Below are 71,558 nucleotides of genomic sequence, written 5' to 3' on the forward strand. Positions count from 1 at the left end.
AAAAGAAAGAGGTTTAAGTTTGCAGAGGAAGACTAAGGGTAAGATCTTTCCTTTCGATCGAGTGTCTTGAGTATTTCTTTTCAATTTGATTTACCATTTTTATATTCTCTATTTTGATCTGAAAACAAACCCTTTCAATACCTATTACATGTTTTTATCATCCTGCTAGAAGCTCTGGAAAAGAATTTTTCAAAGTGTTCATAATTTTCTAGTGTAGATTTCAGAACTTTCAGTTTCGTAGTCCCTTCTTTCATCCTTGTTTTCTTTCACTACAAAGCTTCTTTTCAAATTATTTTTCCGTAGAATTTAATAGGGATTCATAAGCTTCAAATCAAGTATTTAACCGAAGATTTTCATTGAGAATTGATGGGTCAAAACCATGTTCAAAAAGGTGTCTTTGAGCACGTGTAAAACTCTGGTGAAGTTTTTCTGCACACACTTGCTGTTTTAACTCATGATTTCTCTCACTTCGGAGCTCGATTCTTCAAGCTTTCAAATGAGTATAGATTTATAAATTTTCATCGAGATTTAATTAGGCAAAAAGCTGCTCGTTTTGTGTCCACAAAACTGGAAAAAATTTTAGTTTTTTGCAGTTTTCTTTTTGTTAGGGAAGTTGAACAGTAATTTTATCTTACAATATTTTGTAAATTACATTTTACCTACTTAAGTTTGAGTGCAATTGCAATCTTATACAACATCTTTAAAAAATTTCAATTTCATGCCTTAATTATCATTTTTGCAATTTCATATATCCGTTAGTCAAACCGTTAATTTGACTGTTAAGTGATAACGTAGCAAATATAAGACCTACATGTTTTTTATGATGTGGAAATAAAAAATATTTAAAAATTTAAAGATCAATTTAAAAATAGGGAATTGTTATTGGCACTCCAAAATTCTCATTATACAGTCCAAACTTTTTATATATAGAAAGAAAAATACACTTATGAGGGGTGTAGAATGAAATTTTTGGAGTCCCAGGAACACTTCCCTAAAAATAAAGCTAAATTAAGGGGGGTGTATTCAATTGAGATTCTGAGAGAGTTTCAGGGAATTAATAATTCTAGAGGTATTCAATTAGGAATTTAAAATATTTTATAAAAGTTTAGGTGTATTCAATTGAGAAATTATAAACACTTTTAGTCTCTAGAAATATAGGCGTATTCAATTGAGATTTCTAGAGACTTTTTAAAACTTCCTACAAATCTAGGTGTATTCAATTGTGATTTTTTTGAAGTCTTTAAAAATTTAGGTGTATTGGAAAACGAATTGAATTTGAAGGAATTTGTGAATTGGTGGATTTTGAAGGAATTCAAGGTGAAACCTATAAATACCAAAGAGCCTGTGAAATCTCACCTCACCCCTAGAAGTTTTGAGCGACTTTGTGTGCTAATCTCCTCTCCAAAGACGGAGCCTTCTGCTCCAAAAACAAAGTACCTTGAAGGTAAAACTTTTCACCTTGTACATGTTTTCTTCGGATTTTTCTTGTTTGGATACTATAATCTTGTTCTAGGGTTAAGGTTTTCTAGTCTAGGGTTTGTTAGGATTTGAAACCCTATTGTTGAATATGCGTGTGGGTTTATGGTTTAGTGTTTTGTTGAATATGCATGTGGGTTTGTGGCTTACTGTTAGATGTCGAATTGGTGTCAAAGAGGTTTTTCGTGCTTATTAATCTGAATTCATATTGTTCAATTAATATTGTATTTTATCTATTAGATGTTGAAATCTATAAAAAAAATAAAAAAAAATAAAAAAAAATCTGTTGTCGAATTGATTTTTTAACAAGTTTACATGAATATGTCTATGACCTGCTATGTCTGAGGTGGCCGTTGTTCATTTTTTTTTTACTGTCAAATTGATTCATCGCAAAATTCTGTGAGACTTGAAAATGTTTATGCACCAGACGACGAATCCAGTCCAAAAGCAAGAATGCATTTTCCTTAGTAAGTGGTGCAGATAAAGACGATACATTATCACTGGAAGCAGGTATATAAGGAATGTCCGTAGTTGCAGTACAGACTTTAAGGAACCCTAGGAGGTTCTCTTGTATTGTACAGTTACCAGAAAAACAGGGCAGCCATCTAATCTTTTCCTAACTCAACGTAGCCTTCTTTCCTCCACAAATTAGAATAAGTCAATGTTGCCAATTTTCTTCCATTGGCAGACACAATAACCCACTTCCTGTTTTCGATGATGTTCCCATACTTATCCACAATCACCTTCTTCCTAGTTCTGATGATTTTCCCATACTTAACCACATAATTCATTAACTTTCTTAGTTGAGATATAAAGTCTGCACCAAGAAAAACACATCAAGTGGGCAAATGTGATCATAAGCTTCTGCTTATTAAGTGAATTGTCAAGGAGATCCTTTGCATATTCATTTACACTCACGAAATGAACCTTAATTTGATCTAAAAGCCATTTCTCCAATGTCCCCTTCCTAGAACAAGACTGGATAGCTTCCTATGTAGTTTTTGGCATAAAGCAAAGCCTACCAACAGGTAGAAACTCCTTGTTCCAATCAATCGGCCATGAGACATGATCAGAATCACTGGATAAGAAAACCTTACTATCACCATTATGGATTGCACTTATGCGGCACAAAGATTCGGTTCCATAACCTAAACATTTTGTTAGTGGTACTTTCTTGATGTTGGTTTGAAGAATTTTCTCCCTGATATAGTTGCCTATAAATGGATTGGTCAAAATTCATTAAGTTCATTGGAGTTTTTCTTTCACCTTCTGGTACAACCCAATTTTACCAATCAATTTGGCTTTTCTTGAAATAAAACAATCACTGTAATTTCATGGGAATTTAAACAAATCTCTTGAAATTCATGAATAAACTCTCTAAAATTCTCTAAGCCCATGCAAAGAATTCTCTCACAATTCATGTGAATTCTATGAAACTTTAACTCAAAATCCTTGAAAAGTGATTTTTTTTTTCCTTCAAATTGTCTCAAATTACATGGAATTAGATTATTTGAAATTCTCTCAAAATTCTAATTGAATACCACCCCCCACCCCCTAATACAAAATTAAAAATTGCACTCCACGAGATCTCCTTCTCCACGGAGATTGCATCCACCACTTCCATTGCAATTTCTGGGGGAAGCGAGGTCTCTATCTCATCTTCCATTTCAGTGGGCTACCTTCTCTCTCTTCCCGCAGCGATCGCGATCTTCTCATCTTTTCTCGATCTCTCTCTAAGGGGAGCGCAGCTTCAATTCCACCATGTGCACAAGTGTACGACGATGTCGATGGAAGGGTATGAGAGTTTACGAAGACCAACGACAGAGAAGGTAGGGAATGGAGTTGCGGTGTGACCGACGGAAACCGAAGATCTGAGTCTTTCCGGAGAATCGTAAATGTACGAACAGGGCGAATCATACAAGTGAAGATGACGATGAAATTTTTTGTCAAGACTTCGAAAGATTCCAATTTCAAAAGCGAAGTGAAACCTGAAGAAACAACTCCACTAAGATTAGAGCAATGCGGACCCCGACGAGAGCACCGCCGCTCACAACACGCTTGCCACCATCAAGAATTTGATGGAGGTGAATCACAGAACTTTCCCCGAATTAAAATTCCTGTGAATTTCATGGGCGGATGACGGGAAAGGAGAACCCTTTATCCTGAAAATTCAAAGGGATCCAAGGCGATGAGACATGCCTAGTTGTTTCCGATTAAGGATTTCACCCTATTTCTTCATCTGGGTTCTATTTAGAAGACTATTTTCTTATGTCTAGGTTGTGTTGGAACTAGTATTAAACTCAACATGAACCCTAAATCACATATTAATATATATGAGTAGAAGGCTTACATGTCGAAGACATGGTGGTTGTAAAAGAACTCTTCTACTCACTTAGTGATATTTATATTCTAATGGTGATAGACGCTTGAACGTAGAACCATTTCTATATGAGCAGGGAATTCATTATATATAAATGCAATGGTAGCCAACTTCCATCTATCGTAGAGGGTTGGTTGTTCACCCGTTGCACCGAATCCCAACCGTGTATGGAGCAGTTGTGATTAGTGCTTATTTTCAAATGCACGTTGGAATTGTATTCCTCAATTATAGGATGTAGCTTTACACGTATTCAAATTCTATTTGATTTTTATTACCAACCTATTACTTCTCCTTTATCCTAACTAGTTGAGTCCACATTGGATTCTTATATTCTCCCACATGGACGTTAACTAGTTATGGTTTGAAGCAACATGTCCATGAAAAATCATTCCTTAATGATCACCTTGAGTTTTAACGCAGCCAACATCTTATGCACATCTACCAGTAATCATTTGAGACTTGAACTCCAGAAAACAATGCATGTAATGATACTGCATGCACCCTAGAATCATAATTCTCAAAATCATACTGTATGATGCAATTGATATACATTTCATACACATTCCAAGCAAGTAGTTTACAACTTATATCACATTCCTACCACACATTTGTGTACCTTCATAGATTGAACTTCCAAGTTTTCAACCACTGGACATTAACCTTTCAAGCTCCCTGCATAATAGACTTAACCAATATGCTTTTTGGAACAATGATTTGACATTTAACTACACATCACAAATTTTGAATTAACATAAACATTGTCAAATATAAGCTTGAAAGAAAATAAACTAAAATCTTGTAGTAATACAAGACATAGTGAAAACAAGCATTGGTTTCCTCTACTCCCACATTTCAAAAACCAACAGGTTCCACTTTAGGAATAAATTTCTCTGAGACACAATGAAAACAAGCATTCGTTTAGCCAAGGAGTTTTTCTTCTACTAGTCAAGGTATCACGTAATCCATCCTTTGGAATAAATCCCACTCCAATACGCATTACAATTGTGCCCTAAAACTTCCATTTTGTAAGAACATGCAGAAGAGAAAAGCAGCATCCAGCACCATCGATTCTATTTCTACATAATGGTTCACGGTCAAAACTTTACCACCTAATAAGAAATACAAATAGCTTGCCCCAGTTGTAAATGGACAAAGCTTTGAAGAAGACCTTGACATAAGTATACTTCCAGGAGTCCGTAAAAGGTTCCCTTCACAAGAGCCTACCGGTCAAAATCTAGTTACAAACACAATGCAAAGAAAACAACCTGAAACACGAGAACTTTTCTAGTCATGTTTTCAACATAAATAACATTAATTACTCAAAACCAAAAACATCATGCACACCCATGTTTGCGACATATTCCTTGAAATTTCCCAAAATCAGTGGTTTTGTCAAAGGATCAACTAACATCAGTCTCGTATCAATGTGCTCAATGAACACCGACCTTTTTCTCACTTTTTCTTTCACAGACAAATCTTTCATGTCCATCATTCATGCATGTTTATGATACACCTTTGGGCAAGAAACATAAACAACCACCATTTGATAATGGATTGTATAACTTTATTGTATAACAATCATGTAAGAGATTAAGAAAACAACCAAGACTTCAATTCTTTGGACAAGAAAATAGTCAACTTAATTCTCTTAAAAAATACACTTGAAACATCTCAAACCATTCATATATTTTTCATTTTAAACCCAATTCACGTTCAGTTACCTAAATATAAACAGAATATTATTTTCGAGGAAATTCCACTTAACCTCATCCACCATTTTTGTACACACACGCGCACGCACACACATGCGCACGTGCGCGCGCGCACACACACACACATCATTTTTCTCGTCATAAACCATGAATTTTCATCCGCACGTCTTCATTTACTTTTGAATTAGATGCCAATTAACTCACACCTAAAATGCACCTCATCTAAGACTTTGACAAATTCATGCATCTATATCCAAAAACCTCAGCACTCACCCAAATGTATCAAAAGTTTTAAACTAGAATTTGCAAATAAGTAAAATTGAAGAGAACCCATTTTACTACATGATCCGTTCATACATACATACATACATATATATATATATGCTTGTTCATATGCTTATAGATGCATAAACATGTTGACGAAGAAGAAAATTGAAGATACCATTTTTGATGGCCAAGAGCACCAATTAGCTTCCTCTCTTCCTGAGTGGTTTGGGCACAAGCATGCAATGTAACCTCTTCTACCATCCTATATGCTACCAAATAGAGAACAACACCTAGAGCAAAATTTCCATAAAATCTCACTTCAGTGAAGATTTAATAAACATTTGTCCAATGGTTAAAGTAACATGATTATTTGTTTCAGATGTTACAGCTTTAGTTATTTTCCATTGGCATCATTCCTGAATAAGACTGATCAAGAAAAGCATTAATGTGAACAATTATAGTCACATGAATGAAACAAGGATCATCGACATCTTACAATGATTCCCTCTGTTGTGACACCACCACTCATTAATGTATTCAGAGTCTATTAGCCTAGAGGAAGTTATAATTTTGCTAGGGACCCCTAACTATGGTGTTAAGGTAGACTCTTATACAGCTGTGAAAAAAAAATATCGCTCACATTAGCTTTGCTTTTGAGAAAGATGATTGCCAAGACTTCTATCACTTGGACTCAAACTAAATGATAAACACTATTTTGTAACAATAAAAGCAGGAAATCAAATACGAGGTAAATCAAAATCACCAAAATTTAAGTTCAAAATTACTCAAATCCAATCACTGGAAAATATCAAACAATACTATTGGACATACAATGTTTCTTCACCAACCGATTTGATTTAAGGATCAGTGGCATATCAAAAGGCAAAGTTCCTCCATGTGTTTTGCAAGGTATTCAGCCTATCTTTTGTTTATTAAACCACATGGGTGGTTCTTTTAAGTTGGATTGTGTACCTTATAACATAATTAACAAGCTTGGATTGATTGGGATAGCAATATTCCACAACTTTAACAAAATAAGGTCATATCAGCGACTCATTACAATACTTGATTAAGTACTAGGCATTGGGCAACCGATAATTGAAGACACACGTGAAAAGTGAAAACCCATCGCTTATAAAACGTAATGCTTTATTTCATAGTAAGATCAACAAAACAGGTAAAAAGAAATTAAGCATACTTTCTGATTCTTTCCAGGAATTACATCCAAAACCGAAGGCAACCTAACTAATTTGTAAGGGTTTTGTCGAACACCAATCACATATAGAAATAACATGGATGGTTCTTACTCCCATAGATGAATTAATTACATGCACTGCAAACCGATACCAAGTATTTCTATTTTCCTTTAAATTACTCGCACACACACAATTTTTGAACAATTGATAACTTCATAACAAGAAAACTAAGGGGTTTTGGATCAGATTAAACCAAAATAGTGATAGGTTGATTCCATCAAAATTTACATGCCAATCAAATTAAATGACTCATAAATATATTAAAATTTAGTCAAACTCTCAACCTGTGACTCAATAATTAACGCTATCAGTGACAATAACAACAAATCAAATAAAGTATCACCCACATATTTGGTATTAGTTCGTAAACTCAAATACCAACAATCTGGAGACCCAAAACGGGAGATGGAGCGAATGCAGGAGCAGGTGTGGCATGATCTGGTGCTCTCAGGTGTACGTAACCTCTACGCCTATCAAGAAGAGCCTTTGTCTTTCCTTTTCTTGTCGTGAATAAAAAATTTGGCAGTCGAAGACATGAAAAACTTGAAACAACCATTAGTGATTGTTAAATGCATGTTTATATCACACCTTTGGGCAAGAGATTTAAACTGTCATTGACCTTCATTGTATAACCATCATTCAAAGGATCTTATTATGCAATTATTACAAGTCTTTGCACAAGAATAAGGCATGATCTACATGATGCCATACACTAATTAAAACTACCAACAATTTATACAACCCCTTCTTTGGAAAAGAATGTGAACATTTCATGAGTTTTAAACCACAAATATTCTTGCTTTACTGTAATCGAACAATGTGCTTAATTGTTCTTAACATTTACTGCAAACCAAACTGTTAGTATAAGAGCAAAAAAGATAAAACTCAAAGTGATATAGTTATCAACAAATGAGAACCCAGCAATAACTGAAGTAGTTTAGTACCATGTCAAATAAAGCCATAAGAGCAATTCCTATCCTACCTAATTGCCAAGGGAATCTATGGGAGATTGGGATGTGTTGCCTAGAAAGCATTAAAATTTAGTTGTGGAGAGATTGGAGTCGCCAAAATAATTTATCCTTGTTTGCAAGTCATAGCGTTTGACTGCAAAGAATATACACACCCTTTGCGTTGTCACTACAACCCCAATGATCTGGATTTATTAGTGATACAATTCGATACCCATTGATAATGATTAAAAATCCTTATGAAGACCCACAAATTCTTTGATGTCTTCCCAAATTTATTTGGGTTTTGATAACCTTGTCATCCACGGGACCAAATGTTGTTCAATTTGAAGACAGATTCTATATATCTTGTTAATGGTTATGGTAAATCATATTCTTTTGATGTTACTACTGATCGATCCATCTCAAATATGAAAGTGGTTGAACACGAATGTGGAGGGCAGGAGGTTTATCTGTCAGAAGCATGTAGTATAACTATACAATGGATCTAGGCCTGTTAAGTTGGCTCTGATACCAAATGTTGGAACTAATATTAAACTCAACATGAACCATAAATCACATATTAATACATATGGGTAGAAGACTTACCTGATGAAGACATGGTGGTTGTAAAAGAACTCTTCTACTCACTTAGAGACCTTTATATTCTAATGGTGATAGACCCCTGAACATAGAACCATTTCTCTTCCATTTCTCTGTGAGCAGGGAATTCATTATATATAGATGCAATGGTAGCCAACTTCCATCTATTGTGGAGGGTTCGTTGTTCACCCGTTGCACTCAATCACAACCGTGTATGGAGCAGTTATGATTAGTGCTTATTTTCAAATGCACATTGAAAGTGTATTCCTCAATTATAGGATGTAGCTTTACACGTATTCAAATTCTGTTTGATTTTTATTACCAACCTATTACTTCTCCTTTATCCTAATTAGTTAAGTCCACATAGGATTTTCAAAAACACATTGAAAGTGTATTCCTCAATTATAGGATGTGGCTTTACACGTATTCAAATTATGTTTGATTTTTATTACCAACCTATTACTTCTCCTTTATCCTAATTAGTTGAGTCCACATAGGATTTTTACATGCTATTCTCAAGCAGAGAGAGAGAGAGAGAAAGAGAGAGAGAGAGAGAGAGAGAGAGAGAGAGAGAGAGAAGCTGTTTCGAACCTCTACGCAATTTCAAAGAGCAAGATTCAAACCCTATCTATGGAGTAGGTCATTCTACAAAAGCATGGCAAAGTGGGTGGATGCCATTGCCTATCTCCGTGAAGAAGGTGGTGGGCCCTTGTAATTTTTTATTTTGTTTTATTTTTAAATTGATTTTTTAAATTTTAATTATTTTTATTTTTCATGTTATCAAAACATGTCGGCTTTATATTTGCCATGTCATCACTTAACGGTCAAATTGACAATTTGATTAATGGATGTATGAAATTGCAATAAAATGATAATTAAAGTATAAAATTAAAATGTTTTAAAGATGTTGTATGAGGTTACAATTGCACCCAAATTTGAAGAGATACAATGTAATTTACCTTACAATATTCAAAATGTTTGGTTTGTTTGTCATGTTCTTTTACTCTGACGTTCGGTATTATACTCGACGGTGCCTCGGAGCTTGGGAAAGTTAAGAAATTTTAGCTTGACTGGAGTCGAGGTAGGAGATTTAGAGATTAATAATTGAGTAGAACGATATAAGTTTAATTATTTACTTATATCGATAAGTTTATATACTTATGTTTCTATATATTATTGATTGAGTAATTTGCTTATACAATATTATTCAATCCTAAATTTGGCACCCTTGATGGATATCATTGTGATATTTATGTAGTTAATTATTTAAGTCTTGGTGTTGGCATATGATGTTTCCATTATGAATATATATATATATATATGGCATTTCATTACATATTGGAGTGAAGGAGTTTGTGGTTATATTCAAGGCTTGGGTTATGGAATGGAAATATCTTTTGTGTAGTTAAGTTCAACTTTCGTAGATACCAGTCAGGGAGGAAATTGGAATTTATAGGAATTATTTGAAGTAGTGGGGAATTTGGCGACCTTGAGATGAACAAGATGACCAACAAAAGTGGTATTTTTGGGTTGCTTGCTCTATTGTGCAGGCCTGCTTTATCTCATTCATTTGGAGTCACTATGGTAGAATGCATGGTATGGGACATGCAGGCCTACTTGCTCTATTGTGCAGGCCTGCTTTATCTCATTCATTTGTATATATTTTTCGATCTTGAGTAAGTTTATCTCTTATTTAATAATAAAAAGTATTAGACATAGGACCTCTACTGAGCTTTTAGGGTTCACTCTTTATAAATTTGTTGTAGGGTTCAATCGGAAGTTTAGTCTGTGATCTAGAAACGTCGAGGTCTTCTTGTAGATATTTGGACTTGGTCTTGTAACAAAAAAATGGTTGAGAATGTGTTGTTTCTTTTCCTTTAATTTTCTTGTAATAGTATCGTGTAAATTACGTTTGTTTGAATAAAAGTTTCTTTCCAGATTTTTCTCGTCTAGTTTTACTTAAGCTGTAGTTTATTTATTTATTTATTTTTACGCCACATCTTGAAACAAAGAAGGAAAAAAAAAAATTCAGGATGTGACACGTTAGGCTGACATCAGCCACAATTTAAATTATCTCTATTAATTAATGAAATCCTCTTTGTCAACCAAAAGATGGTGAAAAGATAACTTAGTCTTCTATCACACAAAAAAAAATGATGGGCAATAATGTAATTTCGTAAGTCCAAATTTTACTGTTTTTTATTGAAGCCTCATCTATATGTGATATTAAAATGTCTCTAATATTAAAAATATAAAAAAATAAAATAAAATCCAAAAACAAAAACCTCTCACCCGCCTCTCTCTCTCTCTCTCTTCCTCCCTCTCTCCTTCTCATTTTCTAAAAAAAAATGTATTCATACACACAAAGTGTGTAGGCAAATGCTAGTTAAAAAATTATACAAAATATTAAAAATTATAAATAAAAAAAACTAATTAAAAATATAAAAAAATTATATATATATATATATATATATATTCTATAAATACATAATCATGTTCTTCCACTTTACACTACATTTCAATATTTTCGAATACTTATAACTAATCTTTTATTATTATCCTAAATTAAAAATAGAGTTATCTTTTATTATTTTATAAAATAAAAAATATTAATATTTTAATATTAATAGCCTGGTCTATCAATTACTACTTATTTAAAGGGATTAAGTTGCCTATTGCCCAGAGAGCCTTCCTACATTGGAAAGTGCTCTAATCACGGCAACCTAGTCGCCACACAATCCTGTTTATTTGATTATCATAGATTCAAAGCTTTTTATCTTTCCAAATAAAAGAAAGTGAATAATAATTTAAAAGATTCAGACTATAATTAAATAATTTTATAAATAATCACATGGTGTTTGGAGGAGAGGTTTTCTTTATTAAAGAAAATAAGATTTATACCAAATGGTTTCATCTCAGTATAGCGTCTATTTTAATAACACAATAATATGCCAATTCTTAATATTATGATATAGATAGGGATGTTTCTCAAAAGGGCTATATTTCCAACTTTCCCCAAATTCTCTCTGTAGATTGGGGAATCAGCTTCTATTTATTCGTCTCTCTCTATGTACCTCAAAGCTCACATCTTTGCTCCAATTAACAAAAACCATGGATTCGACGTTGAAGTCCCCACCACCCAAATCCGGCTCCGAAGACCCAAACCCGAGTTCGAATGAGATCCAGTACATAGGTGTTCGGAAGAGGCGTTGGGGACGCTACGCTGCCAAGATCAAAGGTCCCGGGCTCGGGACCTTTGACAACGCTGAAGAGGCAGCGCGTGCGTACGACACTGCAGCGCGTTCAGGGACTATTTTTTATTAAAAAAAAACCCCGTAAATCTTGTGGGGCCCATTTATATGTCACATCAGCACTTAACAGAATTTTTAACAGATTGTGACAGAATGACCACATTGATTTGTGACGCCTATTTTCAGGGACTACATTGATTGATTTTTAATTTCAGGGACTATTTGTGATAAAAAAAAATAAAAAATAAAAAAAACCCTTAAATTACTTGATAAATTTAAGAATAAATTTAAAACTAATAAATTATTAAGGGGTTACGTTTAGCCTATTTGGTTAGAGATGGTATATGAATATGATCTAACACTATTCATTAAAAAGTGATTTCGTGCACAACTATAATTATAGATGGGGCTATGTTTAACTTTCTCAGTTAGAGACGACCTTATAAACCCATACAAGGTTCCTTCTCCCATCAATGTGTGGGATTCATTCCCAACACTAGTGCTTTGTCCAACAACTAAACTTCATGCTTAATGCACAAGTATCACACAATTATGTACTCTAATTTTTTTTTAAGTGCTTTTATCCAAAATAAAAAATAAAAAATCAAATAGATCTTCAAGTGACAATGAAAATAAAAAAGGAAATTCAAAATTTGAATATTCCACTCTGTCATATATTTTACTTACTCAAAATTAAAGTTTGATCGTGCATTTAAACAAAAATTTAAAGAGAAAAACTCGAATACATGAAAGGATAAATTGAATAAAAAGAAGGGAATTGTTATTAATACTTCAAAATTCTTATTCTACACTTCTAACTTTTTATATTTGGAAAGAAAAATATATTTGTGAGGAATATAGAATGAGATTTTTGAAGTGTTAATAATACTTCTCTAAAAGAATTAGATGATAATAACTTTTCAAAAGTGGTCATTTCTTTGAAAGGGAGAGAACCATTAATAAGGGCATCTTATTGTAAACTTCTCGTTTACTCAACAATTGTGGGTACCTAACTAACTAGCTTTTTACACGAAGAAAAAAAAGAAACCCCAATGATTATGACCCACTAACATGACTTGTGTCACACGTTTACTTTTTAGTTTTTTTATCGTCACAGATTGCATCATAGAAACCGTGTTTTTATATCCACTCCACATAATAACAATTGTTCCAGTACAAACCATACAGCTCATCATTACTATTATCTTTCTTTTTTTGTTTAAGATAAGAAGATTCACTCATTTTTCCAATTTCGTTGCATTTATACAACAATATAAATTGATAAAATGTTGAAAAATAGAGTCTTACATCCAAACCTTCAAACAAAATAAGTCACAATCTATACATAACGGTATTACTCCTAATTGCACCGTGCCTTTTGGAATAAATTATAATATCTATAAAATTATGCAAGTGATTAAGTTGAGATAATAGAGTTTTGAGTTTCTATTTATGTCTTCAGAGTTTAAAACTACAGTATCTCTTAAATTATTATAATAATTTCAAATTTTATTCCTTACCTATTAGTAGTAAAATTTAAATAAAAAAATTAAAATAATATTAATGTGACTAGCAGTGCATTGCAAACCCGTTATAGTTTGATAAAATCTTATGCCAGTCAAAATCACCAACAACCAATTTCGTCTTTGCCACTCCAAAGGTGGCAAAGTCAAGACTCAAAACCGGCATAACAAATCTGTCAACGGTCAAATCGGGAAAAGCAAGGTGACGGCGTGCTCCCCAAGAAAGCATAAACCTCCTATAAATATACTAATCTCATCACCCTCTGAATACTTCCCATCGATTACAATTTCCCCATATTTCTTCCCCAAATTCAACACAAAAAACTTTACGGCATGTCGGCGGTAGGCTATGGTTTTGCTGAAGCATATGTGCTGAGGGACCTCCACAAGAAGAAGATGAAGACGGAAAGAGAAGAAAGAGCCAAGCTCGGCAGGGCGGAGTTGGAACCGGAAATGGTAACGTCAAGTGGTTGTTTCTTCTTCTCGGTGTTGAAAAAAGTCCATCCAAGCAATGTTCAAAGGACTTGTTCTGCTGAAACTGAAGATGTTGGAACTTTGAACCATAAAGATTACGGAAACTGAAGAAAACAAGACACAGTTAAAAGAACAAAGCCCCAGGGAAACATCGAAGCATATCCTCTGGGGGAAATATAGTAGCTAAGGCGTCTGCAACAAAGTAGCTTTTTCGAAACTCATGCTGGACGGAGATGGTGAAGTCCAATTTCTTGTGTGCTGTATATATAAGACATTGTTCTATTGAATGATATTTTTTTCCATAAAACTCTTTTGTCAGTCATGCTCTAATAAAACATGATCGCTATTTATTTCAACCTAACAATTATAAAGTACCGGATATAAGTCCCAAAACAACAAGGTTACAAATCTGTACAGAACTTGTAAGACCCTCTAAACTCGTATACAAACTCACGAAAACTCTGCAAATTCATATTCGTTAGTTTGCTTTAAGGCGAAAAGCATGTCGGAATTCAGAGTTTTGGCCCTCGCGGAGAAAACAGCAACTCTCAATCGAGAGCCAAGAAAGAAAATCCTCGCAACAGAAGGCTTACTCAAATCCAAATTCTTAGGATATTTCTGAAAATTAAAAGAATGGAACTCCATTTTGCACCTGAAATGCTCCGGATACATATTTGGGCCCAAGGAATGAACCATATGCTTACTCAAACACAATCTGCTAGCAGCTTCATCGACCATCCGATCATGTTTTTGTTCTAGTAGTACTACTATGGTCGTTGAACGGAAGCTTGTGCTCGAAAACAAAATCACCATTATTACAACTAGTAGTACAACTACGGCGTTGAAAGGACCGAAACCAATAAAAATAAGCTCGTGGTCGTCTCCTGGAAAATATAGCACCCCATTGTATGCAAAGGAGACCTCCGCAAGGTTATCACAATAAGTATCGCGGGGATGACACAACGGGCTTTCTCCATTCACCAATCTCAGAAGAGAAGACCTCCACGCACATTTCGCAGATTCATCGCGGGCGAGGGGGGGAAGAATTCTCAACACCTTGCACCTACTCTCAGCATCAAGTTGGATGTCATGTCCTTTCCAAGAAAATAAGAATCCGCGATTGAAGTGCGCCAACGCTTGGACACAGAATTGCATTAGAAAATAAATTTGTTGCTTGGAAGTCGGCAAAGGATTTCAACCTGTACAACGTCAGGGAGATCGTCAATTGATGATGACCGTCTTTCGGCTGATGATATCTTTGATCTTTTTTATTGACAAGAAATCGGCAACCCAATAGACGATTGGGATCTCTTCCTTCCTTCGGTTTGAGTATCACACTTAACATCCCTAGATGATTGACTTGCTGCAAGATTTCGCATATCCTCATAAGAAAAAGAGTCTAATTGCCCATCAAAATATCAATACTTTCGGGTACATTAGTGAAACGAAAACCATCAGTCTAATGGAAAAGCTCTTACTCCCTTGGATATTCCATTTAAGATTTTCAGATCCATGTTTAAATGAATAAAAAAACGAGATGGTGAACACCATTTTCTTGAAGTTCTAATCAAACTTTTATCGTTTCACCTAAAATAATTTCAAAACATAAAACACATCTTGTCATTTTCTAGCAATAGATATATGATATAGAAAATAATATTTTAATCTTTAAATAAGATGAAGTGTAGATAGATGTCTGATAAAAGATCAAAAATTAAATTTCATGGTGTCCATTGAAACCAAATTCACACCCCGACGAAGGAGGTTGGCAAGTCTGGTTAGCAGTAAGAAAGCAAATAACCAAAGTCAAGACCTTGACACCCTTTTAACACGAATTAGAAAATGACAGGCAATGAGTACGCCCCACTAACATGAGTGTGTCGCACGTTAACTTTTAGTTTTTGGTCGTCACCGATTGCATCACAGCAACTGTCTTTTTATATCCACTTTACACAACAACAATTTCATCACAAACCAAACGCATTAGCACTTGTATTTTCTTTTTGTTGTTTGAGATAGGTAGATTCTTTTAATTTTGTCTTTAAAAAAAGTTACAAAGAAGATTCTTTACGGATATTGATGAGTCAATTTTATATTATATATGGTAATATTTTACCTTATTCTTAGTATGTTTTGATAATTATTTTGGTAGAATTTTGATACTTTGCTTTGTATTTTCAATATAGGACATTCAACTTTTTCTGGAGCAAAATATGACCAAACGGACAAATTTTAGAGTGATTCAAATTGAAGAACGTTCGTGTGTCTCTTAGCGTGTTTGTGTCAAAATTTCGGTTATTTCTACCAAACAATTATTTTCTGGTGACAGAATAAAGAAGCAATGTGCGTTGTTGAAAAATGTCGTTTTTGGGCTTAATTGCAATTTTTGGAGCCCAAGATGGCCTCTGATGGGTTTGTGGCCTTCTGAAGAATTTTACTATTTAATTTTAGGATTATGTTTCCTATTTTATTTTAATTTATTTTGGTTTCCTAGTCTGATTGGAAGACCTTTTTTCTAGGTGAATCGAATTATAGCAGTTTAAATAAGCTTGGCCAAGCTTAGAAATTTTCATACTTTTACATTCATGGTGTTATCGATCTATTTCAATACGATTCCTTTTGATTTTAATTATGAATATACGTAACTAATCTCTTTTGCTAGGGTGAGGCCACGAGCTTAGCAAGAATATGTAGGGGGTGTATTCAATTGGGATTTTGAGGGATTTTAATTCTTTTAATGAATATTGGGGTATTCAATCAGAATTTTAAGCGATTCTCTGAAATTCAACGTGTATTCAATCAGAATTTTAAGATAGTTTATTAAAATCCTTATAAATCTGGGTGTATTCAATTAGGATTTTAAAGAAACTTATAACATTTCAGGTGTATTCAATTAGAATTTGATTTTAAAGAATTTTAAAACGTTGAGGAACTAGAGGAAATTGGAGAGATTTTGTAGTGTAATTTAAACAACCACAAATCTCACATCTCCCCATGAGATTTTCGAGGGAATTGAATCAAAATTTTACATAGAATCTCTACAAATTAATTAAACTCCATAAAAATCCATGGATTTATAAATCCATTAAAATCTCTCCAATTCCCAATTGAATACACCCCCCGTAGTTTATTTTCAATTTGCTTATGATAATATGCATGCAGGTTTTTGAGTTATTAATCACTGGTTTAAACTATTGATATAGGTCATAAGTATCTTGATGATTCGCGGCCATTATGATGTTTAGAAAAGTAATTTGATGCAATTTTGGTCGGAGATAGGTCCCTGAAATTGACGAAGGCTTCTTGTGGTTAATATGTGCAAGTTCACTTAGGATGAATACCACGTCTTAAGGGTTGGATGGTTTTTTAGAGGGTTTTCACAAAACGTAATGCATGTCTAGATTTGATCTGAATACTATAAACTGATTGCACGTTTGATATATGCTCTATATTGGGGGTCCAAGTAGGCATATTAGGAAAATCTAACCTTTAAAATATGCATGTATAGGTCATAAGTAATTGAGAGAACCATATAGGATTGTTAAAGTGACGGCGAAACCCTAGTGCTTATTCAATTTGATTTCTAAAAACTATTTCTCTCTTTTACTATTGTAGATTTTTCTACTCTTTAAAATTAAATTCGTTTTTATTAAATTATGTTATAAAACCAATTATAACAAAACTTTGCCTTTAAATAATTAATTGAGATTTGAGTTGATACAAATTATTTCATAATCCTTGTGGAGAACGACCGTGCTAGAGCCATTTATACTACAATATCCTTATTATTCTTGCAAGTATTATAGGTGTTTTTAACCCTTTTGTGTGTGTGGTAAAAATCTTATCAGATATTAAACTATACATATAAAAAATTTTGAAGTACAACTTCCCTAGAAAAATTACGAATGAGGAAAAATCCTCACTCTTATCCATTCATCGTACATTATATGGTTAGTTTTCGTTAGGTACTGTTTGTATTTAATTTTAAATAAAAAAAATCAAAATGATTTATGACCGTACAATGTATGATAAACAGATAAAATGTAAGGATCCTAGGATCCTCACAAAGAGAATCCGAATGGGATCCAAACCCGAACAGATACATGCATGATCAATATTTATGATCTAAATTAGCAAATCAATCTGCTGCCATAGTATGTTGGAATTGATAAGTAGATATAATTACATATAAGCTTTCCTCCACATTTGTAAAATTAACAGAAACCAATTTTATTGTTTTATAGCAAAATAGAAATATATATAGAATATTGAACTGTCTCGGAAACTTCATCGGCGACAAGCAACGAGCAAACCAATTTCGTCTTTGCCACTCAACACGCCATAGAAGATTATCAGCCAACGGTCAACTAGGAAAAAGCAAGACGCCTGCTTCTTCCCCAAGAAAGCACAAACCTTCTATAAATATACTAGCTATCACCCGTCAATTACAATTTTCCCTATTTCTTCCCCAGGTTCAACACAAAAAAAAAGAAACTTTACAGCATGTCGGCGGTAGGCTATGGTTTTGCTGAAGCATACGTGCTGAGGGACCTCCACAAGAGGAAGCTGAAGATGGAAAAAGAAGAAAGAACCAAGCTTGGCAGGCCGGAGTTGGAATCGGAAATGGCAAAGTCGTCAAGCGGTTGTTTCTTCTGCCCGGTGTTGAAAAAAGTCCATCCAACAATTGTTCCAAGGACTCATTCAGCTGAAACTGAAGAAGTTAGAACTTTGAACCACAAAGATTAAGGAAACTGAAGAAAACAAGACACAGCTAAAGAATGAAGCCCCGGGGAAACACCAAGGCATATTGTAGCCAAGGTGTCTGCAATAAAGTTAGCTTCGAAACGCAAGCTGGAAGGAGACGGTGAAGTCCAGTTTCTTGTGTGCTGTACGAGAGCTTTCCGTAATTCCTACTTAATTTGTTTATTAGTCTATGATGAAATTGTTATTGTTGGCCTGAAATTCTTTTGTTAGTGATGCAGCAATAAAACGCACGAATGGCGCGCTAGCTAGCTATTTCCACGAAAACCCTACAAACCCTACAAATTCATATTCGTTAGTGGCACATCCTCCGTGCACACGTCCTTATCGAACTATAAAACGTTTGTCTAGACGCTCCTTAAATATGGTTAGAGGACGTTTGTGATCAATAACAAAATCACCATTATTACTACTAGTGTACTGCTATGGTCGTTGAACGGACCGAAACCAATATAAAGAAGCTCGTCGTTGTCTCCTGGAAAATATGGCACGCCATTGAATGCAACGGAGAGCTCCCCAAGTTCATCAAAATCAAAGACCTCCACGCTTAATTTGAAGGAATCACATTTCTCACCATTCCCAGATTCATAGGGGGGAAGAATTCTCAACACCTTGCAACTACACTCGGCATCACGTTGGTTGTCATGTCCTTTCCAATTGTTTTTCTTACGGTTATGGTATTCGCGATGATAATCCTCGCTTGCCCAGCACAAAACCAAGTAATTATGCGTTGCAACCACAACTAGCTCTTCTATCAAATTGTGGAAGCTCATAATTCTTTTGAACACTTGGAGCTAGTAGCTTGGATGCCCACAGCATTTTAGGAGGGAGTTCCTCCCCTGTTTGGTTTATTAGGGTGCGTGCCTTGGGAGTATTCTTATAGCTTTGGATATGTACAAAACGACCAAGAAAATAAGAATCCGCGATTAGAGTGCGCCAACATTGGACACAGACTTGCATTGGAAAACAAATTTGTTGCTTGGAAGTCGCCAAAGGATTTCAACCAATACAACATCAGCCAAAATTTAACCTCGTTCGTGGAGAGGCAAACCTAGCAGCACACGGGCTTGCTCGTGCAGGACTTGGACAGCAACAGGAGGTGTCGTGTATGGTTCGGGGGACCACCGGATTTAATCACAGATATTTTGTTTGAGGATAGCTCCATTCGGTTTGCATTGCTATTTGATTGCATTTTCTTTGAGGATAGTTAACTTTTCAAGTTGCTTGTGCTCTTTTTCCCTTCAACTGGGTTGAAACCTCTGATAAGATTTTTATCGAGACCCATTTGTGCACCCTATCCTCAAATATGTACACATTCCCTTTCGAATATATTGCAAACAAAAACAAACACTTGATTAATTTTCAAACTTTTCAAAATAATGTGTAGTGCTCTTGCTCAAGTGTATGTGCTCAAACTTTTCAAAATTTTCAAACACAAGAAGCTCTAGATGGAAGAAGAAGAAAGAGGCAAGTCAAAATCCAAGAATACTGAAATGGTGCCAGCCTAAAGGTTGTTTCTTGTGCGCGTTGAAGAAAGTCCGTCCGAGCAATGTTTGAAGAGTTCGTTCAGCTGCAATGGCAGAAGTTGGAAAAAGTTGATCAATCATACTCCATCCGAGCAATTTTCAGAGGTTTAATACTGTAATTTGGTATGCTACCAGGTAATAGTTTTTCCTATTTACTTCTTTACTGTATTTTAGCAGAAAAAAAATTGTTACAGTAAAGTTTGAAATTGTTATATTCCTAAAAGCCATTGAATGACCATCTAAGTGTACAGTTTCGAATTTTCTGCAGAACAAGTGGTTTGGAAATTGCTTGGATGGATTTTTCTTAGCACCAGAAAGAAACAACCTAGATTTTACCACTTTGGATTCAGCCATGCCGAGCTTGGCTCTTTCTTGTTTTTCCAACTTCAGCTTCTTCCAATGGAGGTCTCTCGGCACATATGCTTCAGCTAGATCATAACCTACAGCGGACACATCCGGAATTTAATATTTTTGAATCAACAGAAAGTTTCGCATAAAAAGTATAAGAGCAAAAACTGGAAACCAATCAGAAACCACTCACAGACAAAGTTAGAAGACTTGACGAAAAAGATAAAGAAAAAAAAAAAAAAAAACAGGATCAAGAAGACTCTGTCGTGAACAGCATTCCAAAAGGGACATTTGTCACTTAATTTGATATATATTTGCATCAACTTACACTAAGGAATGCAAAGACGATATTCAAATTAAATTACTCTAACAAAGAAACTTACCCAGACAGAAACAAGACAGCTTGCCACAGGCCACCAAAAGAGGGTTGTCCAAGGGAGCAGCCAAAACACCCAAAATTAGCTTGGAGGATAGGGAAGGCCGTCCTTGAGCAAAAACCAGGGAAATTGGTGGTCTATCGACCCAACTTTGACGTTCCACAATCCTCAAAGCAAGCAAGGCAACATGGTGAGACTCACCATTTGCCTCGTGAGTAGACCACTTCCAATGTAGGTCTTCAAAATTGATCTTCGATCTTATTTCCAACAAGAGTGGATAGATTTCCCAAGCACCCTTTTCTATGTCACCCTTCAAGCACTTAATCGAAGCACTCTCCACCATCACTTTTGTGAAGCCTAAGCCTGCAGCTAGATCCAATCCTTTAATAACCGCAGCTCTTTCAGCCATAAGAGCAGAGGAACACTTGTAGAACAGCCAAAGCACCTCTGAATGTGTCTAACCTGTCATGAATAACAATCCCCAGCCCCGCCTCCAATGAAGAAGTACACCAGGCCCCTTCAGTGATCACCTTAACAAAATTATGAATTGGAGGGCACCATACCTCATTGGCAAGGTCAAAATGAGAAGCTCCTGGACTCTTATATAGTTTAGCCTTCCAGATATCCCAACAGGTGATACCTGCAAGAGAAAGAAAGGTGTCGAGATTTTCTCCCTTTGTCCACCTAGAAATTTCGTATGAAAACCAAAGTTCAAGATATGAAACATTTTCATTAAGCCTCCTGTAATTTAGAGCAGTGCCAAACCAAATGCCTTTAACCCATGGGCATAAATTCCATGCAAATTGGACATAGGAAATTCATGGCGATATGTCTTCTAAACAGATTCTTTCATTGTAGGAAAAGCACTAAAAAGGCAAGCCACATGAAGTTCAGAATATGGGGGGTGGCTTTCATCTTCCAAATGGTGCTATCAACAATGTGCGAATGGAGGTGGGCAGGGAACTGAAGCATTTCTGATCTTTTGTCTTTGAAGCCAGTGATAGCCTGATCTTATGGAATAGATACCATTCACCTTCCAAGGCCAAATTAAACGATCACCACCAGTAGCAGAACCTATGGGAAGAAGTAGGATTTTATCACCTCTTGAGAAACAAAGGGGCACAAGAAAATCTGTCCACCACACTCTACTCTCTCTGTCCATAATGTCTGCCACTTCCCTTGGAGTTGAGGGAGAAAGGGCTGTTGTTGTGTTCCTCCTCAACCTGACATTGCTCCATAGTACTCCTCCTTCAGTTCCATTCCAAATGTGTTGTCATTTGAAACGACACAGAGTTCGACTTTACTCTGGTACTTCCGTGTTCATCTGTCAAGTGCAACACAACCTCTACCAAGAAAAAATAACCATACACAGAACAACATTCAAGCCAGAAGACCAGCGGGTGCCATCTAGCAGTTCTCATCAGCACCAATGAGGAACAATTAATGGATGCCAGTTTAGCACTCGAAGCCTACTCTTCATCCTCACCCCTCCTCAAATGATTACATCAGTTTCCATGCAGCTTTTTGCAATTTTGAGGTTGTAATGGAATTACATCCTGAGACCAGCGAAACATGAACCTTTCTTTGAAGTCCGTTTAAGCAATCTTCCCCTGCTTCAGTTTCTTCTTCTACATTGCTTTCTATACTTGGATCAGACCTTCGTATTGCTGCCCTGTCTTCATTTTATTCACTTGAATATGGCAAGGAGATGGATTCACAGCCAAACAAATACTCATTAACTAGTTTTTCCCCTTCCAAACTAACCCTATTTCTTCACGCTGATGAATATCATGAGCACTCCCTGCTCTTTCCAAGTGCACACCGACAATTATCTTGAAGCCACCTTTCACATTAAGCTTGTCGTTTGATAGATGTCCCGGCCAAAATTAGTCTTATGGGAAGCAACCATGGTCACTTGCATTGCACAGATGATAAATTCCCTCTGCTAGGTACAATTCACAGCATGAAATGTGAAGATAATCATCAGATTGGGAGTTATCTTATCAGACGAGTAAATGATGCACACAGTCAGCGCCTTCAAATCACAACCAAAACCTGGCGGCACAACTAATTCATCCTTATGGTCGACCGCCCTAAACCATGAAGGAAAACATTTCCGTGATTAAAAAAGGCAAACATTTCCGCTCACACATTTCTAATACACGTGGAGCAACATTTCTAATACACATGACAGAAGCTCCGGTTAGAAGATGTGATTACGAGACAGAGGTTCAGGGCCAAAGGAGTAGAGGAAGACCTAGGAAAACTTTGAAAGAGACTCTAAGAAAAGACTTGGAGTACTTGAATCTAACAGAAGACGTGGCACAGAACCGAGCGCAATGGCATTCTAGGATTCATACAGCCGACTCCCCTTAGTGGATAAGGCTTTGTTGCTGTTGTTGTATTTATGTGCAAATAAAGGAGAGGGAGGGAGAGAGAGAGACGGGAGCTGCAGGATTATTTCCTTACAAGCAGCAGTGAGATTGGTGCACCCTTCCATATGAATCCTTGTCATGATCTTTGACAACTTATCCAAGCCCGGAATCTCAGTGAGTTTGGGGGAGTGATTCAGATGCAATTCCCTCATACTCGACAGATCTGAAAAATCTGGCATTTTTTCCAACGCAATGCACTCATCTGCCTCCAGGATTTCCAATTTTTTTGGTAAATCTGGGATCACCCGAAGGTTTGTACAATTATTCAATTGTAAAGTTTGAAGCTTGGAAAGGCCGCTGAGGTTAGGTAGCCCATAAAAACAATTGCCTCTTATGTCTAAAACGTCTAAAGAAGATAGACCCCCAAGATCCTTAGGAAGTGCATCATCTCTTAGATTGCAGTTCGCAAGGGATAAATACTTAAGGTTCTTCAGTTGTACTATGGAAGGGTGAACCTCGGAAAAACTCTGGCAGTCATTAAGTAACAGTTTCTCGAGATTTGGGAGTTTTGAAAAGTTTGGTGATCTTTTCAGGTGATGGCAATACCCAAGATTAAGAAACTTCAACTTCTCAAGCCGCTGTCAGATAAAAGGAAAACATAAATCAAAATACAAATATAAGTGAGAGAGCATGATGTTATGACTTACAAAAAAATAAAATAAAAAATCAGTGATTTGGTTGAGAGTATACTATACCATGTTGGAATCATTCCAAACTTGTATTTTGCTATGACTCAGGTCGACATCAACTAGGTATTTAGTAAAATCATTTGGTATGACCCTTTGAGGAAACTCAGGCCAGCACAACCATCTTAACTTTTTGGAAATATGTTCGCAGTTTCCTTTGAACTTTACTCCTTTGAGTTTGAGCAACCTGAGTCTCTGCATCTCTTTAAATGCTTCTGTACTGAAGTTAGCCTTGTCAGGTTCTTGCAAATCTAACACGAGTCCTTCAACGAACTCTGTTCCCTTTTAAAAGAAAACAAATAATAAGGAAATAAGAAAGGATGAATGTAACTAATTAAGAAAAGGGTTATTTGCATAATTTATAAGTATACAGCAAAGCCATATAGTTGTATTTCGACTTCATCTCTCTTTCCATTCAACCTGTAGTTTCGTTCAAATCAATGCATATCATAGTGTATATTGTTCAACATCCAGGGCCTACAATTCATTACAGTTGAGATATGTATAACATGCACTTGATATAATTTGACAGCGAATGTACTTACAGATTTGCTCCCCAATACGTCTTTTACATCTTCTTGATCCCACAATCTACAACGTTTTCCAAGGATGTTAGGGGATTTTGCACGTACGATTTGTCTGCCCATATCTCGAAGCAAATCATGCATTACCAGGTTGTTTCTTTCATCAACAGTTACAAGGCCTCGATCACGGAGTTCTCCGATTCCTATTTCTGGATCAAAGTTACAGCCATCCAATATTGCCATGACATGTTCCTTGTTCATTCCAATAAAGAAACAAGATATATCAAGGAATATATCCCTCACATCATCATCAATTAGCCCATCGTAGCTTATTTTAAGCTTTTCATGAATTGGCATATGAGGATGTCTTTTCAATTTACGCAATACACTTCTCCATTCACTTTTGAGTTTCGTACATAAATAAGAACCTAATACTTCAAGTGCTAGTGGCAAACCTCCGCAGTAATCGACAACTTTGCTCGACAGTTCAAGATATTCTTCATCAGCAGGATAACTCTCCGTAAAGGCATGGCAACAAAAGAGCTTAAGAGCTTCTTCTTTATTCATTATTTGTGCGGTACATGTCTTATCCACTTCAAGTATCTTTAGCAAGTGTTCATCTCTTGTTATTATAATAATTCTACTCCCTGGACCAAACGTGTCACGATTTATAGCCAACTCATGTAATTGTTTCACACAATCTACGTCATCAATTATGACAAGCACCCTCATGAGGCCAAGTCTTCTTTCTATCTCCTTAGTCCCCTGATCGACACTACTTACCTCTACATTAGCTGGTTTCAAGATATCACTAAGAAGCTTGTTTTGCAATTTAACCATATCCCCTTCCCTCACTTTTGAAAGGAAACAGCTACCTTCAAACATTTGATGAACTCTGTGGAAAATGGCTTTTGCAACCGTTGTCTTGCCCGTCCCAACCATACCCAAAATTCCAATAATGCGAACATTATTTGATCCTCCGACATCTATCTCGTTACTGATAAGTTGCACGCGAGAATCTATTCCAATTTGATTCGTGGGTACATCTGGATATGTGTTGTTCAGCGACTTCAGTTTTCGAGTGATGTCGTCGACAACTTTCCTTATAAACTTTCCTTCGTACCTAGCAGTTAAAATACAAAATCAACAAAAGTAAGACTCACATATAACTGCAGGATTCAACTCAAGTAACAGTTTTTGGGATCGAATAAGATTTTAATTTTTAATTAAATACATTATTCAACTTCTAGCGAATTATGTTGTGTTTGAACCATAAATTTTCAAGCATGACCCTAGTAAATTAAGGGTGGTGTGCCTTAAAAAAGAAAGAGGAGCGTGGCAAATAAAAAAAATCAAAATGAAGATCTCTACAATACACACGCAGGCTCTAGATGAGTTTGTCGTTTAAGTACTCCCTATCAGGATGGAGGAGTTATAGCTCTTCTCAACTACTCCACTTCACCATGAAATACGAAGTAACCAATGCTCACCTTTGGTCTATAGAAGGGGACAAGGCCAAGGAGAAGGAAAAAAAGGCACAGATGGCAGCAAAAACATTTGAGAGAGAGCAAAATACTGCAAAAGTTCATAGTGAGTTCAGAGAGAAAGAGCAACAGGGTTAGGTCGGAAATTATGAAAATTTGAGTTGATTCAAAAAGGAAGACTTAGATGAAAAGCATGCCCTTTTGGCTAATGAAGATATTTGAGGTTTTCAAGTCCTTTTTGCTGCTCAAGTGCTCAGCCTAGAGCTCCCCTGGAAACCCCAAACCAAATGATTCCAAGAACTACGACTGGCTTGAACCCTCAAAAAGAGTATATAGGCAATCTAAGGCTCGACCTAGGTGCAGCCGCAAAATCAAACAAACCCCAAGTACAATTTATTCATATTGGAAACAAAGGGAGTTTCCTTTTTAATAAAGGATTGGAATTGATAGACACTTCGTCCTGATTTGGTAGTACTCAAAATAATAAAATCCTTCTACAAATTAACGTGGGTGAAGTTATGTCGAGTGAATTATTTGTTACGCTACAATTTTTGCTCAACATGTTGATCCATGCGAATGCAGTTAGCTCAATTCCCCACACTGATAGTTAGCTCAAAGCATTTGTAGAGTCTCAAACATATCAGGGTTTCTAAGCTTTGCATTACAATATGTGAAATGAAAGATTCTGAGCCCTACTTGAGAAGCCAACACATGACATTTCGCAAGCTGATCACAATCAAATATCGACTACATAGCGATCAATTATTGATTAGTTCAGCATTTGAAATTTAAAAAGTAGATTTTGCAAGGAATTAACAATTAAGTGATTACCCATCAGTGTTTCTAAGATTCCCACCAGCCAAATTTGCAGCTAGAGTGAAAGCCGATCTCCACCTCTGCACCGTATCGCCATCGAAGCACTCTTCATGCTTCTCAAATGCCGTGGCAAAACTACCAGTCTGATGCCTAACTTCGGAAGGATCAACATCGTAGAAAATAGGCAAAACAGTTTGACCCATTGTTGCTCTACATTCCACGATCTTCTCCAGCTCCTCAAGACACCATCTCGAATCCGCGTACCGCTTCGAGAAGACAACGACGGCGATCCTGGACCGTTTGATCGCTTCCACTAGCTCGTCTGTTATATTTTCCCCTCGTCGTAGTTCGTTCTCGTCGATGAAGACGTTGACCTTGTTGTCTTTTAATGTCCAGTAGAGGTTGTCGGTGAAGGTCTTGCGCGTGTCTTCACCTCTGAAGCTCAAGAACACGTCGTGCTTCCATTGTTTTGGGGAGGAGGAGGAGGCTGCGACGGCCGCCCTTGCATCCATTAAATCAATCCTATTCCGCCGGCGGAGGTTGTGTTTTTGGCCAATTGATGGGTAGAAAAATACACACCCAAATCAAGTCAACTCAGCTCGTTTTATTTGACTCGCTCACTGTCCACCAAACGGAAAAGAAACGTCCGTTTGCTTCACGAATTAAATTTCAATTTTTTTCTTTATCTTGTGGGAAATTTATAGCAATAGTCAACCAATTTTAACTAACTGAAATAATGATTTCTCAACTTCTTAATTGATTATAACGTGCAATTATGGTTTTTTTCATGAACTCTATTCGAATTCTATAAAAATGACTCATACGTTGGAAGAATCATTGCTACAATGTGTTAAAGTTGAGAGAACTCTAATTGGGTTAAAATTGATGAACTTTTTCTCTAATTGGGTTAAATTCGAGAACCATTCCTACAAACTTTTTTGATTTGATTTTTCATATTTACCCCTGATTTAGCCTCATGTGCAAGTATACTGGCATTTTAAACCCAATCTGTTAACCTGACCCAACCCTTTAAAATTAGTATTCGAGTGATTATTTAATGGGTCAGGTTGTTAACAGGTCATTTTGGGTCAACCCCGCGAAACCTGTTAACACCCGTTGTTGAGGGCTTTTGTGTAATTTCAGTAGTTATAATAGGAAGCCTTCAAACTTTATCTCTGCCACTTCAAGGAGGTCGCCGATATGCTCCAGGACTACATTCCCAAGTCAAATGGCAACAGACGACTCTTCCTCATCCTCCGGTGGTTCTAACACTTCGTCTCAGTTGCTTTCTCAAGAGCGAGTCAAGCTTCTTTCCTCCAACAGCAGCAACTCGTCATCTGGCTTGCCGGATTGGGATCCTTCCTTCAAGTGCTTCTCTGTCTGAAACTTGAAGAAGAAGGTCATGGCAGGGCTCTGTCAAACGGCGAAAAGGATGGACAATGGAGGTAACTGTCAAAATGGATCGATTCCATTGGTTTTTCATATTGGGGATGGACATAAATGCACTGCCAACTATTGTAAATGAAATCTAAATGTGAGATCTTGTTTGTACGCGTAATTTGATTTGGAATGCAAAATTAAACAAAAAACGAAAACAAAAAAAATCTTAATGGATGTTAATGGATGAAACGGGGTCACCAATGAGTTTAACGGGTTGGATTCGGGGTGAGGGATTGGGTTTGGGTGACCCATTAACTTAACGGGTCAGGTTTTACCTGATCAAAAGCCAATAAACCGACTCGTTTCCAGGTCTATGTGCGAGGCACATGACTTATTTTGATAAAAAATTTAACTAAATTTTAACTGAGTTAACAAAAAGATGTATAAATGCATGTTTTAATGAGTTAAGAAATTAAAGTTCTAGGTAATAAGCTATTGCTCAAATTAAGTTAAAGGGTAAATTACACTTTCATACCTCAGGTTTGGGGTCTATTTCAATTCCTTACGACATCTTCAAAACATTTCACTTTCATACCTTAAGTACTATTTTATTTCAAAATAATACCTCCGTTACATTTTCCATCCATTAATCCGTTAAATACCAACGTGGCTGCCACATATATGCCACGCGGCTGCCAAATGTCTGCCACGTGGCAAAAATAATAATTTTTAAACCTAAATCTTCTAAATATAAATAATAATTTTAAAAAAAAAAGCTAAAATAAACACCCCACCCCCCCCCCCCCGGTCAACCCCCCAAACCAAAACCTAGAAACCCAATAACCCCCCCAACACTCGCGTGACCCCCATCCCCCCCTGAAAACCAGAAACCCAGAAAAAATAACACCCGCCTGCTCGTGACCCTCCCTGCGCACCCCCCCAACCCGCGACCTTCCCTCCGTCCACACCCACCCAACCCACAACCTTCCCTCCCTCCGCACCCACCTTCACACCAACCCTCTTCCCTTCTCTACCCCCCCCTCCCCCCACTCTCCTCTACACACCCCCCCCCCACTCCTTAAATCCACACCCATTCCACGAACCCGACAATGGTGAGACAGGATCTAGATTTTTTTTTTCTTCTGAGTTGCAGGTAGGGGGTCGGGGGAAGAAGATGAAGATGGGGGAGAAGATAAGGGAAGAATGGCCGGGGGGGGGGGGAAGACGAACTGAAGGGTTTTTTTTATTTTATTTTATTTTTGGGTTGCATGGAAGAAGATGAAGATAGGGAGATGGGTTTGGGGGTTGCGGGAAGAAAATAGGAGGTTGTAGGTAGGGGGTCGGGGGGAAGAAGGGGAAGATGGGGAAGAAAAGAGGGGAAGATTTTGGGGGGGGGGGAAGACGAACTGAAGGGTTTTTATTTATTTATTTATTTTTTTTCTGGGTTGCAGGGAAGAAGATGAAAATAAGGAGATGAATTTGGGGGTTGCGGGGAGAAGAGAGGAGGATGAGGGGGATAAGGTTTCAGGTTTTTTTTTAATTTTTTTTTTATAATATTTAGAAGATTTAGGTTTAAAAAAATTATTATTTTTGCCACATGGCAGATATTTGGCAGCCACATGGCATATATGTGGCAGTCACAGCAGTATCTAACAGATCAATGGATGGAAAATGTAACAGAGGTATTATTTTGAAATAAAATAGTACTTAAGGTATGAAAGTGAAATGTTTTGAAGATGTTGTAAGGAATTGAAATAAACCTAAAACCTGAGATACGAAAGACTAATTTAACTAAGTTAAAAGTTGAACAATTTTATTTTATTTTAATCCGTCGATCCAGTTTGACCCGCAAGTATAGATGCCTTGCTCCTCCCTGTCGGTCTCTCCGTCTCCTCCCTCCCTCTTTCTTTCTCCTTTTCTTCCTCCCTCCCACAAATTCTCTTCTCTATGCACCTTAAAGCTCACGTCTTTGCTCCAATTAACAAAAACCATGGATCCGACGTCGAAGTCCCCACCACCCGAATCCCGCTCCGGAGACCGGAACCCGGCTTCGAATGAGATCCGATTCAGAGGTGTCCGGAAGAGGCCTTGGGGACGCTACGCCGCCGAGATCAGAGATCCCTGGAAAAAAAGCCGCGTCTGGCTCGGGACCTTTGACAGCGCTGAAGAGGCAGCGCGCGCGTACGATAGCGCGGCGCGTAGTCTCCGCGGAGCCAAGGCGAAGACCAACTTTCCCGCCTCCGCTGAGAACCTGCTCGAGAGGCCGAGTGGTAGCAAAGGGACCTTTAACAGCGCTGAAGAGGCAGCGCGTGCGTACGACGTAGGGCCGCGTGGGTTGCGCGAAGTTAAGGCGACAGCCGACCTGAACCTCCCCGCCCCCTCTGATCACCAGCTCGAGAGGCCGAGTGGTAGCAAAAGGATCGTACAGGTGCAACAACAATTAACGGATACCAGTACCGTTACATCCCTCGGACCTCCCCCGCCTTCCTTCTCCGCCACCTCCACCACCACCTCCTCCTCGTCCTCCTCCTCATCCTTAATAGAAGATGAGATTTACGACGTATTCTTGAGCTTCAGCGGTGAAGACACACGCAAAACCTTCACGGACCACCTGTATTGGACATTGAAAGCCGCCAGAGTCGACGCCTTTATCGAAGAGAAGGAATCAACGAGAGGAGGGGAAGAAAAAGTATCAGAGAAAGTGAAGCAAGCAATCCAAGGGTCCAAGATGGCTGTGATCATCTTCTCAAGGAGGTATGCTGATTCCACCCGGTGTCTTGAGGAGTTGGTGGAGATCATGGAGTGCAAAAGAACGATACGGCTAATGGTTTTGCCAATATTCTACGACGTTGATCCTTCAGATGTGAAGAACCAATCTGGGATTTTTGCAGAGGCATTTGCGAAACACGAAGATCATAAGATAGAAAAAGTAGGGCGGTGGAGAAGGGCTGCTTCTGAAGCTGCAGACTTAGCCGGTGAGGTTTTTACAAAGACTGACGGGTAATTATTTACTTGTATGAATGTTTTTCATGAATTTTACAAAATTATCATCGGAATCCACGGTTTTGATTTGTAAGGAATTAAGGGTTTGGTTCAATTTAGTCTGGTTAATTTTGGGTTTTAACTACTAGGTATGAAGGAGTGTTTATCAGGAAAGTTATTGACGATATCACCGGAAAACTGAAGATGAAGAGCACATCCCTAGGCGGAGCCACCGGGCAATCTGTGCAAGAAATCAGGCTGTTCGGCGTGCCCCTGGTGGTCGATTCCGTGGGGAAGAGCGACAGTCGTAATGGATGATGCCGCGCCAAGGAAAAGCACAGGATATTCCTGCTAGGATTGCAGAAAGTTGGGAGAGGATATTGGAGAGAGGGATCTTGAGGAACTTCGTGAAGACTCGCACACCGCAACCACAATTGTGCCCGTGCTGCCGATATAGCTTCTTTGACATCACCGCCGATAATGTCCAATCGATGAAGAGCAAGTACATTATCAAGATAATACATCTCAGTAACATCCGTTGCCACCTCCCCAGCATCCGTGCCTTTGCAATCCTACTGGATTTTTTATGATGCCAAATTTAACACAATTTGACAGCTAGTTACGTACAGAGTTGTTCCTCAATACACTTTCTACATCTTCGTGAACCCGCAATCTGCTACCTCTTTCAGGATTGCCGAAGGATTCTGCACTCACGATTTCCCTGTCCATGTTTCAAATCATATCATGCATCATCAGATTGCCTTCTCTATCAAGATTTACAAGGCATAGTTTATTTGAATGGTCGTCACTTCGATGAAGAACAAGTACCGCGATCATTCAATATTTTGAGGATGTAGTCCTTGTTATTTCCAATTAAGAAACAACATATATCAAGGATTATTATCTTAAACTTTCCACATACATCCCAATGATGCTGTATTTTTAATGAACAGCTTCGTTTGAGAGTTCAAGATATCCTTCATTTCGACAACGATTTCCAAAGGTACTTGAATTTGTTGAATTATCTCAAAGTAATGAAAATACATGTCCTGCTATTGTCGAATACAATTCTATGGCTTCGATCAAGAGGTACCGCAGCAGCTGACAGTAAATAATTCATTGCTTTGCTTGCTTGTGTATAAACCATATTTTCAAATGCAAATAATCCTTTTCTTACTCAATTCCTTTCTTTATTTCTAACAGGGTGAAAAATATAAGGAGACTCCTACTGAACCTCTAGAGTGCCATCGTTGACAGTGGATGCACTTTATGCTCATACAGTAAGTTTGAAGTACATGGCATATTAAGAAACGGAGATTTCAGCTCCTCAAACCCAATTTGCTCTTTGGGTTTTAATCAATGTGTACCATTTTGCTGCTGCCACGGTCTCTCAAACAAAGTTTAATGACTTTTTATGCATTCTTCAATGGTTCTGTTGATATTCATTATCCAGCGATCGAGATGTCAAACAAACAAAGGATCAGCTGTGTTTGCTGGAAAAACTATGTCAAAAACTATCTGGCTTCAACTGATTTTGATGTAGTCAAGGTGTGTATATTTTGTGCTATTTCAGTTGTTTATTTTACTGGTTAAAAAAAAACTGCTTCCTTCTGAATGTTGGCCTCTTAACCACTGCACATTCTTCCTTGTGATATATGGAAGGGATGATGATAGGAGAATTTTAATTGAAAAATGGATTGCTCTTTGTTGTCGTTTAGTTTTTCTGTCCCAACGGTTTCTAATACATGAATTGTTCGAGTCCTTAGAAAGTTAACAAAATCGTAACACGTTATCTATATTTTTCTGTTGAATATAAACACAAGATTGCTCATCCTATGCGTTTACAACAGTTAGTAATTTTCCGTTCCTTGAAACTCTTTCTTTGGTTTCTTATGGTTCTTATTTAAATGAAAAATTTATGCTTCGCCGCCGATCTACAAATGTTGCTGATTGAACTTGTAATTAAGTAATCTGAGATTGAAGTCAATCAGTAATAACCTTGTTTCATGTCATTGGTACTAGAATGTTCCAGCTGCCTAATTAGCACGAAATCTCTCCTTTCATGTCCAATGATATTTGCGTTGCCAACTTCTGAATATCTTGACTTTCTTGAAACTAATTTATGCCACTTGTATTTCAGGTTCCTTGCCTTAAATCAGTTTAGTTTTCGCGTCTGTGCGCGCAGCTGATCCTCGATGCAGTTGTGAGGGTTGAGAAGAAGATGGCAGATTATTCCGGCTGCAATACGGTGCATTGACGTGATTGAATATCTGAAACGAAGGCAGATGGATGCATTGACATGTTTGAACAACCATATTGGTTGTGTTTGGTAGCTGAAAAATAAGTTGCTTTTTCTTAAAGCAGGGTCATAAAAAGCAGAAATTGAGAAGGTAGAAACAGCATGTGGTAGGCATTGTCTCATTACGAATTACACAGATAATCGCGATAGTCTTGTAACTCAAGTGGTTAAGACTTTTACTTCTACCATTTCAAGTCCTGTCTTCGATTCGTTACAACGAAATGCGTCATTGTTATTATATTTTATTTTGGTTGCTTACTTTGGACAATTCACCAGCCTACTAATAACACAATTTTGTTTCGTTTACGCGCAAAATTGGGCAACGAAGACTAAACTATAAACACACAATAACTAATTATTAGTCTAGCGATATTTCTCTTTTTAATATTTAGAAGTCGTGAATTTTGTATTGTTTAATTTGTTGAGGAACAAATGAAATTCATTAAACCGAAGCATTACGAGATGCATCAATATCGTTACATGAAAAAACACTCTTAACCAAAGTGGCCATCTTCAACCCAAACTACATCAACAGCGCACGACATTGCAAAATTGGCAAGTTCGTGAGGAAAAAAAAAAAAAGGTGTCATAATTTATAATTGAACGCCGTTGTAGGTATATATAACATGCATTTCTCTTTCTATCAGAGCCGTCATCAATGCTTGATTCATTTTGGTCCAAATCTTGATCAAGATTAATTGGTTCATTATTTTGGTTCTCGTTTTGAGTCTCCATTTTACCAACTATTGCAAACAACTAGAAACGATCAAAATAATGGATCAAGTAATTAATTGATTCATTATTTTGGTTCTCGTTTTGAGTCTCCATCTTACCAACTACTGTGAACAGCCAGAAACAAACCAAAATATATGAGCCCTGCACTGAAAAATAATATATTTGTAGTAGACAACAAAATTTATAATCCCAATTAACAATCAGTAGCTTCACTATATAATCTCAATTAACAATCAGTAGCTTCACGTGGTATTAAACTCGAGTCAGTTATCTCAAGAACAACTAAAAATGCAGGTTCAAATTTCAAATCCTGCCAACAGATTCCAACATTAAGCGACGGTAATGACTCAGTCTAATCATGTTAGTATTGAGAAAATCAAAGGGAAATAAACGGAAGCACTAGAAAGTGGTAGTTTAAGTATCACGAAACGGCTAAACTTGTTGTGTAATTCAACGAGAACAATCAACAAACAATACAAATGGTTAAATGGGTACCCGGTTGTACTCACGGGTAATACAAATGGTTAAATGGGTACCCATTTGTACTCACGAGAACAATCAACAAACAATACAAATGGTAAATAGTTATACTGTATTTATTTAAACGGTTACTCAGAACCATAACCATTAAGTTTAAATGGCTGAACAACCGCTGTTACCTATACCCACATGTATTTTGCCCATCCCTAACCACAAGGAAGAATGTATAAGAATGAGTTCTATCTATTTGTGACTTTTTGGACACGTTTGATTGATCAGACTAGGACATCCCATCCCTAACCACAAGGAAGAATATATAAGAATGAATTCTATCTATTTGTGACTTTTTGGAGACGTTTGATTGATCAGACTAGGACTATAATGAGTTCCACCAAGAGGGATTATCGATAGTGAGATTCGAACCTAAACCTTCGTCTAGCGAAGAGAATGATCTTACCAACTCAATCAACCTTCGTTGTCTGCTGATGTAAGTTTTTTTATTTATGATCAATGAAGCTTTCATTAACAAGGGAAAAAAGAACCAACCTAACTCAAACCAATTTATACAATTAGTCCAACCAAACTAAGGATTTGTTCGGAATTGCTTTTAAAATGATAGAAATTGCTTTTAAAGAAAATATTTTTAGGATCTAAAAACACTTAAATTATTTTCTACAAGAAACACCAGTTACGTGTTTATTTAAAAAAATCCTTTAAGTGTTTTTCCATAACACCCTTGAGGGGTCTTTTTATCTTTTTTTAATTAAAACAAATCATGAATGATAGTCTCCTCATATTGACTTTGCACATTAGGCAGTGGACCAGTGGCAATAATAATATTGATTACTATAAGATAGACTAATTAGAGCATCTCCAGCAGTTCTCCAATGCCCTTGCAATTGGGTTGAAAAAGAAGGTTCGGTGGAAACGGACGGGCAAATGGGCCAAGGGCTTTGTGCTTGCGCCCGCTGCATACAGAAATGGACCGAGCGGGGCCCGTCCACGTGCACACCCCAGAGTCAATTGCCACCTTGTTCCTCCAAGCTTATGCCGTTTCAACGGTAAAATGGAATTTTATTGGCCGTTGCCACGTGGTGCAATCTGGGGCATCTAATATAAAATTTTGAAATTCAATGGTCAAGATTATTCTAACAGTAAAAAGTTAAAAAATATACCGGCTAAACAATTCCCTAATTTTTTTTTTCTATATATACTCTACCGTCTTCTTCATTTTTTGTATTTGAAATATATTATTGAAATTAGATAATCATTTTATTACTGAAATTATATTTGCGAATATTGCCCTTGCTCTCGCCCTTCACAAACGGATGGACTTGCACAAAGACAATTATTATTTAAAGTGAATAATAAAAGCACTTTTATTATTCTTGCTCTTTATAAACGAATGGACTTGCACAAAGATAATTACTGTTTAAAATGAGCTCTGAAGTGTATTAGGAAATAGTAGGGACCCAAGAAATCCTACTATCCCATCTCAAATCAAATTACATGCAATTTGGGATATGGCTATGACTTCTACTACAAAGTGCTATATTATTTAGGCAACTTGCAAAATTACAGATTTCAGAAAAATCGTATCAACATAAAAGGTGCCATAAAAAGTGCTCCAAATGCACGTGTTCCCTGAGCTATTCCTCTTCTTTCCCTTCACGTGACGTCACGTGATATCACACACCTCTTCCCCCATTTTTTTCTTCTTACAGCTGTCCTAAGTGAGGCTGTGTTCTGTCAAAAAAAAAAAAAAAAAAGTGAGGCTGTGACTGGGTTTTTTCCCTTTAAATATTTATTGCATGAAAAAGGTTTTTTTCATTTAAAATATTGGGGACAAATTTATTTGGAAAATTACACCCAACATAAATAGTGAAACAATGTACATCATAAAAATCAGAACAGTAAGCAAATTCATTGTGAGAATGTGATATCGCGGATTAGTTTTAATACTGAACTTCAATTTTTTATGGTATCAGAGTATGTTGACTTACGTGTAAAAATTAACGGCCACATTTGCTCCACGTCATTCTGTTCATGTGTTAAGCTTGAAATTCGCTACATATAAAGTGACGTATGATAATATAAATAAAAGAGTCCCACGTTCTAACATTCATCATTTTAAAATTGTAACCCAATTCATTAGAGTCGATAACATATTAGCAGTATGATTCGATTCACAGAAAAATTTGGTGTCGCAACAGGACCCAACAGAACACAATGCTTCCACAATTTCGACAAGGATGCACCAAACCCATGTGCATGGTTTGCGGACACCTCATTGGTGGTGTGGTGGGGGTGACCCACACCGCAGGACCAACCTAAGTTCATTCGTGGACCTCAGAGTTCGGACAATAGTCATCATATGCTGGCGGCTGCCGCAGTGCTACACTTTTTTATGCGTCTTGGCTACGTCCTGGCTAGTGTCCTTTTGTTTGCCACATGATCCTACTTTGTAATTTCCTGTAACTTGGACAACATCCAAACCCCACCACCCCGCGCCCCCTCCTTAAATAGTCTACTTGCCATGAATTTTGATTGAGAGGTGGAAAGTTTGCCCATCCATTTTCATACTCTTCTCATGTTATTTTGTTTGTGTGGTCACGGTTAAACCACGTCAACATTTTATATTCTTATTACTTTTTGTTTTATTATTTCTATAAAAAATTAATATAAAATATTAACGTGGCTTAACCGTGACCACACATCACAGGAAGACATGGGAAAAGTATAGAAATGGGAGGACAGACAATCCACCTCCTTTTAACATTGTGGATCACAATTCTCAATTTGTTGTATGTGGATTAGGAGGAAGGGCACCAAAATTCATAACATTGACTCCAAAGGAGATGTCATATTTTAAGTGGAATGTCACGTAATCAAATTTAAAAATAGGATGAAGCTCCAACCGATATGTCAATCTTACCTACATTGACATATAAAAGGTGCTGCAAGTAATTCTTTATTTTATTTTATTAGATCTTGAAAATTTATTTTAATTGATTTCTTTCATAAAAATGAATTCTCCAAATATCATTTATAATAAATAAAAAAATATGAATTGGAGGAAGAGAAATTGTCACGTCAACCATCAAATTAACACTTGTATTTATCTTTTGACATCTCCACTATTTATTATTTTAGCACCATCACTATTGCCTTGTTCATACAAGGGAAGATTTCACTCATCACCCTCAAGTGAGAAAGACAAAAATTTCAAAATTTAAACTTATCTAATAATAACTAACATTTGCTTACATATTTTGTGTGTATGAACATATTTTTTTAGAAAATGAGAAGGAGAGAGAGAGAGAGAACGTTGGGGGGGGGGGGGGAAGTGAGAGGTTTTATTTTTATTTTTTTATAATATTGGAGGTATTTTAACATTATATATATGTGATGCTTCAATAAAAAACAGTAAAATTTGGACTTGTGAAATTACATTATTGTCCATCATTTTTTTTTTTTGGTGATAGAAGACTACGTAATCTTTTCACCCTCTTTTAATTGACAAATTTTTTTTTATTAATTAATAAAAATAAATAAAGTGATAAACACGATCATCATTTAGAGTGGTAAGCAAAGATGGCTTGATATAAAACCAAATTAGGTGAAACCCAAAGCAGTTATAAGAAAGAGCCAACCACTCCATCACTTGTAAAAGGCAAAAACCCAGCGTCACGTAGAAATACCTAGTCAATGACATCACCACCCATCATAAGAAAAAGCAGAAAAACAAGATAAATAAAAATTAAATATTTAAAAAGATTTTAGACAAAGACAAATGCAGGCTTTGGCGGGTTTCCAGAACGTGAAGTTGATATTTGAGCAGAAATCTCACCTCCTTCCCACCTTTTTAATGCTCTTAACCCCTCCATTTACTGCTTATTTACGCCATCTACCCACAAACCTCTCTCTCTCTCTCTCTGTCTCTGTGTTCAGAGTCGGTTTACCTTCTCACCCAAAGATTACTTGCTCCTCCTTCCACTCTAAGCACCTTCTACAGATCCACATCTAGATACTGCACCCTCATTGCCAATATAATATTACCCAACATTTTTAATCTTCTTTTTCATTAAAAACCCACACATTTATGTATTTATATTTATATTTTATTTATGGGTTTTGAATTTTGAGCCTCAAAGGTGTAAACTTTACCGGGTTTATTACTGCTGCCCCTGTTCCCATCACACCCACTGCAATTTTTTGGCGTTTCTGAGAATTGGGTTTGAATTTCTTGACATTTGTAATGCAAGTATCCGTGCGGTTTTAGCCTCTTGTGATTATTTTATTGGAATTACAAATCATGGGTTTTTTTTGACGGTTTGTTGTTCTGGACAAACAGTGAGTTGGGTTTTTGAAAATTCCACATTTAACTAGGCATTTCTGGTTTGGGAAGTGGGATGCTCTGTGATGCCGCCGTTTTGGGTATTCTGTCAGTCTCTTTGAATTCAGTGTCCCAGCAGCAAGCTGCCATCTGAATTCCCCAGCTTTTTTTTTTTCTTCTGGGCTTGGATCCGGTGTGTTTTCAACTGGGATTTGAAAGTTGTTTCTGGGTTTTCTCTTTTGGGAAAGCCTCTGCCTGATTTTACAAGGTAAAGTGCTCTAAATTTGGATTTGACTCTTACCCAAATCGGTTCCCTGCTCAACCTTTTGTTTTCTCTTAGATTACATTACCTTCTGTTTGGCTGCTGAGAAAAGAACACTGATTGGAAAGGGAAAAATTTGGATTAATTAGTTGGATGTTGCTGAATCTGACTAGACCAGATAGGAATCTTAATCTTGTACAAGTGTTGGTCTTAGTTTTGCTTTGACTTCTGTTAATGTTCAAAATTAATGGTGATCTTTTCCTTCATTTACTTGAATTTGATAATGCAGCATGACCTGATCTTCTTTTGGTTGAACCTGCATTTTCGATTCACATTCTGGGTTCAACTTTCGGGAGGGGGAAAAGGGGATCGCCTATCTAACTTCTTGTTTTTCTACTTGGTTTATACGCAATTGTGAGCACTGAATTATGTCTTTGTTTCTCTGGCTTCGTAATTATCATCTACGATATGCATTCTTAGTTTGCGTGATCAGTTACAACTTACCTTCCATTTTTTTTGTGGAAACAATGTGATTGAATATAATTGATTTACAATGGTGCAGGAGAATGAAAGCGTAACCATCAAGGTTCCACAGTTGACTAGAAATAGATAGACGATCCAGTAATGTCGAGGATCACTAGGTGGAAGCTTGAGAAGACAAAAGTAAAAGTGGTTTTCAGGTTACAGTTCCATGCCACACATGTAAGTTGGAACTTATTAGATTTACCGCTGAAATTATATAATTTTTATACATTTCCAATTTGTATTCACTTCTTATGAAACATGTGCATAAACTTCTGGACTGTAAGGTGAAATAGAATTTCTTTAAGTCAATTGTTGAATGATGCATCAGTCAGTGCTAATTAACTATTCTAAGCTGCCAATGTGGATTCATTCAGTTTGTAAACATTAGGCTTCGTATTGCGACTTTTGGTGTTTGTTGTCTCTGTGTCCCTAGACTCCACTAACATTTTCCTGGTAATTGCCTGAATTTGGGATTCAATTGTGTCGTATGACGTGTAAGATAATCTAAACTCAACCGTAAGATCCATGTAATTAATGCAGGCGTGTAGCTATCATTAGCTGACATTTTATTCAATTGTAGTTTCTTATGGCTAATGACTTAAAATGCACCTAAAATCTTCTAAATTTGTACTTCTCCTATAACATGTGACAAGATTGGGAAACGTGGTTCTATATCTAGCAGCTACAGTCTAGTCTATGGCTGAAAACAATGTTTCTGCATGGTTCAGGTTCCACAAACCGGATGGGATAAGCTGTTTATATCTTTCATACCTGCTGATTCCGGAAAAGCAACTGCAAAAACAACCAAGGCAAACGTGAGGAATGGGACCTGCAAATGGGGAGACCCTATCTATGAAACTACAAGGCTTCTACAAGACACCAAAACCAAACAATACGATGAGAAGCTTTACAAACTTGTGGTAACCATGGTAATACTCTATCCATATTTCTTATATACTAAACTGGTCTCTGCTTCAAAATTCGGTTGATTTATAACCTACACCACCAGAGCAGCTGACTGCAGCCATTATCTTGTCTAAACTGAGTTTAACCTTTTCATTGGCCTATATCTAACTGACATCAGGGTTCTTCAAGGTCTAGTATCCTTGGTGAGACTAATATCAACCTTGCTGATTATGCTGATGCATCAAAGCCTTCGTCCGTTGCTCTGCCTCTTCTTGGATGTGATTCTGGAACTGTTTTACATGTGAGAACCTCTGAAGTTCAAATTATTTGACACACTGTTATCTTAGGGAAGCTATTAGCTTCCAGTAATTAGTTATCACTGGTTGCCAACTACTGTTCGAGACTGTTTAACAACTTTCTTTTGTCTTATTCCATGTCAGGTCACGGTACAGCTGCTAACTTCTAAAACTGGCTTCAGGTAAGCATTAGAACATATCAACCTCTTGCTTTATCTAATTTCAGTTGTTAATTTGTAGTTCTTTCCCTTTCAGAGAGTTTGAGCAGCAGAGGGAGCTCAGAGAGAGCGGTCTACGAACAACCTCTGACCAAAACAGAAATGATGTATCCACTACTAGAAGAATATCATCTTCTGAAGATGCAGTAAATGAGCAGATGGATAAGGTTAGTCGTTTTCTTCTGTCTCTATTTGCCCCGTAGTATATATGTTTGTTTTGAAACATAAGCTCCTTGAAACGAGTATTTACTAATTTTGTTTATCATTTCCTAAACCATTTGTAATTATTAATAAGAGCAAAACCACTTAAAACATAACAACTTAAACATTAATAGAAGCAAAACCACATTCAATACATATTCAAGAGTCGAGACAAATCAAGACAGAAATTACTAAATAGAACGTCCCGAAACTCCAGGTCATACTCAATAAAATAGGAGATATGGTTGGAAAAATATTATTTCAAGCACTTTTTCGTATGGATAGTACATCTATGGTCTATCTCTCTCTCTTTTGTCTACTGTATGCTGGTTGCATGTGTATTTATGACATGATTCTCCTTATCTAATCCTCTGAGGTGTGATATGCATGTGTGGAAGATACATGCTGTCAGCCAAAAGAAACTCCTTTCTCTGAATGTGTTTATGCTATGAAAGATGAAATTAGGCTCACTGTTGCTGCTATGATGATGAAGTACTAAAGGGTTGACATTACTAAAGATACCATATTTCACTATGATTTATAACATAGTTCTGTATCTGATGAGAAAGATAGGCCCTGCTTTTCCAGAGTTTTATGGGTATATTCATCCCTTGTAACGTTTTCCATGAGTCAGTTACTGAGAAACTTGGTTTTTCTCACGAACTTTAACTTTTCTTATACTTGTAAGGTGTCGAATTATTTGATACAAGGAGTTATTTTACCATATGGAGTTATTATCTTTGTTATAGGCGTTTTAGATCTGTGATAATATATGCTAATTATTTTCTTCTTTTTTATAGATGAATTCGAAAGTTAGATTCAAAGAACTCTCTCCCCATGAAGAAGGGGCTGGTCTGAATGAAGAGTATGCTGATTCAACTGGTGGATTTGAATATTCTTCCACTACTTCAGAAAGTTTATATGCTGAGAAACATGACGCGTCTAGCACCCATGAGATTGACAGTATTAAGAGTACCACCTCTGCTGATCTAGGGGGATTGTCCCTTAGTCAAAGTCCCGGACAAGAGAAACAACATCCCTCAGATCAGCAATTCTTGGTACAGGGGACCAGTGAGTGGGCTCATAGCTGGGGCTCTGAATTTTCTCCAGATGCTTATTTACCAAATGCTTCTGAGGAAAATAGCAGGCTTAGCAGAAGCTTGGAAGCAGCTGAATCATCCATTCTTGACCTTAAGCAGGAGGTGAACTCTTTACAGGTTCATGCTGATGAAATCGGCAATGATGCAGAAAAATTTGGTCTTCAACTTGATGCTGAAATTGCTTCTGGAGAACAATTAGCAAAAGAAATTTCCACACTGAGATCCGAATGTTCAAAGTTAAAAGAAGATCTTGAGGAGCAAAAAAGTTTCAAACTAAGCATTCCATTCTCCCACAGGGAAACTATTGAGACAGGCCAAGATCGCATTTTTCATGAGTTACGGCTCAGGTGGTTTAAGGGCCTTTCAAGCATGGAGGATAAATTAAAAGGGCTTCAGAGCAAGGCATTATTTGGAGCAAATGAAAGGGACTTCCAGTCCTGTCACTCGGATTTCGAGGCATTGCTTGGTGTTTTGCAAGTTCTCAAACAAGAGACTGGACAGGCAAGTTCAGGGCTGAACGTGACAAGCGTAAAGGCTGATGAAATAAGTTTACATAAAGGTGAGCAATTAGTACTAGGAACGAGGGTGGATGCAGATTCCCATCAACCCGAGGGTGCCGTTCATTGTCTAAGTATACCTGGCCTGGTGTCACTAGACTTTGATTCTGTAGATGCTGCCAATGCAATGAAAGGGAAGTTTGTTGAAATTTTAAGAGAGTTGGATGAGATGAAAGCTGATCGAGAAAGCCTTGCAAAGAAAGCAGACCAGATGGAGTGCTACTATGAAGCTCTCATTCATGAACTTGAGGAAAACCAGAGACAGATGATTGGAGAATTGCAGAATCTCAGGAATGAGCATTCTACTTGCTTGTACACAATTTCATCTGCTAACGCTGAGATGGAGAGAATCCAGCAAGACATGAACAACGAGCGAAGAATATTTTCCAAAGAAAAGCATGATTTGGACTCTCTGAACAAGGAGTTTGAAAGAAGGGCTACTACAGCAGAAGCAGCACTTAAAAGGGCACGCATGAATTACTCTATTGCAGTGAACCAGTTACAGAAGGACCTTGAATTGCTTTCATTCCAGGTTCAGTCCATGCATGAGACTAATGAGAACCTCATTAAGCAGGCTTTTGAAGATTCTTTGATTCCAATGTTTCAGGGTTGTGAAGAAACAGTGCAGAATAAGAAATCGGATTCAGAGGAATTTCCATCTGCGAAACACTTACAGTGTCAGAATCAATGCTACGGGATAAAGAAACAGCAGTTAGATGGGGATGCATTATCAGATGATTTGAGAAGATCCCTCCACTTGCAGAAGGGTATCTACCAAAAGGTTGAAGAAGAACTTTATGAGGTGCATCTGGTGAATGTGTATTTGGATGTATTGTCAAAGACTCTACAAGTTACTTTGATTGAAGCAAGTGCTGCCTTCGGATTGACGAAAGAGAAAGTGCATGAACTTTCACAACAGCTGGAGCTTTCAACTGAGTCCAATGAGTTGTTGATGCTGAGGCTGCAGACTGCATTGGATGAGATTCGCTGCCTGAAGGAGTACAAGGAAACTTGTAATTCAATCCGCAATGACTTGGTTCTGAAGAACCAAATTTTGGAAGCAGATTTACAAAACGCTATTAGTGAAAATGGCCTTCTTACCCAGAAGATTGTTGAATGGAAAGGTATGATAAAAGAATATGAAACTTATGAGAGCAAATACAAGGCCTGCACTACTGAAAAATTACAGCTGGAAAATTTGTTGCAAAGGGAAACCCTAGAAAACGGCATTCTTCAGAACAAACTTTCCTCTTTGCAGGAAGAGTTGAAATCTGTCAGAACCGACTTTGATGAGCTAGCTTGCACGAAGGAGGATCTGCAGAATATTGTGAATTTTCTACAGGGTAAGTTATGGAATCTGTTGGCATCATATGACCAAAAGTATAAAAGCCTGGCTCTTTGCCGCGGATGTGTCTGTCAAGGCTTGGAATCCAGAGATTTAACAGGTGTAGTGATGCAAATAGAAGAGCTTCAGAACAATGTATATGGAAAGATTGTCCAAATGATGGAAGAGAAGAAAGAGCTAGCACAAGAAAGAGATATTGCTCAAGAGTCTTTACGCGCAGCAGAGTCTGATAATCTGATCATGAAGCGGAAATTTGAACACGATCTACGAGGTACAGTGGATAAACTAGATGTTTCGAGTGCGCTGGTTCAAAAGCTCCAGTCACGAGTTGAGGCCATGGCAAACAGACCCGAGATTAGCTTTGAAGCCGAAGACAATTATGCACAACAGCACAGAGAGCTTTTGTTTGATCTTGATAATTTAGAATTGGAGCTGCAGCAACTTACTTCTAAAATTGAGGGCCTTGCTGAGGAATTTATGGCATTGGAGAAATTAACTGAAGAACTAGGAAGGTGTAACCTGACCATAGCAGCATTAACAGTGGAAAAAGAAGCTTTGATGGTGTCCTTACAGGATAAAACTGATGAATCTTCCAGGCTTGCTCTCGAGCTTAATAGTTTGCAAGGGAGTTTACTTTCTTTGCATGATGAGGTGCAAACGGAGAGAAATCTCAGAGATAAGTTAGAGAGTACAATCACAGATCTCACATCCCAATTGAACGAGAAGCATTGCCAGGTGCTAGGTTTTGATCAGCAGAAGGCTGAGCTTGTCCATCTCAAACAATTGGTTTCAGATCTAGAATTAGAGAAATCAAGAGTCTCCCGTCTCTTGTTGGATTCTGAGGAATATCTAAAAGACGTCCGTGAAAAATGTTCTTCCGTTTCTGCTTTAGAGGCTCAATTGTCTGAAATGCATGAATTTTCAATAGCTGCTGATGTTGGATTCACTTTCACAAAGGCTCAATATGAGACAAGGATAGAAGAACTAGAAAGGTATAACTTGACAATAACAGCACTGTTAGAGGAAAAAGAAGTTTTGATGGCGTCTTTACAGGATAAAACTCAAGAATCTTCCAGGCTTGCTCTCGAGCTTAATAGTTTGCAAGGGAGTTTGGTTTCTTTGTATGATGAGGTGCAAACAGAAAGAAATCTAAAGGATAAGTTAGAGAGTACAATTACAGAGCTCACTTCCCATTTGAATGAGAAGCATTGCCAGTTGCTAGGTTTTGATCAGCAGAAGGCTGAGCTTGCCCATCTAAAACAATTGGTATCGGATCTAGAACTAGAGAAATCAAGAGTTTCCTGTCTCTTGTTGGATTCTGAGGAATGTCTAAAAGACGTCCGTAAAGAGTGTTCTTCCATTTCTGCTTTGGAGGCTCAATTGTCTGAAATGCATGAATCTTCAATAGCTGCTGATGTTGGACTCACTTTCACAAAAGTTCAATATGAGATGAGGATTGAAGAACTAGAAAGGTATAACCTGACCATAGCGGAATTGGCAGAGGAGAAAGAAGCTTTAATGGCGTCCTTGCAGAATAAAACTGAAGAATCTTCCAAGCTTTGTCTGGAGCTTAATAGGATGCAAGGAAGTTTGCTCTCTATGCAAGATGAGTTGCAAACTGAGAGAAATCTCAGAGATAAGTCAGAGAGTAGAATTACAGATCTGGCTTCCCAATTGATTAAGAAGAACAGTCAGTTGCTAGATTTTGATCACCAGATGGCTGAGCTGGTCCATCTCAAACAACTGGTATTGGACCTAGAACTAGAGAAATCAAGAGTTCTCGGTCTCCTGTTGGATTCTGAGAAATGTCTTAAAGACGCTCGTGAAGAGTGTTCTTCTGTCTCTGCTTTGGAAGCTCAGTTATCTGAAATGCATGAATTTTCAATAGCTGCTGATGTTGGATTCACTTTCACAAAAACTCAATATGAGGCCGTGATCAAAGAGCTTTGTCAGAAACTACACTTTTCAGATAGCCAAGTTTCTGAAATTCGCAACAATTTCCTTAATGTAGAGAATATGCTTAACAAATGTCTTGCTAGCAAAGGCCATTACCTTGAAGAGAACACCCAATTGATGACAAGTCTCAATTTCATTAAATCTGAGTTGGAAGCCTCCAGTGCTCAAAACAGGATACTTCTTGATGCAAACAGTGTTATGAGGACCGAACTTGAGGAATGCAAGAAAAGAGCTGAAAATACGGAGGATATTGTCCATATGGATAAAAGTCAGTCTGCTCTTGAGGTGGAAAGGCTGGAATATCTTCTAATGACTTCTGAAGAAGAGATTGATAACCTGATATTCTCCAAGGAAGAACTGGAAGTCAAAGCTTTAGTACTCAAAGCCAAGTTGGATGAACAGTCCGCTCAGCTAACCTTGCTGGAAGGATATAAGAATGAAATGGAAATGCTGCACGATAGATGTAGCGAGCTTACACAGAAGCTTGCTCAACAGGTCTTGAAGACAGAAGAATTTAAGAACTTGTCCATCCACTTTAAGGATCTTAAAGACAAGGCTTATGCCGAGGGCCTCCATGCACAGGATAAAAAAGAACCAGAAAGGCCACCAACTGCTATGCAAGAGTCTTTAAGAATTGTATTCATCAAAGAACAATATGAAACCAAGCTGCAAGAACTGAAACAACAACTTGCTATGTCCAATAAGCACAGTGAGGAGATGCTCTGGAAATTACAAGATGCAGTCGACGAAGTTGAGAATAGGAAAAAATCCGAAGCTACTCATGTGAAGAGAAACGAAGGGCTAGGAATGAAGATCTTGGAATTGGAGTCTGACCTACGTTCATTACTTTCTGAAAAGCGTGAAATAATGAAAGCATATGACCTGATGAAAGCTGAAAAGGAATGCTCATTAATAAGCCTCGAGTGCTGTAAGGAAGAAAAACAAGAGCTTGAAGCGTCTTTGCAGAAGTGCACTGAGGAAAAAGCTAAAATTGCTTTAGAACTCACCTCAGCGAAGGATTTACTTGCGAGCAGTTCATCATCTGTAAATTATCAGAGGGGCGCAGAAGAACCTTTGGCTAAGTTTTCTGAACTAGATGGAGCCAATGGTGAAGCATCTCAACATGAATGCATGAATTCCGTTGATGAAGCAGACCAGTCAAATGTACTCAACAATATAAACTCCAAGCAGGTAATTAACTGTTTTTATGAGGATTATGTATATTAGAGTAATTTGCTCCATTGATACCTCTAATTCTTTGTGCAAATATGTTGCACCCAGATGCTTATGCTAGCCTATATACGTTATGCATTATTCTTTTCCGTCAAGTTTTGGAAAAGTGAACAAAGATTGCTTTTTCTTTCTGCCCTCTCTGAAAAGGTGTTTTCAGTTTGCTATTGTTTTCTGCTTTTTTCCATCATAGTGAGTTTGAATGGTTCTTCTGAAGTTATAGTTCTTACTAGTACCAGTTGACAGTGCCACAGTGAGTTGCTGCTCCAAATATTACCAAAGTAATAGCATTCCTATTTTATTTAGTGCTGGCCCTTCTCTACCACAAATCAGCCCCCAGCTATCACATTAAACACATTTCCTGGAAAGTATCACCACTAGAGTGAAATTCAAAGCACTTGACGGTGGCTAATATATTTGGTAATACCAGTTACTGTTAGTCCTCGGAGGTTTAAACTCCTTGTTCACAATTAATGTTGTCAACTTTTCCATGAAATAATGGTGAAATCTAATTACGAAAGAAATTCTATTTTAGTCCAATCAGAAAAAACATAAGTATGATCTATATAGTATGCTTGCCTAATTAGTTGTGAATGTGTTATCTTTCATAGCTCGCACCTTCTTCTTGTGGCCTCTTCAAACTTTACATAAAGTTCTCTTAGAGACAATCATAATTTGTGCATAACTTGGTAATTGATTTTCTTAGGCTTCAAAATTTTGAAGTTCTCCTCTCTCTAGCAGAGGAATAGGATAGTCATTTCTCTAAAAGAAAAGGTTTACTATGTTTTATTTTTAGATGTATTATATATAGAAATTTTGGTCGCTGACAATATATGCACGTCATTGGACAGGATGATCTTGTATCTGGAGGTGTAAATGGGATCTCTGGTATAGTACTTTCCAAGCAAAGGGATATTCTTAATAGCGACATGAAGCATTGGGTTCTTGCCAATGAGAATTTTAAGGCCCAAGGCTTAAAGTCTAGCATGGAAAACTTAAATAAGGAGGTATGTATTTCGTATAATCACAAGTGATCAGATGCTTTTGTATTGCTACAGTTTTAACTTCTAAAGTTGGGGGGAGCAGAACTGGAAAATAATATCTCAACGGTGGTTCTAGAATTTTTGATCTGTATTATCTTGTTGCAGTTGGAAAGGATGAAACATGAAAATTTGCTTCTTTCCGTCGATGATCAACACCTTGAACCAAATTTTCCTGGTTTACAAAGAGAGATTATGCAATTAAATAAGGTAAATAACAACTTATAATATAAGCTGTCCTTTAACTGACTTCATGTTTCATATAAGCATGTCCTTGAACTGACTTCATGTTTCGGATCTTTAATTAGGTAAATGAAGAATTGGGAAATATATTTCCCTCCTTCAACGAATTTTCTTGCAGTGGCAATGCATTAGAGAGGGTGCTAGCTTTAGAAGTTGAACTTGCTGAAGCATTGCAGGCAAAGAAGAAATCAACTATCCAGTTTCAAAGGTACATCTTAAGTGAGCAAATTATCTATTTCATGTTTAGATGCATGTCAACTAGAACCTTTGCAGCGGTTACGGGTAATGTCTTTTCGGCTTTTCGGCTTTGGTGTATTTTGTGTTTGCAGGGGATCATAAGGCCCTGCTAAATTTGTCATTTATGAACCAAAAGAATTTCATAATGTACTTCATCTATTGATTTTTGGACTTTTAGGGACTTTTAAGGGGGGAAAAGGTGGTTATTTTAAGTTCAGCAGAACTAGGAATACATGAGTTTAATAATTAACATGACACCCTCCTTTGTTCCAGTTCTTTCGTGAAACAACACAGCGACGAGGAAGCAGTGTTTCACAGCTTCAGAGACATCAACGAGCTAATTAAAGACATGCTGGAGATTAAGGGAAGATATGCTACCGTGGAAACGGAACTCAAAGACATGCATGACCGTTACTCCCAGTTAAGCCTTCAGTTTGCAGAGGTCGAAGGGGAGAGACAAAAACTAATGATGACTCTCAAGAATGTCCGAGCGTCAAAGAAAGCCCTATACTCGAATCGCTCCTCAACATCCCCTTTTCTAGACCCTTCGTAATAGTCACGGTAGCCATCCATTCTTGTTTGCGAAGAAATAGCCCCTTATGGGGTTGAGAGTTGATGGTCCGACATGCCTTGCTGCACCATGTTATCGTATACGTGAAAGGTGAATAATGTACGGGCCAGTTAGCCGCTAGCTGTGAAACTTCACGATGTTGAAATGTGGTATTGAAAGCTCAGCAGCAGTGTAAATAGAAACCTCTGCTGGTTTGTGCAACTGGTTTATGGTATCACAGGTACAGAACCCTGTTACGAGCCCTTCATTTTCGGGTTGCTGGGAGAATATGTTGTAGTTCTGCCATATAGTCAATCAAATTTTTTGTCATATTTATTCAAACATCGAAAGATATTGCATTTTCTCCCCATACATCCCTTCTACATACCAATTTCATTTGGGAGAGGACGAGACTTGCAAAGAACACGTAACTCCAGTGGTTAAGAGCATTCAAGACAAAAGTCTACAGGTGAATAAAAAACGCTCTTGAACCAATAAAAAAACGAATTCTGCTTTACAATAAGCTTGCGAATCAATCAAATCAATATGTTCGTTTGTTTTTTTTTTCTTTTACACTTGTATTCATTGATGCCAGAAAAACAGAAGAAGCTCCTAATGCATTGATATGGTCCTTTTCTCAGTAACAAATCACATGCAATAAGGAACTATAACGCGTTTTACATACGGACATGATAAGATTCAAAGTAACAAAAGTCTGGCTGATGAATCCATGAATTTCTTGATGCTACTTCTGACTGCCCGGTAACTGAGAATTGAACTGCATCCCATCAGCAACACATGAGAAGACACGGAAAACATTAACAGACTGAAGGAGCTACACGAAGCTTGTTACCAGAAGCTACAATATTGAACATGAACATCGAGGCTGCTCTGGAGAATCATTCATCAATTTATCTGTATAAAAATGCAACTGTCAAAGTGTCAATTCCTTGTTCCGGAACTTTTCTTTTTTTCGGTAACATAATCCTATATCGAAGCATTACATAACATTAACGTCAAAGCGTCGCATATATATCAAGATTCGTATACTTTTCTGCTAGCCATAATTTCATCTACCAAAAATTATTGAAAAGAAGGAATGATCTACGGATATTGTTTATCTGGGAAGAGTATATATAATAGCAGAATGATAGCACACAGGAAAAACTAAGAAGGCAAGGTATACAACAAGGGAGGGAAAGGACCAGAGGCCCAGTTAAAAAACAAGCATACAAAACAAATACAAATGAAAACGAGCCTATCCTGCTTTATTGGTTGGAGCTATTACGAAAGACAACATGTTTGCTTAGTTAAGGAACAAACATACAAAATAAAGACAAATTGTGTCATGTCATTCAGAAACTGCACTTACGAGAAGTAGCAAGAGAAATTAGTTATTGACGTAAGACTACATCCAGATTCTAGCACGTGTGCTCAGGTCAAGAAATTGAGAGGAACCAGAAGCAAGATACCTTGCTGCTGAATTCCTCAGAAAGAGCTATGTTCATAAGAGATTGATGCATAACAATTATGAGTCTTAAAAAAATCGATTGCCAATTGGGGGTTAAACACTCATGAAAACTACCAAGATGTCGGATACTTAGGGGAAGAGGTTAGTCAAGATAACAAACTCAACAAAGAGCATGTGCTACAAGATATATCCAACATAACCGCAAATATTCAGGCTGAAAGAAAAACACAACTGCAAGCAAGTCTAGTAAAACATAAACATAATTACCATTCTTTTTGTCTCCAATAGGAGGGCGCACAACCACGTGCATAGTGATGAGACTTCCAGGGAGTTCACCAACTGGATTTCTGGAGTCAGCAAGTGTCCTGTTGTTTTCCAGTATCTTTCCCGCATTAATAAGCTTCAAATCATTTATTGTCCTTGGACCATTTTCTTTCTCTATCAAACAGATTACACATGAGAAAAAAAATATAAGTCAATCTCAAACCAAAGCACAATGGTGCGATCATAAAGCAACCAAAGTTTCATTACTTCTGTCAAAATGTCGGCTTTGTCTGCAATTTTTTCAATATTCTGTTTGCTCAGTGCAAGAGGCAAACACATGATATGTCTAATTACCAACATCAGCAACATATATGCAACAACTACGACTAACATGAACATACACTTTCATAATATATGATTGATAAAAGCAGCGACAATTTCCAAAAACATATGAGTAACTTGACCTTACACTTTCAACAACTAAGAACTCCGTCATCTGACTAACGTTTTTCAATATTATGTTTTTGGATTATGCTCAAGTTAGTCATCTGTAGAAGCTAGTCATATGTTATAATGCAGTAATAAATAAGTACATTCATAACATAATCCAGAGACATGACTAACTTGAGCATACACTTTCAAAAACGATTAAGAACTCCGTCATAATTCATTTGTATCATTTTCAGACCGTCACCCAAGATTATATCAACACTGAAGGACATAGAGCCTCAAATTTCTTGGACAATGGCACAACAAGCATGATAAAATCAACAACAATTTCCTCACAACATTTTCAATACATAACAATAATAATATAGCAACATTATCTTATTTCAACAATTTTGGCCAATATATCATAAAACAAATGTGATATGCAGAAAAGCTCTCAAGAATCCCAACCCAATGATACAAAAAGCAAAAGAACCTCAAAAAATATAAGTTGTGCAACAATATAAACTAAAATAAAAATTTAACAGAAGAATTAATTAGGATAAAAAGAAATAAACCTTTAGGCCATTGTGCAAGTATTTTCTCCTTGAGTGATTGTACAGTGGTAGATGGGCTATACTTCTGAGGTCCTATGTCGGTCCCATCAAATAGCCTGAATTTCAGCTCAATCAAATCTTGACCTGCCGCCATTGATGAACCTTCGAATCCAGTAAAAACCCACCTATCAATTTCTCATACCACTCTCCAAGAACCAGAATAAAATCGCCACAAATGGCAGAATCAAAGAAAACCCAGATCCAATCTGATCAAGATTCACACTTTGATTAAAACCCAGAGGTGTAAAAGCTCAGATACCCATGAAAGAAGCAAGCTTTTTTTTTTTTTTTTTTTTTTTTTTTTTTTTTATCGAAAAAGCATAGATTTGTATTGAAGTTGCAGTAAAAAGACACAAAGTTCTTGGTGATGGAAACCCAAAAGGCAGTGACAGATTAGAAATCTGTGAAATGAATCCAGAAAGAAAGAGAGGAAGAAGAAGAAGACAGCTCCTTTGAATTGCTTGATGTAGAAATTAAGAAAGTAGAAAGTGTGCCTAAAACGATCTGAGTTAGATTTTTCACCTGAATTAACAGAAATTTCAGAAATTGCCCACGTCTTATATTCGTAAAATTACCTTCACTTTTTATGACATGTAATTGTTTGGATGCATTTTTTGATAACTGATAGTTGTTATTAATCTACTAAGATTATGGTGTTATTAATCTACAATTGTCATCTATAAAATTTAGAGATACGCATTTCGTTAATATTGAGATAAAATGTCATTTAAGTAGAGTAAATTTTCTTATACAAATGTTATTTTATTTTAAATTTATCCAATTATGAGAATATGGGTTTAAACTTGTGTGTAAAAATAAGAGCACACGGCTTTACTTAAGTTGACCAAATCCATATTTGCACTAAAGACTAGATGGTTAATTAAATAGAAATTGGATGTTATGATACAATTGTCATTCAACTTAAAATAATTAGATTTAATATCTTGATATTAGAGATGTTCATGTCACATCCCAGCCCGGACTCCCACCACATGCTCGGCTCGGCTCGACTTCACCGTAGCACGATATTATCCGTTTTGGGCCCCGACCACGCTCTCACAGCTTTGGGTCCCGACTTGCTTAACTTCAGAGTTCTCAAAACGGACAATATCGTGCTACGGTGATGGAGTGGGTCCGGGATGTGATGGATTCCGGGCCGAGATGTGACAGTTCAATTCCACAACTAATAATTGAAAGATAGGAGGATACTTTGTCCAATGTTTTTCCGTCTTTGGTTTAGTAGTAATTGTCTTCATTTACGTTAGGTTAAATGTTTCAAATTTGACTTCAAATTTGACTCATATGAACGGAGAATGACATTATATGTGATGAATTTAATACTTTATTATGGCTAAACCAATAATTATAACGTTGTGGTTGTGTTGGTCCGTCTTAAAAGCATTTTTCCTGAAAAAAGAGTGGTTAATTTATGAGAGGAAACCAAATAGGAACCTGGTCAGAGATGTGAAGTCAACTTTGAATAATTCAAGTAGTTAATCATATAATAATTATTTTTTTTGTACAATGATATATAGTTAATAAGATAATTATTAAGTAAATGTATTTTCTTAAGTAGCTGTCTTAAAATCTGTTGGTGTCGGTAGAAGTAGGCAGGCCTCTTGCTTCTCCTTGCTTGGCTTTGGTTTTGTTTGGTTGGATGTTAGTGATTTGGTCTCTCTCAAAATCTTTTTGCCTAATTGCCTCTATGGTAGGCAACTTGGCACTATTTTTTAAAGCATGTATTGGGAAAATGGCGCATATTATTTTTCAACACTCCCTTTTTTTTTTTTTTTGGTGATTAAATAAAATAAAATTAAATAAAAACAACGAACAAGATTAAACAACGACATATAAGAAGCAAAAAATAGCTTGATCGTCGTTGAGTTGATGTAGATGAATAATCTCTCTGCACTATTAGTGATAGAAAAGATGGATGGAGAATGTTAAATAATGGGGGATTTAGAATCCAGCATAGTTTTAAAGATGACTTGCAAGCAAGGTTCTAAAGAAGCTAAGTCCTAGTTGGGCAGCGGGCTGCGGCTTAGTGCTTAGACGGTTTGGGGGAACCTAGGTGAATTTAAGTAAATTTATTATACATTGTATAAATAGGTTCTTATTTATACTTCTATGGGGAGACATAAATTGCAAAATAAAATGAATTATAAATGATAAGGTATTAAAACATATTGAGAAATGGGGAACAAACATATAATGGGTGTTCATTAGAGTATTTAACAAATATCTTACATTTTATTTATAAAATGCAAAATGAAAGTTATCAATTTTTTGTATAAGTGAGAGTCGCGACCTAGGCAGGTTAGGCGGACACTTGGGTGGGCTATGTAGAGGCCTAAGTAGGTATAGGTCCCTTTCTTAATTTCAAATGCCTAGGGATTAATTGGGGCGGTAGCTAGCTGCCTAGCGCCTAAGTGGGGATTTTTAGAACAGTGCTTGCAAGTGGCCCTCTACCACAGTGGTGGAGAGGAGTGTTGCCCTTGCACCACAGTGGTTAGAACCCCCGTCGGCTCCCTAATTTAACATCTAATCTAAAAAATCTATCGTTTGATAAAATTAAAGAAAAAAAGAAAAAAAAAAAAAAGAAGATGACTTGGAACCATATGTGACTTGGTTCATGGGAAGCATCTAATAATTTTAATGTTTCCTCAACTTCAGTATTTGTCACTTATTATTGAATTAGTCAATGATGTCACCCAAACTAACCTATTCAGATCAAAGTCATGGAAGGCAACCACTTTGAGGATAATGTTTTCTTGGGCAGATAAAATTTTGAAAAGTAAATGATGAATATGAACTTGAGACTGGTTTTGGAAGGGCTACCGACTAAAAGCGTTTTTAGTATGTTTGACAGAAAAGCTTAAAAGTTATGGGTCATAGGACTGGTTCATGAAGCACTTCACTCGGATTTTTAATAAAAGTTTCTATGAAGTTCTAATAAAGGTACTTGTAATAAAAACGCGCATGAGCATATGTGCTTTGTACAGATGCAGTCCCAACTGTGTTGTAACACTATCTAGTAAGTACTTTTGATAGGATTGTTCTAAAGTTGTACAACTATATTCAATCAAATTTACATGATCTTTTTCTTTTTCCTTTTCACCGGCGTACATGATCGAGCAAATGGACACCAAGTTAGGAAGATTCAATGTCGAGGGCAACATACATTATTCTGATATATGCTTATTACTGTAAAGCATGTGCTTATATATGCAAAGTGCACCGCTTATCAACTCAACTCAGTCTTCGCGCGCCATACAGCTCGCCCGTATAGATTCAATGAAGGGATTCTCAGCCTCGTGCTAAAGATCAAGAACTTGACAGCCAACCAATTCACCTGAACCAAAATCCCGAGTCCCAATGATCTTCCACACAACTGCGTCTGATTCTGCCAGTGCGTCGGAATGTTCATCTGAGGAGCTACCTAGGAGAGGAGCTAAGGTTGGTGACAAAGAACCCAAATTACTGCACAGGTCAGCACGCAGAACTGCGATTTCATGATTTGCATCTTTTGTGATGACATGAAGTTTTCCATGAAAACCAGCAAGTAAATATGGAGAATCTGAACCAGCAAAGTCATGAATAGGGACTTTTCCTATAACAACTTTCCAAGCATCTTCTCCTTGATCGTACACCTTGATCTTACCACTATCCAAAGAACTCGAAGGATCAAAAGCATACAATTCACCATCTACCACAACGCTCAACTTTGTACCAGCCTGCCGAGCAGGCCAATCATCTCCCATGCCAAGAGGCATTTCATCCCAAGAATTTGTTTCGGGATCATAGATTTCTCCCCCGACATCAACAAAAAAGGGCCATGAATACAGACTCTGGGAGACACATAGCCTTCCCATGTAGGGAGTCAAACCGGTGGCAATAGGCCTTAGCATGTCAGTCAAAAAGGCAGTGGGCAGTGCTCGAGCCCTTGAGAATGGCATGCTTGGTACTTCAGACCATGTACCAGTGGAGGGCTCAAAAACTTCAGCAGACTGAAGAGGGATCAATCCACCTCGTTCCCGAGTAACCCCTCCAACAACATAAAGTTTGTTATTCAGAATACCTGTCTTACAATAGGCTCTACTTGCAGACATGGCTGTCACTTCACTCCATGCATTCTGAATTGGATCAAATCTCCAGACGCACCTCACGGTCGTAGCTTTATAAAATCCACCTAGAACATAAAGGCATCCATCAACAGCACCAATGGCACAACCACAAAACGGCATTTGTTCAAATGCGTTCTTTCCCCCTAACCAGCCTCTAATAGTATGAGCAATTTTGATACTTGGGCCCACCATATTCCACATCGAAAACCTAGAAGAACTCTTGCTGAATTCTTCTTCATAAACTACATTGGGCATCTGAGGTAGCCTCTGCCACCTTCTCGACAGGGGATCAAAAGCATGCCAGGAAAGTTTATCCTCTTCAATTTTTGTCAACAAGTACAGCCATTCTTCACTTCTACCAAGTTCTTTTCTCAATTTAAATAGTTCAGAGCTAGTAACAGTTTCCTTCCACTTCCGGGAAACCAGCCTGATATTGAAGTAGCAAATTCTAGGGAGTCTGGCAATAATTTGGATCGATAGCTCATCAGGAAGATTGGGAATTAGTCTTTGGCTCTCCTCAAAAGTACATGGTGATATTCTTTGCCTCTTGCAGGTGTCATTCTGAGAGATCTCATGGAACTCGTTTCTCTCAGACTTCGGACCAGCCAAACTCAAAAGAGCCCCCATCAGAAACTGCAAGATCAGTAAATCTCAGAGATCACACGACTCTTTTTAGTCCCACAGTTGGGACCAGCCAAACTCAAAAACAACCACATAGTTGACTTAGCCTCATGGATGCAGAAATTATTCATTCTACTTTCAGTTGATCAATTCCAAAACTAAAAGAACACACGCACACCAGAACTGGGATCAGCGAACCTAAAGAAACGAGACCAAATTTGACTTTAATCCAAGTTCTGCAAAATTATTCATTCTACTTTCAGTTCAAGAAGGCAAAAGGTTAAATGAACACGCACAAACAGCTACAACAAGCTAAATTCACGAGGCCAGTTCCAAAGTTATCAAACCGGATGCGATATGAAACTTGTGCACATTTGGCTCCAAAGTTAACAAAAGGCATCCCACATGCTGTTGACTGATATGTACTAAATTTCGTGTTGCTTCTCATGGAATAACCCAAAAACATTAACCCCAAAGATCACTGAACCTCCTCCAAAAATTACCTTCACACTCTCCCCCACAAACCAGCATTTATTTTCATCCCAATATTTACAGCAAACCATCACCAATATTTATAGCAAAATTCAACCTTGACGTATAATTACCAAACCACTCAAAAACCCCATGAAAATTTCAGCATAAAAAATTTCACTATTCCAGGAAATGAAAGGGAAATATATACAATCGACTGAAATTCAGCCTATGAAACTTCTAACAGCTATAGAAATTATAAACTCCCACACAAACAAGTTACAAAATCATAAAAACAACAATAAAAATTGAATCTTTCCACTAAAACCACCAAATTGCAGACAAATTTTGAACAAGGGTAGGTATATAGTTGTAAGAATTCACATTGATCAAAAAGAAAAAAAAAAGAAAAAAAGAAGAGAAATTCGGTATGCATCAGAATTTACCTGTCCAGAGAAAAATCTGAAGCCTCAGAGGTTTGATAAGGTGCTCCTTTTTGTTGAAGCTTGATCTACTTCATCCTAATAAGGAAGGAGGAAGACAAGACTATTTGGAGTTTACTGGGTCACGCACGTTGTCCAAGCTGATTTTTCATTCACCATTTTTCTGCTTGATGATATTAGAGAAAGACTACAGTCTCATACATAAGGTTAGACTGTCACTTTCAACAAAAAATGTAAATAGCATTCCTAGCAAGCTTCGTAATATTCCAACCACCAATAATTTAGTCATTTATTCTATGGGACGTATTTGACTGACTGAGACACTACTTTTGTTTTCGTGGCAAAGAATGTGAAATTATTTTGAAGCTTTACAACATAACAAAGATGAAATGTCAAAAATTAACGAGTGCATCCTAGAAGGACGAACTATTATCCAACACAAACAACTTTAAAGTATTGTTGCATGTCTTAAAAGTCTTTGATCCTCAGCATCTCGTGTGCCAACAAATGCCTTTAGTTTCAGTTCGGCCTTCCATCATGGGATCTGCCAAGGGTAGGGTGTTGTGATTGCGTAGGGATGATAATTCTAATCGTTAAACTAGATAATTGTGGGTAATCGCGCGAATGGATTGGATTTAGGTATGAAAAATTGGGTATATTTTGGGTATGAGGAAAAACCTTGATTATTATTCGGTTATGATTTTGGATATGGTTATAGGGGTCCCCAACCAAATCTGAACATATATATATATATATATATATATATATATATATATATATTTATTATTCATCAATCCATTACCTTGAGAATACAAAAATTGCATTGTGTGAGTCGCATTTTGTGGAAAAGTTCAAAAATTTTAATATGAATTAAAATCTATGAGAATTCAATAGTACCTATGAGAAATATCAAAGATCAAACCAACATTATCAACGCTTAGCTTTAATTTTTATGCTTCATAAGATCCATTCATTAAGTCATTTTATACATCAAATATTTAATGAAGAAATTAATATTTACTAAATTATCATGCGTCAATTGAATGAATATATTTTTTATATTGACGAAGATGAATATAACCGTTAACCGATGGAGAATCCGTTACTCAGTGGGTATAGTTATGGATAATACCCTATGGTTAGTTTGCGGTTATGGATATAGTTAGTTTTCGTGGTTATAGGGATGAATATAGCATTTCTGTCTCTAAACTGAACCGTTGTCATCTCTATGGTTGCATCTGGAGAGCGACAATCAAGTACAAATAAATCAAGTTTTTATTAATTTGGTTGTTGAAAAAGTGATTTAATTTGCTTTGTTGAAAGAGTGTGAATTAATTTGCCTATTATATAAATACCTAAATTCAAACTTTTCTAATAATAATTAAGAGAAATGCTAATAAGACTTTCTCAAAACTAAATAAATTCTCACTTTTGAGAGAGTTTAATTAGCATTTCTCTAGCAATCAAAGATGTTGTGAAGAAATGTTCATTGAATCAATACTTCCCTGGTCATTTTTTGGGATTGACTCACGTGGGTTAGCGTCAAAATTTGGCTGCTGCGTGATATTCGTTGTTGGATTGATGAGATCGGACACGTGCGTGTTTGAAGTTTCTGTAGTTCACATTATGATGTATTAGTTTTGGAGACCGTCCTCTTTCGAGGAAATTAATCAAGCATTTAATTTTGGATCTACGATCCTCCTCAATCACTTGTACCTAAATTACTTGGTTTTAATACGTCACTTAGTAAGTGAGAGGTTTTATATTTGATTTTTACTAAAAACGAATTTGAATCACATTATTACTAGCTTATTGTGAGGCTTTGAAAATTACTCACGTGTAGATAATATTATTTGTTTTAAAAAAATAAATTTGTTTTTCCTCAAAAAGTAGATGTAATTGTGAATTAGTAATTGATCTAAATTCCTTTCTTTTCTTTTGGGGGGGTTCACCTCACAGTTGACAGTACCAGTTGACATGGTGTTCAGAGCCGAGGCATGCTTGAAGAAATACACAAGTCTGCATATATAGAACGAAGCAGCAAATTAAAGCAGCCCCGGGAATGCAGAAATGGCATAAACCAAATATGGTGGGAGTAAAGTGCAATTTTGACGGTGCTTGGGAGGCTTTGGAGTGGTTGTGAGGGAAGAGAAGGGTGAGTTTCTTGAGGCTGTTGCTGGACGTCGAGGGTGGGGTTTCCCTAAGCGGTGGCAGCAATAAGGGCTGTGCTTCTGCTGCAGGAATTGCATGTTTGTGCTACTATGTTAGAGGGGGACTCCATTGTTAATGATGTTCGGTATTTTACAAAATTGATTCCACAATCCAGGTTGCATCATGTTCGTCGGGAAGCTAATGTTGTCCCTCATAGGCTAGCCAGGTTTGGTGTTGGATGTGATCAGGATGCCACTTGGTTCGATGAACTCTTCCCCTTCAACAGCATTGAAATCCCCCACAAAATTTTATCAAGGCCCGTCTGACGCACTCTATCTTCTCTCGTGTACTGAATTGTTCAATCCATAAATGAATATCATACTCATTCTTAAAAAAAAAAAAAAAAAAAATCTAACAATACAGGTAAAGGATACATTTTTAGCATCTAATCGTATATCAAAGATCCTAAGCATTAGGGACATAGAAGAGATATCCATCACACAAGAATTAATGAACATGGTTCGGGGTAAAATCCCTTCAATGTAACAAAAATCATGGCAAAAGTAGCATGTGCGATGGTCAACTCAACAGTTGTTTTTTTTCATTTGGCTTTTCGACACTCCGCGTTGATGAACCCCAATTTATTCTTGGCGCTCAGTGCGATGGCCATAGAACGGCACCATTTGCCATAGTTGTAGCCGGTAAGTTTGGCGGAAACAAGCATCAACCAAGGTAATCCGAGCGATGGATGCAAAATGGGCTAGAGAGATCAGTTGCCTACTTGCATTTTTCAACTCTTCTGTGAGACATCTTCACTGCTGTTCTAAGGCATCTTCATTATTGATTTGATGCATCTTACCGATGATTTGGTTATTATAAAACATCTTAATTAATTGGTTCCATTAAGTTGTCAAGTTATAACACAAGGAACTGAAGAATAAATATCGAATATGCATAGTAAATAAGTGTTGCAGATTAATTTGCATAACTAATAAGTAATCTTTGTTCAACAATAAATATTTAAAACACAAAGATATCTTACAAAACAATCTGTTACAAGATTTTTGAGTGGCGAATCACGGTCTCTCTTACTTCCAATGGCCTTTCACTTGGAAACATCTGGGTTGACTTATTAATCGAACTCGAGTATGTAGTGATATCATTTTCCTTCATATAATAGCATCATATTCCTGTTCATGCAAAGGCAAAAAGAAGAAATTGTACAGACCGATCGATATAGACAGACACGAATAAAATTCAAGCAGGGAAACAAATAGTGCAGTGGATACATATTTTTTGCTAACTGGATCTATATCACCCATCTGGCTATATGTTCTGCTATCCATGCATCTAAGGTTAAGGTATACTATTTCCTTAAATTAATATATGCAAGTAAGGACTCAATCCAAATATAGGATTTTATCTCCCAAGAAATTGAGTTCCATCTTTTCCAATATCATCTGGAATTTTAAACAAATATGTCAGTACTTCAGATTCTGAATCAAATAGAGTTGGTGGTCGAATGTTAGAATTGCTATTCTAAGACCATCATCATACAAGGAAGTTACTGCAGTACCGGTCTCCCTTTAGATCACTGCCAAAAATTTTGCTTTAGGCAACATTCAATTAGCATTGGAAAAAAAGTACCATAAATTACTCTTGAGTTTTGAAGAGTGCATATATGCAGCTAATTACTGCAGTGAGTGTGGGAAGAATGGAGGACACAGGCCAATGATGAGGTCGTCGGACAAGTTATATAGTACAGTTGTGATGTTGGGAGTCAGCTGTACTCACTACACACTTACTCGTATTCAATTACGTTGTGATATATATTGTGGAATTGGAGCCAACCATTTGGCATCCCCAATAAATTAACGACAACAACAAATTCATACGAATATGAATATCGTCCTCCTAAATTGGACCACTTACCTCATCGCCGGTACATCATATATACACACACACACACACACTTGATGCAGGGCCGGTCTATAGATTTTTGAGGCTCGAGACGACGTAAAAAAATGTGCCTTAACTTCATATAAGAAAATGATTCATTTTCACATGTAAGATATTAATAAAATTATACTTAGAAAAACAGTTCAAACTCAATAATTTAGAAACACAGAAAGACTAATTTATTTTGTATCAAGAGAAAAAAGCCAAAAAACTTCGGGATTGCAAGTAGATAGACGATATCGCGGTGGTTATTGTTTGCCTCGCAATTGTACCTTGTGTTACACTCAACTGGGCTGGTCTATAGAATTTTGAGGCCCGCACAACACCGAAAAATGTGCCCTAATTTCATATAAGAAAATTATTTATTTTCACACATAAGACATCGATAAAATTATACTTAGAAAAACAGTTCAAACTCAATAATTTAGAAACATAGAAAGACTAATTTATTTTGTATCCAGAGAAGGAAACCAAAAACTCCGGGCTTATATGTAGATAGATGATGAGTTTTGTTTTTCATCTGAACTTTTAAAGTGTTTTTGTATAAATTGTGAGGTATTTTTTCTTATTTACTATCCTTGTCAATGTGAGACTAAAAAAATAACGATGTTTTCGAATCTTTAAATTGAAAAGAATAAACACATGCATTTCGAATTAAGGAAATCTCGTTAATTTTAAACAATAAAAACCATTGCTTCTAATTAAACTTCTTGATCATTTAACCAAATTTTATAAATTTATACTCTTATGAAAAGAAATTTGTAAAAATTAGAAAGTAAATACGCATAGGTGGTTTTTAGAACCCAAGACCTCTTCATTATTTTCAAATAATGAAACCACCACTTCTAGTTAAATTTCTTTGTCATCAAACAAATTTTTATAAATTTATACTCTTATGAAAGCATATATAAATATACCATTCTAATAATTTTGGTGCCCTGAATTTTGATGGGCCCTTGATGGTCGTCCTGCCCGCATTGGGCTCGGGCCCGCCCTAACTTGATATAGATAATATTTGAATGGTTTTTTTTTTTGTTTTTTTTTTTTGGTCAAATGATAGATTTTGTTAGATTAGCCATCTATGGGGCTTGAACCCACATCGTTATGCAAGAACTCAACACCTTTCCACCACTGTGGTAAGGTACCTCACAACTACCCTATTTTAATATATATATTACATTGTTGCTCTCTAGACTCTACACCCACTGGAATTTTTTCGAGTAACGTGGAGGCAGAGACATGAGTGAATGCATGACGGTACGCTACACTGGCTCTTGCAATATGATCCACCACAATGCGTGAACAGATGCAGCCCTGATTGAGATTCTGATGAGAAGAATCTTAGAATCTCAAAGAGCCGAAACCCTTGCTAGCTAATACGGTCAACTAGTCCACAACCTTGAGCTTTCATCCAATACTTTATTAGCTTTTTTGTGTAAATGAAATTCGAAAATGGGTATGAGTTAATTAGACAAACCATGAGCCGGTGGTGTAATGGTAAAAGAGGGATTGCGAGATTTATTTCAAACTAAAAACTGAAGATCTTGGGTTCGAAACCCGCTGTTGGTGTGGAAGCCAGATTTATGGTCAGGAAGAGACTGAAATGCATCTGTGAGTCTTTCTGGCCCCCAAAAAGGATGGATAACCGTGATTTGCCATAAATTGTCCCATTTGTTTCAAAAAAAAAAAAAAAAAAAAAAAATACTAGAAGGTTCTTTTCCATTCTCTATCTTTCTATCCTCACCCTTTCTCTCTCTTGGAATCCTTACTCCATCGATATCGATCCAATCCGTTCAAAGAACAAAAGATGGGTCAAGTTTGTAATAAGAACAAAAATTTGGTCAAGTTTGAAATTTGGGGATGCGAATATATCTAATCGCTCGATATAGGTGAAATTTGAAAATGACGCGACGGTGACAGCAAAGATTAAGATTTGGAATGGTTTGCAGATGCAGTAACAACTCGGTAATTTGATTTAGATTCGCCGAACAAGGAGAGAGGAAGAGTGAGAAGTCGAAAGTGAGGAAAGGAAACGTCGTCGGTGGTGAGGAATTGCAGCCGACGTGGATGATGGGGAGATTGGGGTTGCAGTTGGGTTTTTGTTATGGATAATTTATTTTATAAAAACTTAACAGTGTTAGACGTAGGGTTAAATTAGGAGAAAAGTGTCAAAAAAACTAAATAAGAGACAAGAAGGAGACATGGAATCGGTACAGTGGACCCGCATCTAACTATGAGTTGTCAAATATGCCAACTAAGACGAAAGGATATTAAAGTTTCCTCCAAGGGAGATGCCTTAATTGATGTGGCAACTAAATCATTAATTTGACTCTTTTTTTTCTAGCAGTCATTTTTTACAGCGAACAAAAATATGGTCGATTTTATTATTTAATGTGCGGGATCCCATAATTTACCAATTGGATACAACTTTTAAACTATTTTAAATTATTTTTTTCTTTAAAACTGTAGTATTGGGTCCCAATATAGATTAAAATAACAAGAGTAATGCTAGCAAGACCAGTACGAGATCAAATCAAATCTTTTGCACCCAAACAAAAAATGTGGGACGTCCCGGGTTTGATGATCCGAGCTGGCGAGTCTGCTTGACTGTGGCCACGGGCAGAGTGAAATTCTCTATAGCCTCTTCGGGCCCAACATGGGTGGATAACTGTGACTTGCCACCAGTTGTCCCCATTTTTAAGGGAAAAAAAAGGTCGTAGCCTTTCTATGGCCCCAATTATTGATTGACATTTGTTTATAAATTTAATTTTCATAACTTTATTATCATAAATTTAATATGTGTCGAACAATGCTTAGGGCTATAGAGGGGCCACACCCATTTTGGGTACACAAGATTTGATCTTCAACTATATGAACCAAATTTTATAAACCATATAACATGGTTGTTGATGATTTGATAATTACTTGATTAACGTACTTATTTTCTATTAGTGACACATCACATGGTCTGCAAATTTAGTCTAAAAAATTGGTTTACTTAGCATTGATCAAATAATAATTTAACATGTCCTTGGAATGAAAGAAATTTTAACATCAACTTTTTTTTGTTTTGTTTTGTTTTGTTTTGTTTTGGACATCTCCATTGAAGATGCAAATACAAAGATTATTTTTTAAATTATATTTTATAAACCAAATGATGGACAGTTGATGGTTCGATTTCGTTTTTAATGATTTAAAGAAAGAATTTAATCATCAAATATCAAATCATATAGTCTGCAAATAAGATTTAAAAACATAATCTCTAGCATCACCATAATTTTACTTTTATACTTCGTTGGGCAAGAGATTTGAAGTCCTACGCAAATTAATGTTTTAGATTTCCTATGGGGGGCGTTTCACTTTAATCTAAACACTAGTCAAATAATATGTCATGACTAGTCCACCACCTTGAGCTGTCATCCTCTATGTATTTTAGGCTTTTTATGTTTTTTTGTAAATGAAGGTAGAAAATAGTTGTGAGCTAAAATCCATTTTTAGATTTTCCATGGGGAATTTTCACTTTCAGATTTTCTACGGAAGTGTGTTGGCATCTACCTGTGTGAAATCATATCTGCACGTTATTAAAGCATCTCTAATGGGAGGGATTCCAACTACCACCTTTAAAGACTTATTTACGTACTAAAGAGAATCTTTGAGTCCTTAAAAGAATATTATCTCCAATGGAAAAATCTTTATAGTATAAATCTTAAATTTGAGGACTATATAAGAAAAAACTCTAAGTTAAATCTGGACCGTTTATTTATATATATATAAAAAAAAAAATGTGAGACCCAGCTTGCAACTGCATTAGCAGCTATCTGGCGACTAACATCCACCCGTGTTGCTGGAGCAAGCGGATGAGCTGCAACATCAATCAAACCCAATATTTGGAAGAAGCATGCAACCTTTCATGGGGTGGGTTTCTATCCCCACTCAAAGGTGTCCCTATATATAGTCCTCAAATGTGAGGAAAATTTTGAGTACTCCAGCCAATTCCTATACTATAAGGACTAGAGCTCCGCCCCACTGGAAGCCACAAGGTCCCTAAATTTAAAGACATATGGTGATAGAGGGTGGTAAGGACTCTATTTAGTGACTTCACTGGAGATGCTCTTATCTTCTCATTTTCTTGTATAATATACGCGAAAAAAATAGCGTAGAGGTATTTTTCGCATGCATGGACACTTTTGAGAATGTGTCAAATTGTACATGTGAGTAAAAGAAAATTTTGAATTCCACGAGCCCCATATGTTTGCCTTTGCCATCCTCATTCCTTGTGAATGAATGTATTGATGAAGTTTTCGGTAACCAAATTACCTCTAATATAAATTGAAAGACTTATAAATCAAATAAGTATACATAGTTGAATAAAGAAAACATTTTAATTTCTTATATATCTTATTGATGTAGTTGAATAAAGAAAACATTTTAATTTCTTATATATCTTATTGATGTGCAAAACAAACAATAAAATTGAAATAGGAGTCGTTCGCGGACTATCATTGTGAAGTGTCAACATTTGCAAGAAAAAAAGTTGGAAAGAGAATTATCCCTTTCTCATTCCTGAAATGGACACAAGAAACCACTGAAACAGAAAAATTGGATAATTTCAGCCAGTTTTCTTATACCAAATCTGAATAATTAATATACGAGTGTCCACAATTAAAATAATCAAATATTGATTAAAAAAACGCATCTGGTTTCTGTGTTCACACCATTTGTGAAAAATGAAACACGAAAACTGAAACATCCTCGTCATAATCTCTCCAGACAAGAATTACAAACAAAACCAATAAAAATGAGAAAATTTCCCTCCCACATTAGTCCTAGCTACAATGAACCTACAGATCATGACAACCCATGAAAATTTCAAGAAAACTAAGGACTTAAAAGACTCTAGTAGCAACAACAATATTGAGCATGGACACATGAGTCATATGACATGATAGAGACCTAGAAAATAAAAGTGACATTGATGTATCATCAAAATTTAACTACGACCATGCCTGATGGCTGGCAACACTGGTACTCCAAATATGCAGGGTGAACCTGTTCCCACACTGTTGAAACTAAAACACTTCCCCGCTGAAGCTCCTGATCCCCCAATCCCACTAATTTTTTGATCTTCAACAACATCATCCTCGTCATCATCTTCACAACCATCATCATCGTTGTTGTCATGGCCACCATCACCAACATCATTCCCAATCTCATTCTTGTTCATGTTCCCATTCTCGTTCTCGTTCTCGTTCTCATTCTCGTTCCCATTGCAAGCAAATGGGGGAATCAAAATCTCATTTTCAAGCAGGACAAGCTGCAAAGTGAGCCTGCCATTAGACCTATGAGCCCTAAGGTACTCATGATGCTTAACCTTCTCCTCGGTGAGAATCAACCTCCCATCATCTGTGTAATGCCTCTTCAACACCCAAGGCATATGAGAAGGCAAGTTCTCAGTGCGTGCTAGCAATTGTATAGGAGGTGGAAACTCCTTGTTCTTCAATGCCCATTTTTGCTCTCTCCTACTCCTTACCCTCTGACCAAAACTACCATCACGCCCATCACCACCGCTACCGGTCACCTTCAGTTGCGGTTTATGATCATCACAGTCCTTGAGCACGTCAACCGAGCTCTCCATTCCAATGTAGTCCCCGGTCAAAAGGGAAGAAGAAGTTGGGGATAGCAAGTCAGAAAGCGTCATGTTGCAAGTTTTATGAGATGGGTTTTCTTAGGGTCTAGGGTTAAGGGCTTGAGACCAAATTCTAGAGGGGTTGGAGTTTGGTTTTGGCATCGGCGAGGCTCATTGGGGATCTGCATAGCGTTATTATACAAGTGAATTGTGAGATAGATAGGGACAGTGTGACAGGGCTCTTTTGGCTGATGTGTTTAAATGAGGGTTTGGAAATTACAGAGTTGAGTGTGTTGGATAGAGAGAGCCAGCTAATATTTGCGACATAAATATTTTGGTTTATTCAGAAAGCAGAATCTGATAAATATTGCAGTGTTGCACTATGACTTGCCTGGAAACTTTCAAAACAAGAAACCAAAAGAAAAATTGTTAAGTCTGTGTAAATGTTTAGTAAATATTGCTAATAAGTGATAGCTCAAATAAGTAAAACCTAAAAATGATACAACAAATTAAAGGGTTGTCAAGAAAATGTTACAAATTGTATTGTAAGAAAAAAAAATAATAATTGCCAAACTGTGAATTTGAACAAATACGCATTCAAATTTTGTTAGTATACCATTAATCTAGACTTTAAACATTCAATTCTTTTGAAAGTGCGGTGCATAACATGTGATATTGTTATTTTCAAAATCATTTGAGAATTATTAATGTATGGCGTTAAGTTGTTTATCTAGACTATAAATTCAAATTGATTTGAAAATTCAATGCATAACAAATCTAAACATACATTCAATTTTATTTGAACATTCAAATTCATTTTACACCAAAAATATAAAAATAAAAAGTCTTAAAAATTTAGTCTTACACATGGTTGGGTGGATTGCACGTGTACTTTCCACGGCATGCATGGATATATGTATGTATTCATACTGTTGTCTGTTTGGGGACCTCACTATAAATTGTATCTTGCGTACCATTGAGATGATTGAACTTAATAGTATCATGATCAACGACCCAATATGCATAACTATATGTCAATCAACGACAAGCATATTATATAAAATTAGGAAACAAAATACTATGTTGGGAGAAGCACAAAACATTAAAGGAAACGTATACGCGTCGGAAGAGCTCGAGAGACAAATATACAGGTGAACAGATCAGCATGCAACCTGCAAACTAGCATCTCCCTACTTTCTATTTCTTAATTTTATCGTTTGCTTCAACCATAATTTGTAAATAATTAAACACAGTTAATAAATAAACTAACTAATATCATATTAATGTGAGACCCTAATTTTCTGATGGAGGTGATGAATTTGGACAATTATGTTTTGTATTTACAGATGGTAATAATAGTAGAGGAAATAATGTGGCCCTTAAGTATTTAAAACGCAGTCCAGCAAAAACACTGAATTCAAGTAATGTATGAAAGAATAAAAAATTTCCCAGAATGGAAATTAACCAACAAAAAGTCAATATTCAAAAGATTAATTACAAAGAAATCAATAAGTGAGCTTCCAATGTTAAACCTAATGCGTTCATGTACATTCAAATACCATTGCACTAACCTTGAGTACTCATCTTCCTAGCACAGCAGCAAGCACTGCAATTGCAGCTAACACCCTCTTGCAATTCGAACTTCGAAGGATGATCTTCTGCACACTCACCATCACTGTATTACTCGAACCTATGGGGAGTTCTATGAGTGTATGTATCAGTGGTGTATGCAGGGACCTTCCCTTGATATTTATACTACTACAACGTACATTCCCATAATCATACGCTAGGATTCCTTATTATACAAGGATATAATCTACCAAATCTCAATCCAAATAGGATAGTATCAAGAGCCCTTATTCTCCAATTATAACTGGGTTATATTCCTTTACTTGGAGTCCAAGTTATAGCTTATAACTAAACCCTAATCACACTTACATTCCACATCAATCTTTATTAACTATATTGACTTATTAGCTGTTGGATTAGAGTCTAACATCCAACATTCTCCCACTAGGTCAATTAGTTAATTCAAGAAAGAACTTTAATGAATCTGTAAGCATGATTCTTTATTGGCCAATGGATTGAGTTAAGCTAATAAGCTTCTTGCATACTTCTGTCAAGTAAAGATTACTCATTTAGAACTATCAGAGACTATGAACTTACATGTGTGTTCATGAGCTCTTATAATCACTGAACAAGATCCTTACTTACATGAAATAATCAATCACAGATTTGGTACAGAAGTGAGCCACAAAACCATAAGTTGAAAGCATCAACTCCATCACTTCTAGGTCCACTTAATAAGCCTTTATTTATAACTGCTTAATGCTTCCTATGAAGCTTTCAAGCTATAAGAATAGCTCATATATGTTTTCGTGAAATAAACTCAGCACATATGCCAATCAATCTCTCAGCACTACTAATTGCAGCTAATAACCGTTTGCTGCTACATTGTTTCACTGTAATAGATACCAGTTGCTTATGATCTTTTAGCAACTTTTATTTCCAACAGAAAATAAGAACCAGAACTATATTGAAACACAATATGAATTACTAAAGTAGCAACCCTTTAATAACCATTCAATTCAACTAAGTGCAGCGACTAGCTAAACACAAAATAAAAAAAATTACTTCTTACTGTCACGATAATAACTAACATACATAATTATGCCATATACTATCACTACTCCCACTAATTCAACAAATCTAGGGTTGCAGTCACTCCCATATTAACTGCATGCTTGTGAAAAACTGCATTTGGTAGTACCTTAGTGAGTGGATCAACAAGCATTGCATGAGTGTCAATGTAATCAACCTTACTCTATCCAAACTTTACTTTTTTCCTCGTCAATGCATATTTGATGTTCAAGTGCTTTGTTCTAGGAGACCTTTTATTATTCTTAGAATAAAAGATAGCAGCTTTGTTATCACACCAAATTTGAATAGGCTTTGCAATTGAATTCATGATCTTGAGACTGCTGATGAAATTTCTTAGCCATACAGCTTGTGATATAGCTTCATGACAAGCTACAAACTCAGCTTGCATGGTAGAAATGGTAACAGTATCTTGTTTCACACTCTTTCATGACATTGCCTAATGTGAATATATAACCTAAAGTTGACTTAAGTGAATTAAGGCAGCCTGCAAAGTCTGAGTCACTGTAGCCTAGTAGTTCGAGTTTTGAATCCCTTTTGTATACTAGATGGTACTCCTTTGTTCTCTGCAAGTACCTCAAAACTTTCTTGGCAGCTAACTAGTGTGCATTGCCATGATTAGGCTGAAACCTTCCCAATATGCTAATAGCATATGTAATATCCGGTCTGGTACATACCTGTGTATACATGAGACTCCTAATGAGAGAAGTATAAGGCTTGCTAGCCATTTCTTTCTTCTCAACATTAGTCTTAGGGCACTGATCCTTACTGAGCTTTTGTCCATTTGTCATGGGAACATCATAGTCAATTGAGTCTTCCATGTTAAACCTTTGGAGGAACTTTTCAATTTATGCTTTCTGTGATAAACCAAGTAGTCCTCTACTTCGATCCCTTATGATCTGAATACCAAGAACAAAGGCTGCCTCTCCCATATCCTTCATCTCAAAACGTTTAGATAGAAATCTCTTGGTGTTACTTAGCAATGATGCATTATTACATC

At 36.8% G+C, this 71,558-nt stretch overlaps 6 protein-coding genes across 10 annotated transcripts; 2 read left to right on the plus strand and 4 right to left on the minus strand.

Moving 5' to 3' along the window:
* Window positions 1-19,981: 19,981 nt before the first annotated feature.
* On the minus strand, window positions 19,982-27,397 carry LOC137718123 (disease resistance protein RUN1-like). Its single transcript, XM_068457628.1, has 5 exons — window positions 26,862-27,397; window positions 24,568-25,669; window positions 24,032-24,304; window positions 20,908-23,914; window positions 19,982-20,616 (listed from the first exon to the last, which is right to left on the minus strand). The coding sequence occupies exons 1-4, from the start codon at window positions 27,356-27,358 to the stop codon at window positions 23,249-23,251; spliced, it is 2,538 nt and encodes an 845-aa protein (XP_068313729.1). The 5' UTR covers window positions 27,359-27,397; the 3' UTR covers window positions 19,982-20,616; window positions 20,908-23,248.
* A 2,242-nt stretch (window positions 27,398-29,639) lies between these two features.
* Window positions 29,640-33,752, plus strand: LOC137718441 (disease resistance protein L6-like). 4 transcript variants are annotated; one of them, XM_068457993.1, is made up of 5 exons: window positions 29,936-31,226; window positions 31,358-32,211; window positions 32,412-32,756; window positions 33,349-33,456; window positions 33,573-33,752. In XM_068457993.1, exons 1-2 carry the CDS (start codon window positions 30,085-30,087, stop codon window positions 31,524-31,526), a joined length of 1,311 nt encoding a protein of 436 aa, XP_068314094.1. In that variant the 5' UTR covers window positions 29,936-30,084; the 3' UTR covers window positions 31,527-32,211; window positions 32,412-32,756; window positions 33,349-33,456; window positions 33,573-33,752. The 4 variants fall into 4 exon arrangements, with proteins under 4 accessions (XP_068314095.1, XP_068314094.1, XP_068314093.1 ...); XM_068457992.1 differs by having other exon boundaries at window positions 32,412-32,488; window positions 32,662-32,756; window positions 33,349-33,752; XM_068457994.1 differs by having other exon boundaries at window positions 29,640-31,201; window positions 33,349-33,752.
* A 4,922-nt stretch (window positions 33,753-38,674) lies between these two features.
* Window positions 38,675-50,096, plus strand: LOC137717299 (uncharacterized). The gene is made up of 11 exons (XM_068456609.1): window positions 38,675-39,326; window positions 39,883-40,022; window positions 40,574-40,774; window positions 40,930-41,052; window positions 41,192-41,229; window positions 41,303-41,432; window positions 42,267-47,615; window positions 48,506-48,661; window positions 48,803-48,904; window positions 49,003-49,145; window positions 49,448-50,096. The coding sequence occupies exons 2-11, from the start codon at window positions 39,945-39,947 to the stop codon at window positions 49,725-49,727; spliced, it is 6,600 nt and encodes a 2,199-aa protein (XP_068312710.1). The 5' UTR covers window positions 38,675-39,326; window positions 39,883-39,944; the 3' UTR covers window positions 49,728-50,096.
* A 98-nt stretch (window positions 50,097-50,194) lies between these two features.
* Window positions 50,195-53,032, minus strand: LOC137717301 (membrane-anchored ubiquitin-fold protein 3-like). 2 transcript variants are annotated; one of them, XM_068456611.1, is made up of 3 exons: window positions 52,467-53,032; window positions 51,463-51,633; window positions 50,195-50,655 (listed from the first exon to the last, which is right to left on the minus strand). In XM_068456611.1, the coding sequence occupies exons 1-3, from the start codon at window positions 52,597-52,599 to the stop codon at window positions 50,636-50,638; spliced, it is 324 nt and encodes a 107-aa protein (XP_068312712.1). In that variant the 5' UTR covers window positions 52,600-53,032; the 3' UTR covers window positions 50,195-50,635. The 2 variants fall into 2 exon arrangements, with proteins under 2 accessions (XP_068312712.1, XP_068312711.1); XM_068456610.1 differs by having other exon boundaries at window positions 50,195-50,639; window positions 52,467-53,028.
* Window positions 53,033-55,522: 2,490 nt separating this feature from the next.
* LOC137717762 (F-box/kelch-repeat protein At1g22040-like) lies at window positions 55,523-58,416 on the minus strand. The gene is made up of 2 exons (XM_068457230.1): window positions 58,168-58,416; window positions 55,523-57,262 (listed from the first exon to the last, which is right to left on the minus strand). The coding sequence occupies exon 2, from the start codon at window positions 57,254-57,256 to the stop codon at window positions 55,823-55,825; it is 1,434 nt and encodes a 477-aa protein (XP_068313331.1). The 5' UTR covers window positions 57,257-57,262; window positions 58,168-58,416; the 3' UTR covers window positions 55,523-55,822.
* Window positions 58,417-67,264: 8,848 nt separating this feature from the next.
* On the minus strand, window positions 67,265-67,972 carry LOC137717123 (uncharacterized). The gene has a single exon (XM_068456428.1). It carries the CDS (start codon window positions 67,970-67,972, stop codon window positions 67,265-67,267), a length of 708 nt encoding a protein of 235 aa, XP_068312529.1.
* Window positions 67,973-71,558: the final 3,586 nt, after the last annotated feature.

Source organism: Pyrus communis, chromosome 15 (genome assembly GCF_963583255.1).
Source record: "Pyrus communis chromosome 15, drPyrComm1.1, whole genome shotgun sequence".
NCBI classification, from domain to species: Eukaryota; Viridiplantae; Streptophyta; class Magnoliopsida; order Rosales; family Rosaceae; genus Pyrus; species Pyrus communis.

Excerpts from the sequence above, each read along its gene's own strand:
- LOC137717301 (XM_068456610.1), bottom strand. The coding sequence starts at position 52,599 with ATGGCGGCAGGTCAAGATTTGATTGAGCTGAAATTCAGGCTATTTGAT. Across the intron at positions 51,634-52,466 it reads ACTTGCACAATGGCCTAAAG|AGAAAGAAAATGGTCCAAGG; the intron begins GTTTATTTCTTT and ends TCTGTTTGATAG. Across the intron at positions 50,640-51,462 it reads TATTGGAGACAAAAAGAATG|ATAAATTGATGAATGATTCT; the intron begins GTAATTATGTTT and ends ATTTTTATACAG.
- LOC137717762 (XM_068457230.1), bottom strand. The coding sequence starts at position 57,256 with ATGGGGGCTCTTTTGAGTTTGGCTGGTCCGAAGTCTGAGAGAAACGAG.
- LOC137717299 (XM_068456609.1), top strand. The coding sequence starts at position 39,945 with ATGTCGAGGATCACTAGGTGGAAGCTTGAGAAGACAAAAGTAAAAGTG. Across the intron at positions 41,053-41,191 it reads ATTCTGGAACTGTTTTACAT|GTCACGGTACAGCTGCTAAC; the intron begins GTGAGAACCTCT and ends ATTCCATGTCAG. Across the intron at positions 47,616-48,505 it reads ACAATATAAACTCCAAGCAG|GATGATCTTGTATCTGGAGG; the intron begins GTAATTAACTGT and ends GTCATTGGACAG.
- LOC137717123 (XM_068456428.1), bottom strand. The coding sequence starts at position 67,972 with ATGACGCTTTCTGACTTGCTATCCCCAACTTCTTCTTCCCTTTTGACC.
- LOC137718441 (XM_068457991.1), top strand. The coding sequence starts at position 30,085 with ATGCCTTGCTCCTCCCTGTCGGTCTCTCCGTCTCCTCCCTCCCTCTTT. Across the intron at positions 31,227-31,357 it reads GTTTTTACAAAGACTGACGG|GTATGAAGGAGTGTTTATCA; the intron begins GTAATTATTTAC and ends TTTAACTACTAG.
- LOC137718123 (XM_068457628.1), bottom strand. The coding sequence starts at position 27,358 with ATGGATGCAAGGGCGGCCGTCGCAGCCTCCTCCTCCTCCCCAAAACAA. Across the intron at positions 24,305-24,567 it reads ACGTATTGGGGAGCAAATCT|GGAACAGAGTTCGTTGAAGG; the intron begins GTAAGTACATTC and ends TTCTTTTAAAAG. Across the intron at positions 23,915-24,031 it reads TTTGGAATGATTCCAACATG|CGGCTTGAGAAGTTGAAGTT; the intron begins GTATAGTATACT and ends TTTATCTGACAG.